This window comes from Eleutherodactylus coqui, chromosome 7 (assembly GCF_035609145.1).
Source record: "Eleutherodactylus coqui strain aEleCoq1 chromosome 7, aEleCoq1.hap1, whole genome shotgun sequence".
In the NCBI taxonomy this organism is placed as follows: domain Eukaryota; kingdom Metazoa; phylum Chordata; class Amphibia; order Anura; family Eleutherodactylidae; genus Eleutherodactylus; species Eleutherodactylus coqui.
The window spans coordinates 200542788-200611833 of NC_089843.1; the positions used below are offsets into that span (position 1 = coordinate 200542788).

At 44.5% G+C, this 69046-nt stretch overlaps 1 protein-coding gene, 3 non-coding genes and 2 pseudogenes across 4 annotated transcripts; all 6 read right to left on the minus strand.

Annotated features, from left to right (window-relative positions):
* Positions 1-5243: 5243 nt before the first annotated feature.
* LOC136574051 (U2 spliceosomal RNA) lies at positions 5244-5421 on the minus strand (annotated as a pseudogene).
* Positions 5422-15806: 10385 nt separating this feature from the next.
* Positions 15807-15981, minus strand: LOC136574085 (U2 spliceosomal RNA; annotated as a pseudogene).
* Positions 15982-24007: 8026 nt separating this feature from the next.
* LOC136573996 (U2 spliceosomal RNA) lies at positions 24008-24199 on the minus strand. Its single transcript, XR_010786182.1, has one exon. It is a non-coding gene; the product is annotated as a U2 spliceosomal RNA (small nuclear RNA).
* Positions 24200-28751: 4552 nt separating this feature from the next.
* LOC136573577 (uncharacterized) lies at positions 28752-37602 on the minus strand. Its single transcript, XM_066574847.1, has 2 exons — positions 33193-37602; positions 28752-29276 (listed from the first exon to the last, which is right to left on the minus strand). The coding sequence occupies exons 1-2, from the start codon at positions 37600-37602 to the stop codon at positions 28752-28754; spliced, it is 4935 nt and encodes a 1644-aa protein (XP_066430944.1).
* Positions 37603-40265: 2663 nt separating this feature from the next.
* On the minus strand, positions 40266-40452 carry LOC136574098 (U2 spliceosomal RNA). Its single transcript, XR_010786227.1, has one exon. It is a non-coding gene; the product is annotated as a U2 spliceosomal RNA (small nuclear RNA).
* Positions 40453-53691: 13239 nt separating this feature from the next.
* On the minus strand, positions 53692-53878 carry LOC136573895 (U2 spliceosomal RNA). Its single transcript, XR_010786108.1, has one exon. It is a non-coding gene; the product is annotated as a U2 spliceosomal RNA (small nuclear RNA).
* Between the last annotated feature and the right edge of the window lie 15168 nt (positions 53879-69046).

The following is a 69046-nucleotide window of genomic DNA, read 5'->3' on the forward strand; positions in this document are numbered from 1 at the left end:
TTGTCCTTTTTAGAACGACGGGGGTAAAATCATACGTTGTGATAAGCCCCGCCCCCTGACGTGTTGGCACTTTGCGATACATAAGTGGGTTTTGGGTTGTAGTTTGGGCACTCGGTCCCTAAAAGGTTCGCCATCACTGGCCTAGTACATGTTTGCCCACTTCCAACTTCAATGGAGACTGACTGTAAATGGCTGGCGTGCTCTAGTATTTATGGTTTCAAGCTGTACGTGTCATTGCATACAGTCTATCTATCTATCTATCTATCTATCTATCTATCTATGACATCAGGAAATGAGAGAATTAGATTTTGTAGGCCGCTGCTTCCCCCTTGCGGGCTGAATAAAATAGCCGTTGGGTGGAACATACAATTTATCCGGCTGCTGTGGCTTCTTAGGAAGATATCCTAGTACTTGTTTACCCACTTCCAACTCCAATTTTAATTGGCTGGCGTGCTCTAGTGGTTCCAAGCTGTACGTGTCATAATACAGCCTTAATGACATCACAATGCAGCTTTATAGAACATGTTGGGGCATGTTCAAGGGCGTCCGATGTTGATGACATCAGTGATGACATCACAATAGCAGGTGGCTTACTTACTCGATCTACGTGGGGGGGGGGGGGCGTAACTTTCGACGACGCTCGCGCGCCATTTATCGTAGGATATTTGTACTATGCCTATAATCTTCCCAGGAGTGTACTTAACAACTTCCCAAAGTTTCATGGCGATCGGATGAATGGTGTAGTAGCGCATAAAGGACAAACAGACACGCACGCAGACACGCACGCACGCACGCACGCACGCAGACAGACATACATTCAATTTCTATATATATAAAATTGAATGTATGTCTGTCTGCGTGCGTGCGTGCGTGCGTGTCTGCGTGCGTGCGTGTCTGTTTGTCCTTTATGCGCTACTACACCATTCATCCGATCGCCATGAAACTTTGGGAAGTTGTTAAGTACACTCCTGGGAAGATTATAGGCATAGTACAAATATCCTACGATAAATGGCGCGCGAGCGTCGTCGAAAGTTACGCCCCCCCCCCCCCACGTAGATCGAGTAAGTAAGCCACCTGCTATTGTGATGTCATCACTGATGTCATCAACATCGGACGCCCTTGAACATGCCCCAACATGTTCTATAAAGCTGCATTGTGATGTCATTAAGGCTGTATTATGACACGTACAGCTTGGAACCACTAGAGCACGCCAGCCAATTACCATTGGAGTTGGAAGTGGGTAAACAAGTACTAGGATATCTTCCTAAGAAGCCACAGCAGCCGGATAAATTGTATGTTCCACCCAACGGCTATTTTATTCAGCCCGCAAGGGGGAAGCAGCGGCCTACAAAATCTCATTCAGGTAGGTAGGTTCAGTTCTTGGAGGTTGGGGAATGCTTATGGGCAAGGCCTTATGTCTCATCCCAACTTAATTCTCTCACTTCCCAATGTCATAGAAACTTAAAATTTGGCACGAGCATTGATTATGTCATAAATAGGAAAAGTTAATGGGTCCCAACTCGATTATTCAATTCAAAGCGCCAAAGAATTAGCGTTCAAATTTTACGTACGGAATCTAATTCTCTCATTTCCTGATGTCATAGATAGATAGATAGATAGATAGATAGATAGACTGTATGCAATAACCCTGATAGATAGATAGATAGATAGATAGATAGATAGATAGATAGATAGATAGATAGATAGACTGTATGCAATAACCCTGATAGATAGATAGATAGATAGATAGACTGTATGCAATAACCCTGATAGATAGATAGATAGATAGATAGATAGATAGATAGATAGATAGATAGATAGATAGATAGATAGATAGACTGTATGCAATGACACGTACAGCTTGAAACCATAAATACTAGAGCACGCCAGCCATTTACAGTCAGTCTCCATTGGAGTTGGAAGTGGGCAAACATGTACTAGGATATCTTCCCAAGAAGCCACAGCAGCCGGATAAATTGGATGTTCCACACAACGGCTATTTTATTCAGCCTGCAAGGGGGAAGCAGCGGCCTACAAAACCTCAGTGGTCGCTGCTGCCGTCATCTAGATATATAAAAACGAATGTATGTATGTATGTCTGTCTTCGCAGCAACGCGCGACGGGTACGCTAGTTCTACATCTATATATATAAAATTGAATGTATGTCTGTCTGCGTGCGTGCGTGCGTGCGTGTCTGCGTGCGTGCGTGTCTGTTTGTCCTTTATGCGCTACTACACCATTCATCCGATCGCCATGAAACTTTGGGAAGTTGTTAAGTACACTCCTGGGAAGATTATAGGCATAGTACAAATATCCTACGATAAATGGCGCGCGAGCGTCGTCGAAAGTTACGCCCCCCCCCCCACGTAGATCGAGTAAGTAAGCCACCTGCTATTGTGATGTCATCACTGATGTCATCAACATCGGACGCCCTTGAACATGCCCCAACATGTTCTATAAAGCTGCATTGTGATGTCATTAAGGCTGTATTATGACACGTACAGCTTGGAACCACTAGAGCACGCCAGCCAATTACCATTGGAGTTGGAAGTGGGTAAACAAGTACTAGGATATCTTCCTAAGAAGCCACAGCAGCCGGATAAATTGTATGTTCCACCCAACGGCTATTTTATTCAGCCCGCAAGGGGGAAGCAGCGGCCTACAAAATCTCATTCAGGTAGGTAGGTTCAGTTCTTGGAGGTTGGGGAATGCTTATGGGCAAGGCCTTATGTCTCATCCCAACTTAATTCTCTCACTTCCCAATGTCATAGAAACTTAAAATTTGGCACGAGCATTGATTATGTCATAAATAGGAAAAGTTAATGGGTCCCAACTCGATTATTCAATTCAAAGCGCCAAAGAATTAGCGTTCAAATTTTACGTACGGAATCTTATTCTCTCATTTCCTGATGTCATAGATAGATAGATAGATAGATAGATAGACTGTATGCAATAACCCTGATAGATAGATAGATAGATAGATAGATAGATAGATAGATAGACTGTATGCAATAACCCTGATAGATAGATAGATAGATAGATAGATAGATAGATAGATAGATAGACTGTATGCAATAACCCTGATAGATAGATAGATAGATAGATAGATAGATAGACTGTATGCAATGACACGTACAGCTTGAAACCATAAATACTAGAGCACGCCAGCCATTTACAGTCAGTCTCCATTGGAGTTGGAAGTGGGCAAACATGTACTAGGATATCTTCCCAAGAAGCCACAGCAGCCGGATAAATTGGATGTTCCACACAACGGCTATTTTATTCAGCCTGCAAGGGGGAAGCAGCGGCCTACAAAACCTCAGTGGTCGCTGCTGCCGTCATCTAGATATATAAAAACGAATGTATGTATGTATGTCTGTCTTCGCAGCAACGCGCGACGGGTACGCTAGTAATTAATAAAGATAGATAGATAGACTCACATACATACATACATACATACATACATACTGTATGCAATTGAGCCAGGTGTTTGGAAGGCTGACGATGTCACTCCTTTGTGATGTCATGAGCCAGGTGTATGGCAGGCTGATGTCCCTCCATTGTGATGTCATCAATTTAGAAGCATTAATACCGAGCTTGGCAGCCATGTTAGTCAGTCTCTGCTGCAGCTGGGAGACGGGAGATGGTTTTTATTTCCACCAAGAAGCTGCAGAACTACCGGTAACTGCATCATTTTTATTTTTTTCAATATAGGTTTTATTGGTTTCATGGAGGGGGGGAAACTTTTGCCTTATCTCAAAGCAATGTAAAAATAACTTTGACAATGAAACTTAATAAATCAATTTCGAGTTGAACTATATCATGTTTGTCTGTGATATTTTATAAGGTCTACAAACAGGGGAATGAGGGGAGGGTAAGGGGGGGGGAGTGGTAAGGGAGGGTAGGTATCTATGACACGGGAGAAAGAGAAAATAAAATAAAAAGGGGGGGGGGGGGGGCTCCGGAATTGTTGTTTCTCCTTACGATTGTGGTTTAAACGTGTTACTCACATGTCCCTGTCTGTAACCACTTGGTAAATAGGGGTGAGCTCCGGGCATCTATCCATATCGCCCAGGTGTGATACAATTTATCATAGCCTGACGGCTCATCTAGAAGCCTCATTCTCTCCATACGCTCTATTTCGTGGATCATTGTTATTTTTAGTGGAGTGCATTTTTTATGCAGCACACAAGGGGGAGACAGCGGCCTACCAAAATCTAGTTGGCTGCTGCTGTGGCTTTCTTTTTTTAAAAAAAAGGTAGGTTCCGTTCTTCCATGGTGAGGAATAGGCAGGGAGGTTCCGTTTTTGCCAGCTGGGGAATGCTTATAGGCAAGGCCTTATCCCTGGTGGTGCGTGTAACGTCAGACCACGTTTTAGACATGCAGCAGCAGCATTCAGTCAGTGGCTGACAAACGAGCTCCATGCAAGTTTACATTAAACAGACACATTTCTTTCTTTACTGTATTGACTGCGGTCTGTAATCGAGCGGTTGAACTGTTTCTGTGTCCATGCATTGAATAAAGCAATACATCCTTGTAAAGTAGACGTCCGTTCGTTGGAGTTCTTTGCTCCCCGAGTGTTGCTCCATCTCTAAACGTTGGCCTGGATCTTCATGGACGAATACTGCCCATCCCATACTGGACGAATACTGCCCATGTCCACTCTGAAGCGCGCATCCGGGGCCGGCCGCTTTTCGACTACCAGCGACTGCAGGTCACACACACAGGCTGGTTGGAATGGCCTAGCATTATCCTGATCCGGAGGTGTAACTTGAAGCTGCGGGGCCCCAGTACAAAGTCTGGAACTGGGCCCCCAAACTATAAAGCTTCATTGATAGCATTGGTTTACAATGTGGGGAAGAGAGACTTTATGGGCCCCCTGGGGCTCCGGGCCCCCTGCACATACACCCATGACCCGAATACGTGGAGCATACAGACGCAGGCTGCCAGGATACGCTGTGCCTGCCCGATGTTTCCAACTTGGCTATTAGCGCAGCGGTAGGTACGAACTATAGAGTGCGGCTGCCATATGAACTGGTGTGTGTGTGTGTTGTTTTGCTTCCAGTTGTACCTGTGCTGTGCACACTCTGGCAGACGCAGCTGCTCAGTGGATACAATGTTGCGAGCAGACGGGCTGAGTGTCAATCAAAGTGCTTGGGTGGTGGTAGCAGCAGCCGCCACAGCTGCGCTGCACCTCTTGCTCGTCGGTTTTGTTTTTCTGCTTTTGTAAACTGTTGTAGGAAAGGGGGTGCACCGGTCCTGGAGGTACTGCAATACCAGGTCAATGCGTGGAGTGGACAGAGCAAGCTCTTTTTCCAGCTCCCTGTTCTAAAAATCCATTTAATATATGGTCCCCAGATAGGGGACGTATCAGATATTAAACTGATAAGAACAGATTTTTTTTTTAAGTTGACAAGCCCTCCATATGGGGGGTGTTTTTATTTGTCCAACACATATTTACATAGACGTTTTGCAATTGTTAAAAACAGTACATTAAAACATATTAAACAACACATTAAAACATACCATTTAAAACATTCGTCTACATAAAATACATGTTAAAAATACAGAACAAGTTAATCTATATATATAAAATTGAATGTATGTCTGTCTGCGTGCGTGCGTGCGTGTCTGCGTGCGTGCGTGTCTGTTTGTCCTTTATGCGCTACTACACCATTCATCCGATCGCCATGAAACTTTGGGAAGTTGTTAAGTACACTCCTGGGAAGATTATAGGCATAGTACAAATATCCTACGATAAATGGCGCGCGAGCGTCGTCGAAAGTTACGCCCCCCCCCACGTAGATCGAGTAAGTAAGCCACCTGCTATTGTGATGTCATCACTGATGTCATCAACATCGGACGCCCTTGAACATGCCCCAACATGTTCTATAAAGCTGCATTGTGATGTCATTAAGGCTGTATTATGACACGTACAGCTTGGAACCACTAGAGCACGCCAGCCAATTACCATTGGAGTTGGAAGTGGGTAAACAAGTACTAGGATATCTTCCTAAGAAGCCACAGCAGCCGGATAAATTGTATGTTCCACCCAACGGCTATTTTATTCAGCCCGCAAGGGGGAAGCAGCGGCCTACAAAATCTCATTCAGGTAGGTAGGTTCAGTTCTTGGAGGTTGGGGAATGCTTATGGGCAAGGCCTTATGTCTCATCCCAACTTAATTCTCTCACTTCCCAATGTCATAGAAACTTAAAATTTGGCACGAGCATTGATTATGTCATAAATAGGAAAAGTTAATGGGTCCCAACTCGATTATTCAATTCAAAGCGCCAAAGAATTAGCGTTCAAATTTTACGTACGGAATCTAATTCTCTCATTTCCTGATGTCATAGATAGATAGATAGATAGATAGATAGACTGTATGCAATAACCCTGATAGATAGATAGATAGATAGATAGATAGATAGACTGTATGCAATAACCCTGATAGATAGATAGATAGATAGATAGATAGATAGATAGATAGATAGATAGACTGTATGCAATAACCCTGATAGATAGATAGATAGATAGATAGATAGATAGATAGATAGATAGATAGACTGTATGCAATGACACGTACAGCTTGAAACCATAAATACTAGAGCACGCCAGCCATTTACAGTCAGTCTCCATTGGAGTTGGAAGTGGGCAAACATGTACTAGGATATCTTCCCAAGAAGCCACAGCAGCCGGATAAATTGGATGTTCCACACAACGGCTATTTTATTCAGCCTGCAAGGGGGAAGCAGCGGCCTACAAAACCTCAGTGGTCGCTGCTGCCGTCATCTAGATATATAAAAACGAATGTATGTATGTATGTCTGTCTTCGCAGCAACGCGCGACGGGTACGCTAGTATCACATAAAAGGGCCCTTGGTGGCATCATATTATGGAGCTCCATTCTGATAAAAGCCATTTTCTCGCTAAAACTGGGAAATTTTTCTTATCCACTAAAAAGTATTGGTGCATCTCATTAAGAGTAATGGCTAAAATGTCCTTCGCAGTTAAAATTTCATGTTTAAAAACTAAAATGTTTCTGGATTTCCATAGAGCTGCTTTGACCGAATTGACCATCTTCCATGCCATAATTTTCTGAGTCCGTGTGGGGCATTCCAAGCATCCATACAGAACGGCATCTAATGTTAGTCTCTTGAGTCCTGTTATCTTAATCAGTAGCGGCAATATCTTAGTCCATACTCTCTTTGTTATGTAGCAGGTCCACATCAGGTGGGTCGTTGTTTCTTCTCCTGCACATCCTGGTCTTGGGCACGCGGCAGTGCTGGTCAAACCTGTACGATGCTGGAATGCCCGGCACGGAAGACAGTCATGGACGCAGCTCCAGGCCAGATCTTTCTGTGAATTAAAAATATAATAATTAACCATTGTCCAAGTTTCTTTGCTTTGTCTTTCGTTAAAATTACTTACTTGAACATAAAAACCACTTTTCTTAATATCCTTTAAAATGACTTTACTATTCATTAAAACTTGTGGGCTTTTGCCAGTAAAATCATATAAAATCGCTATTTTCTCTAAAATCTTGTATTCTCCGGGCAGATTAAAAGAATAAGGGGAATTTAAAACCGTCTTGAACCAATTGTTCCTCCTCATAAAATAGCCTGTGTTATACCGGATAAAATAGGACCAATAGTGGTTTTTAAAAAGAGCACCAATACATAAACTAAAATACTTCGTATATAAAAAGGCTTTAAAATCAGGGAAATCTTTTCCTCCCATGTCTTTTGGCTTCATCACGATTTCCCTGCTGAGTTTCTCCATCTTGGAGCTCCATAAAAATGTGAAGCATGCTTTAACAATTTTATTAAAAACTCTGCCAGGAGGGGGAAACACTAAGCTCAGATACAATAAAATCGGTAAAATCACAGATTTGGTGATTAAAACCTTCCCCTCCATGGTCAGCCGCATGCTCCACATACAGATTTTCTTATTGATTTTTTGTGCCACCAAGTCCCAGCTGTTAAGACCTCTGTTATCCTCGTTGAAGGAGACTCCTAAAATCTGCACCGAGTCGGACACAGGAATGGGGACATCTGGCAAGGGCAGGTCCCCGATGTTTAAAATACTACTTTTGTTAAAATTGACCTTAAAACCCGAGGCGCAGCAATAAAACTCAATTTGTCTAATAGCCTTCTGGATCGACAGGGTGTCCCTTCCGAGGATTGCCACATCGTCCATGTACCCCACTACTTTAGCCTCGATCCCCCCCCCCCCCGCCGGGCAGGAGGATCCCACGGATCTGCTTGTCCTGACGTATGGTGCATAAAAGAGGCTCTAATGCGCATATAAAAAGTAGTGGGGACAAGGGACACCCCTGCTTCACCCCGGAGTTTAAAAGCACTTCCTGTGTCCTAAAACCGTTGACTAAAATTCTACTCGTGCAGTTGTTGTAAAACGCTTTTAAAGACAATAAAAAACCTTCCGGTATACCCATTCTCTCTAAAACCTTAAAAAGATAAAAATGCGACACGCGGTCAAAGGCTTTTTCAAAGTCGATAGTTAAAATTGCCATTTTTCCGCTTCTTGATTTTGTGTCGCTAATACAATCTTTGATCAGGTTAAGATTCTCCCATATTGCCCTCCCGGGCACCCCACAGACCTGGTTGGGGTGTACAACTTTGCTTATTACGGTCTTGAGGCGGTTTGCACATATTTTGGCCATTATTTTGTAGTCGCTGTTGAGAAGGGTGATCGGTCTCCAGTTCTTGATGTCCGTCTTGTCTCCTTTCTTGTATAAAAGAGACACGTCACCCTTCTTCCAGGACCCCGGGAGGGCTTTAGACATAAAAACCTCAGTAAAAAGGGAGAAAAGGTCATCCTTAAAAATACCAAAAAAGGTGACATAAAACTCTATGGGTATACCATCGGGCCCAGGCACCTTACCTGGTTTAAAACTCTTAATAGTCTCTAAAATCTCCTGTTCTGTGATGTCCCTTGATAAAATCTCACGAGAACCAGGATCTAAAACGTCGGTAATCTCCTTCAACGAGTCATTCATAAAATCACTGTCAACAGTTTTTGTATTAAAAAGATCCGCATAAAACCCATACACTTTCTTTAAAATACCCTGTATGTCCTTGGTGCCATCGAGATCATCGAGGACTGTCCGCTTGTCTCTTATCTTCTTGAAGAAGTACCTGGAGCAGGTCTCGTTCTCCTCCAGGTGTTGCACTTTTGAACGGAAGATTATCTCCTTTCCCCTCTGCTCCAGGCATCGGGCGATCTCTTTCTTCACCTCGATGATCTTGTGGTCCACCTCTATGTCATGTTCTCTGAACTTATACAGGGTCTGCAGGCGAGTGTTCAGATTAGAATAAAATGTACGTTTTGCTTTAGCTTTAGCGATCCCAACCTTAATAAAAAATGTTTTTATTTTCAGTTTCATCTTCTCCCACCACTGGCTGGTGGGAGTGTTGGGATCTTTTACTCGCCTGCAGTCTTTATAAAAAGTGATAAAATCAGATAAAACCTGCGGATCTTCTAAAAGGGACACGTTAAACTTCCAGGCATTCTTACCGGATTTTCTCTTTAAAACTGAATCAACTTTAAAATATAAAAGCTTATGATCCGAGAAAACGTTGTTAAAAAGGTCACATCTAAAAGGCAGTACTTGGTAAGAGCAGAACATAAAATCAATCCTGGAGCTGCACAGTCTGTTGCTCCAGGTAACGCCGGCTTCCTCTGATGCGCTGGGGTTGCATTTTTTGTAAGCATCAGTGAGCTTGGCGTCTGAAATGATGTTTTTTAGCAAGGCTGAGGCTTTGTCATAATTTCTGCTCACTGAGCTTGAAAGCCGGCGTTCCCCCTTTAAAATACAATTAAAATCTCCTGCTGAAATCAGAGGATCTGCATCGTTTAAAAAAAGGGGTAAAATCTCTAGCATTTCTGCTCGGGTGTTTTTATCTGTTGCACCATAAAAATTTAAAAACTGCCACTTTACTCCGTTAATAAAAGCTTTGACCAATAAAATTCTGCCTGGTAAAATTTCATTAATAACGTCAATTAAAACGTTTCCTTTAAAAAGAATGGCGACAGCCGCCGATTTGGTCTCGTTAGAGCCGGACCAGACCGACGGTCCGTGTACCCAGTCCTCTTGGTATTTTTTGTACTGGGCTCTATGCGGGATCCCGCACTCCTGCAGGAAAAAGACGGAGGCAGCGAAAATCGTCAGGTAGTTGAAGAGGGCGACCCTCCTCACGTGGCTCTCGATACTTCTGACGTTAAACGTGAGTCCCGATAGAGCAGCCATGGGGGACTAGGAAATGTGTGGGTCTCTGCTCAGAAGTCCCCGGGCAAGCCAAAGACCTCGCTGGCACTCTCACACCCCCCCGCATCCGAGTCTATCGTGAATGTCGATGCTGGAGAGGAACCTACCTCGCTTAGTGGACCCCCTACGGTGCCTGAGAGAGGGATTTGGGTAAAGTCCCACACCGACTCGATTCCTATTGGGAACTCCAAGGGGGCTAGCAGGCCAGCTCCCGTGCTTGCATCAGTCCCCTCCGCCGGGGTGGGTACTCGGCTCTCACATGTCTCTGTGTTCTCGGAGGTGGCACCCCGCGCCCCCTCCTGACAGGGAGGTGGAGGGGCCTTCTGCGATGACTCCGCAGGGGGTAATTTCCCCGGGTCCTCCGACTTCGTCGGGATCTCAGGGGTTCCCCCCTGCACCACCTCCGAATAGAGCCTGCCTCCTGAGCCTTTCCGCCTTTTTTGTGTTGCTGCCGCCGTGCCCCCTGGGTCCTCCACCTCAGGCACCGCTTGAGCGGGCATCTTGGGAGGGCCTGGACCGGCTTCCCCGGCTCTACCACCTCCACCGGTTTCCCGGGAGGGAGAGCCTGTCCGCCGGTCACTCACCCTCCTCTTTATGCTCCGCTGCTCCTTACCGCTCTGGGGGGGTCCACTGGAGACCTCCATCTCCTCAGGTTCCTCTCCCTGGGGGGGTGCATTCCGGTCATCTGGCTGCCCTGGCTGCTCCTTCGGTCCGGGTTGCCCTTGCTGCTCCGTCTTCTGTGCTCTGTGGGGGCAAAACGTGTAGAGGTGACCAACACTGCCGCAGAAATAACAACCTTTGCCTTTTTTGCACTCGCTTGTCTCGTGATCAGTGCCCCCACATTTCTTGCAAGTACTCGCACAGTTTTCTTTTTGGTGACCGTATGTTGAACAAACCCTGCAGAAGTTGGGCATTCCCGCAAAGTACAGGTCGCCATTCACTTTGCCCAATTTAAAACGCGCGGGCGGTAAGATCACTCCCCCCGGCCAACTGGGGTCACTTATACACGTGGCCTGGAAACGCCATTTTGAGGTCCAGATACCAAACTCGTTCATAATCTTTCCCATACATCTGACGGATTTAAAATATCGTGATAGGAAAGCCTCAACCTCTTTCACGTCAATGTAGGGAGAATACATCTTAATCACCACGAGTTTAGTTATGTCGAGGACGTGCTCGACCAGCAAGACACCCTCGAGCTTCGGATCTTTCTTTTCTGGAATGGCCGCCACCAGATCTCGAAATATGCCAGGTAGTCTTGGATCGCTAGAATCTCTCTCTTTTGCACATTAAATACTCCTTGTAGCACGTCCTCAACCACATACCTCAGGCCACGTGTATCCGCATTATTTGTAAAAGAGACACGTACTGTGTTCTTAATCCGCGCATATGCCGGTATTTCTTGTGGGCTTTCGCCCATGTTTGTAGAAAAGGAAAAGTCACAAAACCGCTTTTGTGACACAACAAAAGTAGAGCCCTCCTCTGGCCCGGAGACCAGAAGAGGCAGGGGGATCGCAACTCGTTTACCCTGGGACTAATCCCTCTCCCCGATAGCAGCAGGGGGGTGAAGCCCACCGGAGTGGGCGATCCCGCCAGGCAGAGGAGAGGGGTACCCGAGTTACCTTCTGACTAAGACCGCCTGTACCAGGTACACTTGATCTTAGCCAAAAGGCCGAGAAGCGATAACCCGTAACGGGTTTCACCTGTAGCCCGGTCCGCCCAACTCCACTTCCAAGGCTTGAGGCAACACGCTCAGCCAGCACTCTGGGCGCACACACAATGCACCCAGGCAGCTGGGAGAGTTTGTAAAACTTTCCATAGCCCCGCCCCACGCCTTCTCAACCGCGCCCAGCCTCACACCCTCAGTCCTTCCTCTTGCACCGTGCTCACGCATCCTAGGCTTGCAGAGCCTGCTGCTGCTGCAGGACTCGTCAGCTCCCTACAAAGGATGGTTAAGCCGGCGATGACACTAGAAGCAAGCACTAGTTTGTCTCTGAAGGTGCGTCGGTCGGTCGGTTGGAGGGATCTCTTCGGCCGGCCGCATTTCGAGTGGGGACGGATGGAAACTTTTTACCTAAAATAAGGGAAATTGGCTTCGGCCCCATAGGGCTTTATTGCCTTCCCCTGGGCCAGCATTAGTAGACCCTAGTAAGGAGAATATTAGAGCGGCATGGTCATCCGAAGAACTTAAAAACATACAGCAGGCCTTTTTTGCCCGCCATACATACATAACTACAGATTTTATATTTTTTTTTACATATATACATTATATATATATATACACATTATATATATATACACATATATATATATATATATATATATATATATATATATACATACACACATACACACACACACACACACACAATCTTAAATCTATCTTTAATCTATATCTACAATATCTGTAATTTAGAAATAATCCATATCTATATCTATAAAATTGAATGTATGTCTGTCTGCGTGCGTGTCTGTTTGTCCTTTATGCGCTACTACACCATTCATCCGATCGCCGTGAAACTTTGGGAAGTTGTTGAGTACACTCCTGGGAAGATTATAGGCATAGTACAACTATCCTACGATAAATGGCGCGCGCGCGAGCGTCGTCGAAAGTTACGACCCCCCCCCACGTAGATCGAATAAGTAAGCCACCTGCTATTGTGATGTCATCACTGATGTCATCAACATCGGACGCCCTTGAACATGCCCCAACATGTTCTATAAAGCTGCATTGTGATGTCATTAAGGCTGTATTATGACACGTACAGCTTGGAACCACTAGAGCACGCCAGCCAATTACCATTGGAGTTGGAAGTGGGTAAACAAGTACTAGGATATCTTCCTAAGAAGCCACAGCAGCCGGATAAATTGTATGTTCCACCCAACGGCTATTTTATTCAGCCCGCAAGGGGGAAGCAGCGGCCTACAAAATCTCATTCAGGTAGGTAGGTTCAGTTCTTGGAGGTTGGGGAATGCTTATGGGCAAGGCCTTATGTCTCATCCCAACTCGATTATTCAATTCTAAGCGCAAAAGAATTAGCGTCCAAATTTTATGTACAGAATTTAATTCTCTCACTTCCCAATGTCATAGAAACTTGAAATTTGGCACGAGCATTGATTATGTCATAAATAGGAAAAGTTAATGGGTCCCAACTCGATTATTCAATTCAAAGCGCCAAAGAATTAGCGTTAAAATTTTACGTACGGAATATAATTCTCTCATTTCCTGATGTCATAGATAGATAGATAGATAGACTGTATGCAATAACCTAGATAGATAGATAGATAGATAGATAGATAGATAGATAGATAGACTGTATGCAATGACATGTACAGCTTGAAACCATAAATACTAGAGCACGCCAGCCATTTACAGTCAGTCTCCATTGGAGTTGGAAGTGGGCAAACATGTACTAGGCTATCTTCCCAAGAAGCCACAGCAGCCGGATAAATTGGATGTTCCACACAACGGCTATTTTATTCAGCCTGCAAGGGGGAAGCAGCGGCCTACAAAACCTCAGTGGTCGCTGCTGCCGTCATCTAGATATATAAAAACGAATGTATGTATGTATGTCTGTCTTCGCAGCAACGCGCGACGGGTACGCTAGTTCTACATAAATAGTAAAGATAGATCGATAGATAGACTCACATACATACATACATACATACATACATACATACTGTATGCAATTGAGCCAGGTGTTTGGAAGGCTGACGATGTCACTCCTTTGTGATGTCATGAGCCAGGTGTATGGCAGGCTGATGTCACTCCATTGTGATGTCAATCAATTTAGAAGCATTAATACCGGGCTTGGCAGCCATGTTAGTCAGTCTCTGCTGCAGCTGGGAGACGGGAGATGGTCTTTATTTCCACCAAGAAGCTGCAGAACTACCGGTAACTGCATCATTTTTATTTTATTCAATATAGGTTTTATTGGTTTCATGGAGGGGGGGAAACTTTTGCCTTATCTCAAAGCAATGTAAAAATAACTTTGACAATGAAACTTAATAAATCAATTTCGAGTTGAACTATATCATGTTTGTCTGTGATATTTTATAAGGTCTACAAACAGGGGAATGAGGGGAGGGTAAGGGGGGGGAGTGGTAAGGGAGGGTAGGTATCTATGACACGGGAGAAAGAGAAAATAAAACAAAAAGGGGGGGGGGGCTCCGGAATTGTTGTTTCTCTTTATGATTGTGGTTTAAACGTGTTACTCACATGTCCCTGTCTGTAACCACTTGGTAAATAGAGGTGAGCTCCGGGCATCTATCCATATCGCCCAGGTGTGATACAATTTATCATAGCCTGACGGCTCATCTAGAAGCCTCATTCTCTCCATACGCTCTATTTCGTGGATCATTGTTATTTTTAGTGGAGTGCATTTTTTATGCAGCACACAAGGGGGAGACAGCGGCCTACCAAAATCTAGTTGGCTGCTGCTGTGGCTTTCTTTTTTTAAAAAAAAGGTAGGTTCCATTCTTCCATGGTGAGGAATAGGCAGGGAGGTTCCGTTTTTGCCAGCTGGGGAATGCTTATAGGCAAGGCCTTATCCCTGGTGGTGCATGTAACGTCAGACCACGTTTTAGACATGCAGCAGCAGCATTCAGTCAGTGGCTGACAAACGAGCTCTATGCAAGTTTACATTAAACAGACACATTTCTTTCTTTACTGTATTGACTGCGGTCTGTAATCGAGCGGTTGAACTGTTTCTGTGTCCATGCATTGAATAAAGCAATACATCCTTGTAAAGTAGACGTCCGTTCGTTGGAGTTCTTTGCTCCCCGAGTGTTGCTCCATCTCTAAACGTTGGCCTGGATCTTCATGGACGAATACTGCCCATCCCACGTGGAGCGTGTATCTCAGCCCGCGTGGAGTGCTGCAGTCCAATGAGGTATTCCGTGCTACATAGCAAGCCTTGGGCCTGTGTGATTGGGGGTCCGCTGCTGTCTGTCCACTCTGAAGCGCGCATCCGGGGCCGGCCGCTTTTCGACTACCAGCGACTGCAGGTCACACACACAGGCTGGTTGGAATGGCCTAGCATTATCCTGATCCGGAGGTGTAACTTGAAGCTGCGGGGCCCCAGTACAAAGTCTGGAACTGGGCCCCCAAACTATAAAGCTTCATTGATAGCATTGGTTTACAATGTGGGGAAGAGAGACTTTATGGGCCCCCTGGGGCTCCGGGCCCCCTGCACATACACCCATGACCCGAATACGTGGAGCATACAGACGCAGGCTGCCAGGATACGCTGTGCCTGCCCGATGTTTCCAACTTGGCTATTAGCGCAGCGGTAGGTACGAACTATAGAGTGCGGCTGCCATATGAACTGGTGTGTGTTTTGCTTCCAGTTGTACCTGTGCTGTGCACACTCTGGCAGACGCAGCTGCTCAGTGGATACAATGTTGCGAGCAGACGGGCTGAGTGTCAATCAAAGTGCTTGGGTGGTGGTAGCAGCAGCCGCCGCCACAGCTGCGCTGCACCTCTTGCTCGTCGTTTCTGTTTTTGAATACTGAATTAAGAAAGGGGGTGCACCGGTCCTGGAGGTACTGCAATACCAGGTCAATGCGTGGAGTGGACAGAGCAAGCTCTTTTTCCAGCTCCCTGTTCTAAAAATCCATTTAATATATGGTCCCCAGATAGGGGACGTATCAGATATTAAACTGATAAGAACAGATTTTTTTAAGTTGACAAGCCCTCCATATGGGGGGCGTTTTTATTTGTACAACACATATTTACATAGACGTTTTGTCAATTGTTAAAAACAGTACATTAAAACATATTAAACAACACATTAAAACATACCATTTAAAACATTCGTCTACATAAAATACATGTTAAAAATACAGAACAAGATAATATCACATAAAAGGGCCCTTGGTGGCATCATATTATGGAGCTCCATTCTGATAAAAGCCATTTTCTCGCTAAAATCGGGAAATTTTTCTTATCCACTAAAAAGTACTGGTGCATCTCATTAAGAGTAATGGCTAAAATGTCCTTCACAGTTAAAATTTCATGTTTAAAAACTAAAATGTTTCTGGATTTCCATAGAGCTGCTTTGACCGAATTGACCATCTTCCATGCCATAATTTTCTGAGTCCGTGTGGGGCATTCCAGGCATCCATACAGAACGGCATCCAATGTTAGTCTCTTAAGTCCTGTTATTTTAATCAGTAGCGGCAATATCTTAGTCCATACTCTTTTTGTAATGTAGCAGGTCCACATCAGGTGGGTCGTCGTCTCTTCTCCTGCACATCCTGGTCTTGGGCACGCGGCAGTGCTGGTCAAACCTCTACGATGCTGGAATGCCCGGCATGGAAGACAGTCATGGACGCAGCTCCAGGCCAGATCTTTCTGTGAATTAAAAATATAATAATTAACCATTGTCCAAGTTTCTTTGCTTTGTCTTTCGTTAAAATTACTTACTTGAACATAAAAACCACTTTTCTTAATATCCTTTAAAATGACTTTACTATTCATTAAAACTTGTGGGCTTTTGCCAGTAAAATCATATAAAATCGCTATTTTCTCTAAAATCTTGTATTCTCCGGGTAGATTAAAAGAGTAAGGGGAATTTAAAACCGTCTTGAACCAATTGTTCCTCCTCATAAAATAGCCTGTGTTATACCGGATAAAATAGGACCAATAGTGGTTTTTAAAAAGAGCACCAATACATAAACTAAAATACTTCGTATATAAAAAGGCTTTAAAATCAGGGAAATCTTTTCCTCCCATGTCTTTTGGCTTCATCACGATTTCCCTGCTTAGTTTCTCCATCTTGGAGCTCCATAAAAATGTGAAGCATGCTTTTACAATTTTATTAAAAACTCTGCCAGGAGGGGGAAACACTAAGCTCAGATACAATAAAATCGGTAAAATCACAGATTTGGTGATTAAAACCTTCCCCTCCATGGTCAGCTGCCGCATGCTCCACATACAGATTTTCTTGTTTATCTTTTGTGCCACCAAGTCCCAGCTGTTAAGACCTCTGTTATCCTCGTTGAAGGAGACTCCTAAAATCTGCACCGAGTCGGACACAGGAATGGGGACATCTGGCAAGGGCAGGTCCCCGATGTTTAAAACACTACTTTTGTTAAAATTGACTTTAAAACCCGAGGCACAGCAATAAAACTCAATTTGTCTAATAGCCTTCTGGATCGACAGGGTGTCCCTTCCAAGTATTGCCACATCGTCCATGTACCCCACTACTTTAGCCTCGATCCCCCCCCCCCCCCCCCCCCCCCCGCCGGGCAGGGGGATCCCACGGATCTGCTTGTCCCGCCATATGGTGCATAAAAGAGGCTCTAGTGCGCATATAAAAAGTAGTGGGGACAAGGGACACCCCTGCTTCACCCCGGAGTTTAAAAGCACTTCCTGTGTCCTAAAACCGTTGACTAAAATTCTACTCGTGCAGTTGTTGTAAAACGCTTTTAAAGACAATAAAAAACCTTCCGGTATACCCATTCTCTCTAAAACCTTAAAAAGATAAAAATGCGACACGCGGTCAAAGGCTTTTTCAAAGTCGATAGTTAAAATTGCCATTTTTCCGCTTCTTGATTTTGTGTCACTAATACAATCTTTGATCAGGTTAAGATTCTCCCATATAGCCCTCCCAGGCACCCCACAGACCTGGTTGGGGTGTACAATTTTGCTTATTACGGTCTTGAGGCGGTTTGCACATATTTTGGCCATTATCTTGTAGTCGCTGTTGAGAAGGGTGATCGGTCTCCAGTTCTTGATGTCCGTCTTGTCTCCTTTCTTGTATAAAAGAGACACGTCACCCTTCTTCCAGGACCCCGGGAGGGCTTTAGACATAAAAACCTCGGTAAAAAGGGAGAAAAGGTCATCCTTAAAAATACCAAAAAAGGTGACATAAAACTCTATGGGTATACCATCGGGCCCAGGCACCTTACCTGGTTTAAAACTCTTAATAGTGTCTAAAATCTCCTGTTCTGTGATGTCCCGTAATAAAATCTCACGAGAACCAGGATCTAAAACGTCAGTGATCTCCTTCAACGAGTCATTCATAAAATCACTGTCAACAGGTTTAGTATTAAAAAGATCCGCATAAAAACCATACACTTTCTTTAAAATACCCTGTATGTCCTTGGTGCCATCGAGATCATCGAGGACTGTCCGCTTGTCTCTTATCTTCTTGAAGAAGTACCTGGAGCAGGTCTCGTTCTCCTCCAGGTGTTGCACTTTCGAACGGAATATAATTTCTTTTCCCCTCTGCTCCAGGCACCGGGTGATCTCTTTCTTCACATCGATGATCTCGTGGTCCACCTCTATGTCATGTTCACGGAACTTATACAGGGTCTGCAGGCGATTATTCAGATTAGAATAAAATGTACGTTTTGCTTTAGCTTTAGCGATCCCAACCTTAATAAAAAATGTTTTTATTTTCAGTTTCATCTTCTCCCACCACTGGCTGGTGGGAGTGTTGGGATCTTTTATTCGCCTGCAGTCTTTATAAAAAGTGATAAAATCAGATAAAACCTGCGGATCTTCTAAAAGGGACACGTTAAACTTCCAGGCATTCTTACCGGATTTTCTCTTTAAAACTGAATCAACTTTAAAATATAAAAGCTTATGATCCGAGAAAACGTTGGTAAAAAGGTCACATCTAAAAGGCAGTACTTGGTAAGAGCAGAACATAAAATCGATCCTGGAGCTGCACAGTCTGTTGCTCCAGGTAACGCCGGCTTCCTCTGATGCGTTGGGGTTGCATTTTTTGTAAGTATCAGTGAGCTTGGCGTCTGAAATGATGTTTTTTAGCAAGGCTGAGGTTTTGTCATAATTTCTGCTCACTGAGCTTGAAAGCCGGCGTTCCCCCTTTAAAATACAATTAAAATCTCCTGCTAAAATCAGAGGATCTGAATCGTTTAAAAAAAGGGGTAAAATCTCTAACATTTCTGCTCGGGTGTTTTTATCTGTTGCACCATAAAAATTTAAAAACTGCCACTTTACTCCGTTAATAAAAGCTTTGACCAATAAAATTCTGCCTGGTAAAATTTCGTTAATAACGTCAATTAAAACGTTTCCTTTAAAAAGAATGGCGACCCCCCGCCGATCTGGTCTAGTTAGAGCCGGACCAGACCGACGGTCCATGTACCCAGTCCTCTTGGTATTTTTTGTACTGGGCTCTATGCGGGATCCCGCACTCCTGCAGGAAAAAGACGGAGGCAGCGAAAATCGTCAGGTAGTTGAAGAGGGCGACCCTCCTCACGTGGCTCTCGATGCTTCTGACGTTAAACGTGAGTCCCGATAGAGCAGCCATGGGGGACTAGGAAATGTGTGGGTCTCTGCTCAGAAGTCCCCGGGCAAGCCAAAGACCTCGCTGACACTCTCACACCCCCCCGCATCCGAGTCCATCGTGAATGTCGATGCTGGAGAGGAACCTACCTCGCTTAGTGGACCCCCTACGGTGCCCGAGAGAGGGATTTGTGTAAAGTCCCACACTGACTCGATTCCTACTGGGAACTCCAAGGGGGCTAGCGGGCTAGCTCCCGTGCTTGCATCAGTCCCCTCCGCTGGGGTGGGTACTCGGCTCTCATATGTCTCTGTGCTCTCGGAGGTGGCACCCCGCGCCCCCTCCTGGCAGGGAGGGGGAGGGGCCTTCTGCGATGACTCCGCAGGGGGTACTTTCCCCGGGTCCTTCGACTTCGTCGGGATCTCCGGGGTTCCCCCCTGCACCACCTCCGAATAGAGCCTGCCTCCTGAGCCTTTCCGCCTTTTTTGTGTTGCTGCCGCCGTGCCCCCTGGGTCCTCCACCTCAGGCACCGCTTGAGCGGGCATCTTGGGAGGGCCTGGACCGGCTTCCCCGGCTCTACCACCTCCACCGGTTTCCCGGGAGGGAGAGCCTGTCCGCCGGTCACTCACCCTCCTCTTTATGCTCCGCTGCTCCTTACCGGTCTGGGGGGGTCCACTGGAGACCTCCATCTCCTCAGGTTCCTCTCCCTGGGGGGGTGCATTCCGGTCATCTGGCTGCCCTGGCTGCTCCTTCGGTCCGGGTCGCCCTTGCTGCTCCGTCTTCTGTGCTCTGTGGGGGCAAAACGTGTAGAGGTGACCAACACTGCCGCAGAAATAACAACCTTTGCCTTTTTTGCACTCGCTTGTCTCGTGATCAGTGCCCCCACATTTCTTGCAAGTACTCGCACAGTTTTCTTTTTGGTGACCGTATGTTGAACAAACCCTGCAGAAGTCGGGCATTCCCGCAAAGTACAGGTCGCCATTCACGTTGCCCAATTTAAAACGCGCGGGCGGTAAGATCACTCCCCCCGGCCAACTGGGGTCACTTATACACGTGGCCTGGAAACGCCACTTTGAGGTCCAGATGCCAAACTCGTTCATAATCTTTCCCATACATCTGACGGATTTAAAATATCGTGATAGGAAAGCCTCAACCTCTTTCACGTCAATGTAAGGAGAATACATCTTAATCACCACGAGTTTAGTTATGTCGAGGACATGCTCGACCAGCAAGACACCCTCAAGCTTCGGATCTTTCTTCTCTGGAATGGCCGCCACCAGATCTCGAAATATGCCAGTTTCAGTTAGGGTGACGTCATAGATCCGTCGCTTGGGGTAGTCTTGGATCGCTAGAATCTCTCTCTTTTGCACATTAAATACTCCTTGTAGCACGTCTTCAACCACATACCTCAGGCCACGTGTATCCGCATTATTTGTAAAAGAGACACGTACTGTGTTCTTAATCCGCGCATATGCCGGTATTTCTTGTGGGCTTTCGCCCATGTTTGTAGAAAGGAAAAGTCACAAAACCGCTTTTGTGACTCAACAAAAGTAGCGCCCTCCTCTGGCCCGGAGACCAGAAGAGGCAGGGGGATCGCAACCCGTTTACCCTGGGACTAATTCCTCTCCCCGATAGCAGCAAGCGGGTGAAGCCCACCGGAGTATGCGATCCCGCCAGGCAGAGGAGAGGGGTACCCGAGTTACCTTCTGACTAAGACCGCCTGTACCAGGTACACTTGATCTTAGCCAAAAGGCCGAGAAGCGATAACCCGAAATGGGTTTCACCTGTAGCCCGGCCCGCCCAACTCCACTTCCAAGGCTTGAGGCAACACGCTCAGCCAGCACTCTGGGCGCACCCACAATGCACCCAGGCAGCTGGGAGAGTTTTTAAACTTTCCATAGCCCCGCCCCACGCCTTCTCAACCGCGCCCAGCCTCACACCCTCAGTCCTTCCTCTTGCACCGTGCTCACGCATCCTAGGCTTGCAGAGCCTGCTGCTGCTGCAGGACTCGTCAGCTCCCTACAAAGGATGGTTAAGCCGGCGATGACACTAGAAGCAAGCACTAGTTTGTCTCTGAAGGTGCGTCGGTCGGTCGGTTGGAGGGATCTCTTCGGCCGGCCGCATTTCGAGTGGGGACGGATGGAAACTTTTTACCTAAAATAAGGGAAATTGGCTTCGGCCCCATAGGGCTTTATTGCCTTCCCCTGGGCCAGCATTAGTAGACCCTAGTAAGGAGAATATTAGAGCGGCATGGTCATCCGAAGAACTTAAAAACATACAGCAGGCCTTTTTTGCCCGCCATACATACATAACTACAGATTTTATATTTTTTTTTACATATATACATTATATATATACACATTATATATATATATATATATATATATATATATATATATACACATTATATATATATACACACATATATATATATATATATATATATATATATATACATACACACATACACACATACACACACACACACACAATCTTAAATCTATCTTTAATCTATATCTACAAAATCTGTAATTTAGAAATAATCCATATTCTACATAATTAATAAAGCTAGATAGATAGATAGACTCACATACATACATACATACATACATACATACTGTATGCAATTGAGCCAGGTGTTTGGAAGGCTGACGATGTCACTTCTTTGTGATGTCATGAGCCAGGTGTATGGCAGGCTGATGTCACTCCATTGTGATGTCATCAATTTAGAAGCATTAATACCGGGCTTGGCAGCCATTTTAGTCAGTCTCTGCTGCAGCTGGGAGACGGGAGATGGTCTTTATTTCCACCAAGAAGCTGCAGAACTACCGGTAACTGCATCATTTTAATTTTATTCAATATAGGTTTTATTGGTTTCATGGAGGGGGGGGGAAACTTTTGCCTTATCTCAAAGCAATGTAAAAATAACTTTGACAATGAAACTTAATAAATCAATTTCGAGTTGAACTATATCATGTTTGTCTGTGATATTTTATAAGGTCTACAAACAGGGGAATGAGGGGAGGGTAAGGGGGGCGGGAGTGGTAAGGGAGGGTAGGTATCTATGACACGGGAGAAAGAGAAAATAAAACAAAAAGGGGGGGGGGCTCCAGAATTGTTGTTTCTCTTTACGATTGTGGTTTAAACGTGTTACTCACATGTCCCTGTCTGTAACCACTTGGTAAATAGGGGTGAGCTCCGGGCATCTATCCATATCGCCCAGGTGTGATACAATTTATCATAGCCTGACGGCTCATCTAGAAGCCTCATTCTCTCCATACGCTCTATTTCGTGGATCATTGTTATTTTTAGTGGAGTGCATTTTTTATGCAGCACACAAGGGGGAGACAGCGGCCTACCAAAATCTAGTTGGCTGCTGCTGTGGCTTTCTTTTTTTAAAAAAAAGGTAGGTTCCGTTCTTCCATGGTGAGGAATAGGCAGGGAGGTTCCGTTTTTGCCAGCTGGGGAATGCTTATAGGCAAGGCCTTATCCCTGGTGGTGCATGTAACGTCAGACCACGTTATAGACATGCAGCAGCAGCATTCAGTCAGTGGCTGACAAACGAGCTCTATGCAAGTTTACATTAAACAGACACATTTCTTTCTTTACTGTATTGACTGCGGTCTGTAATCGAGTGGTTGAACTGTTTCTGTGTCCATGCATTGAATAAAGCAATACATCCTTGTAAAGTAGACGTCCGTTCGTTGGAGTTCTTTGCTCCCCGAGTGTTGCTCCATCTCTAAACGTTGGCCTGGATCTTCATGGACGAATACTGCCCATCCCACGTGGAGCGTGTATCTCAGCCCGCGTGGAGTGCTGCAGTCCAATGAGGTATTCCGTGCTACATAGCAAGCCTTGGGCCTGTGTGATTGGGGGTCCGCTGCTGTCTGTCCACTCTGAAGCGCGCATCCGGGGCCGGCCGCTTTTCGACTACCAGCGACTGCAGGTCACACACACAGGCTGGTTGGAATGGCCTAGCATTATCCTGATCCGGAGGTGTAACTTGAAGCTGCGGGGCCCCAGTACAAAGTCTGGAACTGGGCCCCCAAACTATAAAGCTTCATTGATAGCATTGGTTTACAATGTGGGGAAGAGAGACTTTATGGGCCCCCTGGGGCTCCGGGCCCCCTGCACATACACCCATGACCCGAATACGTGGAGCATACAGACGCAGGCTGCCAGGATACGCTGTGCCTGCCCGATGTTTCCAACTTGGCTATTAGCGCAGCGGTAGGTACGAACTATAGAGTGCGGCTGCCATATGAACTGGTGTGTGTTGTTTTGCTTCCAGTTGTACCTGTGCTGTGCACACTCTGGCAGACGCAGCTGCTCAGTGGATACAATGTTGCGAGCAGACGGGCTGAGTGTCAATCAAAGTGCTTGGGTGGTGGTAGCAGCAGCCGCCACAGCTGCGCTGCACCTCTTGCTCGTCGGTTTTTTTTTTCTGCTTTTGTAAACTGTTGTAGGAAAGGGGGTGCACCGGTCCTGGAGGTACTGCAATACCAGGTCAATGCGTGGAGTGGACAGAGCAAGCTCTTTTTCCAGCTCCCTGTTCTAAAAATCCATTTAATATATGGTCCCCAGATAGGGGACGTATCAGATATTAAACTGATAAGAACAGATTTTTTTTTTTTTAAATTGACTACCTCTTACAAAGGGGTGACTTTTTATTTATATCAAAACAGATTTACAAGAAATATTCTGAAGAACATTATAAATACAAAAACAATATTTCAACACTGTTTTAAAATATAAAATAATTACATTCACATAAAATGGGCGCTTGGTGGCATCAAATTATGGAACTCCATTCGCTTAAAAACCACTTTCTGGATAAAATGGGAAAATTTTTCTGGTCTATTAGGTAATACTGGTATAACTCATTAAGAAAAATGGATAAAACCTCATTCACAGATAAAAACTCGTGTTTGAATAATAAAATATTCCTGGCCTTCCACAGAGCTGCTTTAGTACAGTTTATCATCTTCCATGCCATGATGTTTTGAGTCCGTGTTGGGCATTCCAGACCACCGTACATCACTATATTGAGGCTTAGTTGCTTTACTCCAGTTATCCTTGTCATCAGGGGTGTTATCTTCTTCCATATTTCTTTAGCGAAGTTACCGGTCCACATCAGATGGGTCGTCGTTTCGTCATCTCCACATCTTTGTCTTGGGCAGGCGGCAGAGTTGGTCAAGCCTCTCCGGTGCTGGAATGCCCGGCATGGAAGACACTGATGTACGCAGCTCCAGGCCAGGTCTTTCTGTGAATTAAAAAGATAGTTGCTGTTAATAATTTGCCAAATCTTTTTGCTTTGTTGCTCGTTAAAATTGCTCACCGTCTCTGTTAGGGAATTTTCTTTAATATTTTTGAGCAATTTTTTACTATCTTTTAAAACTTGTACGTTTTTCCCATTAAAATTATATAAAACTATAATAGACTCTAAAATCTTATACTCATCCGGCATATTAAAAGCATAAGGTGAATTTAAAACTGTGGTAAACCAGCCATTACGCCTCATAAAATATCCGGTGTTAAAACGCATAAAATAGGACCAGTAATTATCTTTAAAAAGCGCAGAAATACACAGTCTAAAAAACTTAATTAAGAGAAATGCTTTAAAATCTGGGAAATCCTTCCCGCCCATCGCTTTGGGTTTTAAAACAATCTCTCACCTGAGCTTTTCCATCCTGGAGATCCATAAAAAGGTAAAACAAGCTTTAGTAATCTTTTTGAGGAGCCGCTCTGGAGGGGGGAACACCATGCTTAAAAACAACAGGATAGGTAGAATAACCATTTTTGTAATTAAAATCTTCCCCTCCATCGTCAGCTCTCTCAGCTTCCACATGCAAAGTTTCTGATTTATTTTCTGTGCCACCAAGTCCCAACTGTTAAAACCATTATTGGACTCATCGAAGGAGATACCTAAAATTTGTACAGATGGAGACACAGGAACCGGAATATCCGTTAAAAGCATTTCACCGATGTTTAAAATATTGCTTTTACTAAAATTTACTTTAAAACCCGAGGCGCAGCTAAAATATTCTATCTGTCTTAGGGTCTTTTGTATGGATAGGGTGTCCCTGCACAATACTGCTACGCCATCCATGTACCCCACTACCTTCGCCTCTACCCCCCCCCCCCTCCTGGCAGGGGGATTCCACGGATTTGCTTGTCACGCCGTAGCGCACACATCAGAGGCTCCAATGCGCATATGAAGAGTAGTGGGGACAAGGGACACCCCTGCTTTACCCCGGACTTTAAAACCACGCCCTGTGTCTTAAAACCATTCACTAAAACTTTACTTGTACAATTATCATAAAATGCTTTAAGAGACAATAAAAAACCCTCCGGTATACCCATCTTCTCTAAAACCTTAAAAAGATAAAAGTGGGACACTCGGTCAAAAGCTTTTTCAAAATCTATCGATAAAACGGCCATCTTTCCTTTTCTAGACTTTGTGTCACTGATCACGTCTTTAATGAGGTTTAGGTTCTCCCATATGCTCCTCCCAGGGACTCCGCAGACTTGGTTGGAGTGGATAATTTTCTGTATGACGGTTTTAAGTCTGCTCGCACATATCTTGGCTATAATTTTATAATCACAGTTTAGAAGGGTGATCGGTCTCCAGTTCTTTAGGTCAGCTTTGTCTCCTTTCTTGTACAGCAAGGAGACGTCACCCTTCTTCCATGACCCTGGGAGGGCTTTAGAATTAAAAACCTCGGTAAAAAGGGAGAACAAATCATCTTTTAAAAGCCCATAAAAGGTGACATAAAACTCGATGGGTATACCATCCGGGCCAGGCACCTTACCTGGTTTAAAACTCTTGATCGTCTCTAAAACCTCCTGCTCCGTGATTTTTCTTAATAAAAGCTTTTGGGAGGCAGGATCTAAAATATCGGTAATCTCCTTCAATTAGTCTTCCATAAAACTGTTATCAACATTCTTTGTATTAAAAAGATCCGCATAAAACTCATAAACCTTTTTTAAAATCCCCTGCACATCCCGAATACCATGTAGCTCGTTAAGAGATTGCCTTCCTCTGGTCTTCTTGAAGAAATACCTGGAGCAGGTCTCGTTTTCTTCCAGGTGCTGGACTCTTGAGCGGAAGATGATCTCCTTTCCCTTCTGCTCCAGGCATTTGGCAATCTCTTTCTTTATGTCTATGAGCTCCTTCTCCACATTAATACCATGGTCTCGGAATTTGTACAGGGTTTGCAGACGGATGTTCAGATTAGTATAAAAGGCGCGCTTCGCTTTGGCCTTGGAGATCCCAACATTTATGAAGAATTGCTTTATCTTAAATTTCATTTTTTCCCACCAAACGCTGATGGGTATGCTGGGATCTCTCATCTGTCTGCAATCTCTATAAAAGGCAATAAAATCTGATAAAACCCGCGGATCTTGTAACAGGGACACGTTTAATTTCCAGGCGTTTCTACCGGTGCTTCTTTTTGTTTCACTTTTTACTTTAAAAAACAATAACTTATGGTCTGAAAACACATTAGTAAAAAGGTCACATTTAAAAGGCAGTACTTGATAAGAGCAAAAAATAAAATCTATCCTGGAGCTACAATTCACATTGCTCCAGGTAACGCTGGCCTCTTCTGGAAGGTGGAGGTTGCATTTTTTAAAAACATCAGTAAGTCTAAAATCCAACAGTAAATTTTTTAACATATTCGAGGTTTTATCGTAGTTGCGACTTACTGCGTTCGAGAACCGGCGTTCCCCTCTTAAAATACAGTTAAAATCTCCTGCTAAAACCAAAGGCTCAGCATCACTAATGAATAAGGGTAAAATCTCTAACATTCTTGCTCTTTCGTTTTTATCTGGAGAACCATAAAAGTTTAAAAACTGCCATTTCACACCGTTAATAAAAGCTTTAACCAATAAAATTCTGCCTGGTAAAATTTCGTTGATAAAATCAATAAAAACGTTCCCTTTAAAAAGAATGGCGACCTCTGCTGATCTGGACTCGATTGATCCAGATCACACTGATGGGCCGTGTACCCAATCAGCTTCATACTTTTTATATTGTGCTCGATGCGGGATGCCACACTCCTGCAAAAAGAACACAGAAGCAGCGAAAATCGTCAGGTAGTTAAAGAGGGCAGCCCTTCGCACTTGCATTTCCAGACTCCGTACATTTAGTGTAATGCCAGATAGCTCAGCCATGGATGTTTGAGAGTATAGGGAGATGTTATCCTAGTCCTGGTTGCGTAACTCAGGACCCCTGCCATCCTATAACTCTCCGGCTAAGCCAGAGACATCGCTGGAACCGTCATACCCCCCCGCGTCCGAGTCCACGGTGTATAATGAGGACAACGGAGAGGTGCTCCCTTCACTTAATTGACCCCCCACGGTACCTGAGGCTGGAATCTGTGAGATGTCCCACACAGACTCCATTGGGAGTACGCCCTCCCCGGGGGCCAGCGAGTCAGCCTTCTCTTCCGCTTGATTCCCCTCCATAGGGGCGAGTACTTGGTCTTCAGCTTGTTTATCGGACGTAACCCCCGAGTCCCCCACCTGGCAGGGTGGGGGAGGGGCATTGTGCGGTGGCCTCTCCGGGGGAATGCTAGGTTTCTCTGCATGAGCAGATACTCCCTGTTGCTCCCCCTGCACTACCTCCGAATATAGCTTCTGTACTGACCCTTTCCTCCTTTTCATGGCGGCTGTCGCTCCCCCAGGGTCCTCTGCCTCAGGCACCTTTTGAGCAGGCGCCACCTGAGGGCTTGGACCAGCTTCATCCGGTTTCCCAGATTCCTGGGAAGGTTTACCCGTCTGCCGATCACTCGCCCTTCTTTTGTGGCACTTTTGCTCTTTTGGCGCGCTCTCTTCCGTTTCGGGGGGTCTGGTCATGGTGTCCATCTCCTCGGGTTCCTCTCCTTGGGGGGGTACACTTGGGTCTGTTGGCCGCCTGTGCTGGCTCTGGCTGCGTCTGGGCTGCCCCTGCTGCTCCTGGTTCTGTGCTCTATGGGGACAAGAATTATAAAGATGACCAACTCTGCCGCAAAAATGACATTTCTTCCCCATTTGGCACTGGTTTGTCTCGTGGTCTGCACCCCCACACTTCTTACAGGTGCTACCACATTGCTCTTTGTGATGGCCGTATTTTTGACAAACCCTGCAGAAGTCAGGCATCCCCGCAAAGTAGAGGTCGCCACTCACATTACCCAATTTAAAATGTGCCGGCGGAAGTCTTATGTCCCCTGGCTAGCTGGGATCTCTTATGCACGTGACCTGGAAACGCCATTTTGATGTCCATATTCCCAACTCGTTCATAATCTTCCCAACACAACGAACTGATTTGAAGTACTCTTGTAGGAAGGATTGCACCTCTTCAACGTTCGTGTAAGGGGAATACATTTTAATCACTACGAGTTTGGTGACATCAAGGACGTGCTCGATTATCTGGACTCCCTCCAACCTGGGATCCTTCTTGGTTGGTAAAGCAGAAATTAGGTCACGGAAGATACCTTTCTGCGTAAATGTCACATCATAAGTCCTTCTCTTAGGGTAGTCCTGAATCGCTAGAATTTCGTGTAGTTGGACGTTGAAAACGCCCATGAGCACGTCCTTAACGACGTACGTCAGGCCACGTGCTTCCGCCATATTCTCTGCTAGGATGACACGAACAGAGTTTAAATTCCGGGCATAAGCCGGTATGAATTCTGGGTTTTCACCCATGTTTTTAGCGCAATTTGCTCCACCAGTGTGTTGCAATTGCCCTCTCTTGGTCTGCGAACCAAAAGAGGCTAGGGGGATCGCTGCTCGTTAACCTAGGACTAGTCCCTCTCCCCTATAGCAGCATGCGGGTTAAGCCCACCGAGGTGGGCGATCCCGCAAGGCCGAGGAGAGGGGTGCCTGAGTACCTTCCAGGTACAAAGTACACTTGATCTAGCCAAAAGGCTGAGAAGCGATAACCCGAAATGGGTTTCACCTGTAGCCCGGCCCGCCCAACTCCACTTCCAAGGCTTGAGGCAACACACTCAGCCGCCACTCTGGGCGCACCCACAATGCACCCAGGCAGCCGGGAGAATTGGAAAACTTTGCATAGCCCCGCCCCACGCCTTCTCAACCGCGCCCCCCCTCCCCCTCCTCAGTCCTTCCTCTTGCACCGTGCTCACGCATCCTAGGCTTGCAGAGCCTGTTGCTGCTGCAGGACTCGTCAGCTCCCTACAAAGGATGGTTAAGCCGGCGATGACACTAGAAGCAAGCACTAGTTTGTCTCTGAAGGTGCGTTGGCCGGTCGGTTGGAGGGATCTCTTCGGCCGGCCGCATTTCGAGTGGGGACGGATGGAAACTTTTTACCTAAAATAAGGGAAATTGGCTTCGGCCCCATAGGGCTGTATTGCCTTCCCCTGGGCCAGCATTAGTACACCCTAGTAAGGAGAATATTAGAGCAGCATGGTCATCCGAAGAACTTAAAAACATACAGCAGGCCTTTTTTGCCCGCCATACATACATAACTACAGATTTTATATTTTTTTTACATATATACATTATATATATATATATTATCTATATATATAAAATTGAATGTATGTCTGTCTGCGTGCGTGCGTGCGTGTCTGCGTGCGTGCGTGTCTGTTTGTCCTTTATGCGCTACTACACCATTCATCCGATCGCCATGAAACTTTGGGAAGTTGTTAAGTACACTCCTGGGAAGATTATAGGCATAGTACAAATATCCTACGATAAATGGCGCGCGAGCGTCGTCGAAAGTTACGCCCCCCCCCCCACGTAGATCGAGTAAGTAAGCCACCTGCTATTGTGATGTCATCACTGATGTCATCAACATCGGACGCCCTTGAACATGCCCCAACATGTTCTATAAAGCTGCATTGTGATGTCATTAAGGCTGTATTATGACACGTACAGCTTGGAACCACTAGAGCACGCCAGCCAATTACCATTGGAGTTGGAAGTGGGTAAACAAGTACTAGGATATCTTCCTAAGAAGCCACAGCAGCCGGATAAATTGTATGTTCCACCCAACGGCTATTTTATTCAGCCCGCAAGGGGGAAGCAGCGGCCTACAAAATCTCATTCAGGTAGGTAGGTTCAGTTCTTGGAGGTTGGGGAATGCTTATGGGCAAGGCCTTATGTCTCATCCCAACTTAATTCTCTCACTTCCCAATGTCATAGAAACTTAAAATTTGGCACGAGCATTGATTATGTCATAAATAGGAAAAGTTAATGGGTCCCAACTCGATTATTCAATTCAAAGCGCCAAAGAATTAGCGTTCAAATTTTACGTACGGAATCTAATTCTCTCATTTCCTGATGTCATAGATAGATAGATAGATAGATAGATAGATAGATAGATAGATAGATAGACTGTATGCAATAACCCTGATAGATAGATAGATAGATAGATAGATAGATAGACTGTATGCAATAACCCTGATAGATAGATAGATAGATAGATAGATAGATAGATAGATAGATAGACTGTATGCAATAACCCTGATAGATAGATAGATAGATAGATAGATAGATAGATAGATAGATAGATAGATAGATAGATAGATAGATAGATAGATAGACTGTATGCAATGACACGTACAGCTTGAAACCATAAATACTAGAGCACGCCAGCCATTTACAGTCAGTCTCCATTGGAGTTGGAAGTGGGCAAACATGTACTAGGATATCTTCCCAAGAAGCCACAGCAGCCGGATAAATTGGATGTTCCACACAACGGCTATTTTATTCAGCCTGCAAGGGGGAAGCAGCGGCCTACAAAACCTCAGTGGTCGCTGCTGCCGTCATCTAGATATATAAAAACGAATGTATGTATGTATGTCTGTCTTCGCAACGGCTATTTTATTCAGCCCGCAAGGGGGAAGCAGCGGCCTACAAAATCTCATTCAGGTAGGTAGGTTCAGTTCTTGGAGGTTGGGGAATGCTTATGGGCAAGGCCTTATGTCTCATCCCAACTCGATTATTCAATTCTAAGCGCAAAAGAATTAGCGTCCAAATTTTACGTACGGAATTTAATTCTCTCACTTCCCAATGTCATAGAAACTTGAAATTTGGCACGAGCATTGATTATGTCATAAATAGGAAAAGTTAATGGGTCCCAACTCGATTATTCAATTCAAAGCGCCAAAGAATTAGCGTTCAAATTTTACGTACGGAATCTAATTCTCTCATTTCCTGATGTCATAGATAGATAGATAAATAGATAGATAGATAGATAGACTGTATGCAATAACCCAGATAGATAGATAGATAGATAGACTGTATGCAATAACCCAGATAGATAGATAGATAGATAGATAGATAGATAGATAGATAGATAGATAGACTGTATGCAATAACCCTGATAGATAGATAGATAGATAGATAGACTGTATGCAATAACCCAGATAGATAGATAGATAGATAGATAGATAGATAGATAGATAGATAGACTGTATGCAATGACACGTACAGCTTGGAACCATAAATACTAGAGCACGCCAGCCATTTACAGTCAGTCTCCATTGGAGTTGAAAGTGGGCAAACATGTACTAAGCTATCTTCCCAAGAAGCCACAGCAGCCGGATAAATTGGATGTTTCACACAACGGCTATTTTATTCAGCCTGCAAGGGGGAAGCAGCGGCCTACAAAACCTCAGTGGTCGCAGCTGCCGTCATCTAGATATATAAAAACGAATGTATGTATGTATGTATGTCTTAGCGTACCCGTCGCGCGTTGCTGCGAAGACAGACATACATACATACATTCGTTTTTAAACGTTGCTGCAACATCAGAAGAAAGGAAAATCAAGGAAACTCGTTCTTATAACATTGAATTTACATTGAAATGTTTTCCATATGAAAAGAAGACACAAAGTGTTGTTTTAATTCTATGTATTTAATCAAGTGCTTGTGGATACACAATATTTTTTGTTTTTCCGTCTGGTGCGTAGATGAATAAATCCGAAGGTTTTCCGACGCGTGAGCTGGCCACATACAGTTGTCCATGTGAGAAGCACGGATTCTCCAAATCTAGCCCACACACTTGCAGCGATTGTCCTTGTGCTTTGTTGATGGTCATTGCAAAAGCGAGTCGCACCGGAAACTGTAAACGTTTGAATTCAAATGGCATATCTGTTGGGATAATTGGAATCCGTGGCAACAGGACATCTTCCCCTGTGAATTTCCCATTCAAAATTGTAGCTTCGATGACATTGTTCATCATCTTTTTCACTGAAAGTCTTGTACCGTTGCAAAGTCGTGGTGGATTGATGTTTCGGAGAAGAATGATAGGCACGCCAATTTTCAATGTTAAAATATGCGGTGGCATACCTGGAAAATCGAGTGAATTCAAGAATTCCGTTGGGTAATTGACAGCTTCATCTTGATTCATCACAGTATCGATGGACTTATACGTTGTCGCTTCGCCTGGTATTCCGTTTTGAATGCTGAAATTGATGGCATTGACATCGTTGTTGGTAGCTGCTAATATAGCCCGTGCGCTGAGCCACTGATGATTTTGGTAATTCCGCGCAATATTTGGGAACACCTTTTGGATCAATTCGTCTTTGGTTGATGTCATCTTTGCAAAGTTTGTTGGCAATGTGATACATTGTGTAGATCTGTCGATAGGCATTTTCCCATTCCCAATATCCAGCAATTGTTTGGCGAAACGTTCGGCGGATGCATCATTTTGTAGTTGAACACGCATATTGGTTTTCAAAGTCAATTTCTTTACATGTCGCCATAGAACTGATGATTTGAGACATGCATTAAGTTCATCAGCGGGTGTTGAACGGGGTATAACTGGCAGAGTTTGTCGAAAATCACCAGACAATAAAATGAGTGCTCCACCGAAGGGCTGTGCATTTCCCCTCAAATCTTGCAGAGTACGATCAAGCGCTTCCAATGCTTTTTTGTGAGCCATTGTGCATTCGTCCCATATGATAAGTTCACAGGTTTGGAGAACTTTGCCCATTCCGGAATTTTTGGTGATATTGCATGTTGGCGTCTCAGTGGTTTGCAAATTCAAGGGCAATTTCAGTGCTGAATGTGCTGTTCGACCACCATCCAAAAGTGTTGCCGCAATTCCAGATGATGCAATTGCCAGTGCAATTTTATTTCGTGAACGTATAGTTGCCAAAATGATTGAAATGAGAAACGTTTTGCCAGTACCTCCGGGCGCATCTATGAAGTACAATCCTCTGCTTTGATTTGTAATTGCTTTCATGATTGTGTCATATACAATGCGTTGTTCTGGAACCAATTTTGGAAGATTCTTTTCAACAAATGTACCCAAATCATCGACATCGAAGTGTGTTTCACGTTGCAAATCACGATCATAAGCGTTATTTGCAGCTCGATTCGGTGCACACATTCCCAACTGCACCAATCTTTTGTTAGCGATTGCCAAACATATATCCTCGATCGAAACTAACGCCTCATTATACACGTTTGTTGTGAATTGCATGTCCGGATTCGTTGCTCGCAAACGATGTAGGATGTCTTCACTCATGTAATCTTTGTATTTTTCCCAAAGATCTTTCGGATTGGATGGGAAACACGTTGTCAATATTATCGCAAATAACGTGCGTATTTGCTGTGGTTGAGCAGTATTTGATGCATCATTGAGTGCTGTGTCCCAATGGGCATCGTTTTCAATAAGCTTTAATTGTTGGCAAGCTTCTCGATAGGTCGCACATACTTCACCATTTACTGTTCTCAGTTGTTGGAAGGATTTCGGTCCACGCATGTTAACTAACAGTAAGCGCAAGTAAAAACATTCTTGATTGTTTGGATGAACTGTATACAGGCGGCCTAACGTGTCGGACGAATATATATTCGGATGTCCTTCAACTGGTTTGCCCTGTTTACGACGTTGAAAATTTTTCGCTGATGCATTCCATGTGTAGTATGTTGGCACTTCTGAGTAAAGTAGCGTTCCTGCGAACAAATCATGCGTGCACAATGAGAAGAAGGCAGTTAACGTTGTTTGCGGTGGTGAAGATGCTCTTGCATGTACATTTTCTGTTCTAAAATACACGCGCTGTCCATTTTCAAGATGTACTGCCAAATGAACAACTGTTGGATGACGTTCATGAATTGGAAATGAGAAAATACGCCAAACAGCTTCATTGCTACTAATGTAGCGTCCCAATTGATATCGTTCGATTTCATCGATTGGTGCAGATGCATTTTCCACTCCAAAAACTGCCATATCACTTCCCTTATTGACATATTTGCAAATGTACTTGATCGATTTCACTGAATTGCAATACTCGACATTGATGTGTGCTTTGAACGTCTTTGAGAGTAATGGTGAATACGGCACAACCCAACGATTATCGACTTCAATGTCATTGTTGCGCACTTTTAAAGTGATTAATTTGCCACCATCTTCAGTTGATCGTCGACGATATTGTGGATATCCATCATTTCCAGTGATGGTTTCGGCATGTAAGTCTCTTGGATAGCGTTTCGTGCATTTTCCATCCTTCATGCATGGAGAATAGTTGTTGATTGCGCCACATGGACCATGAAGCATGTTTTTAGTAACGACTTCGAATAAGCCTGGATCAGTGTTGAAATCTGGGATTTCTGCTGAGATGACTTCATCAATTTTGTCTGGTGTAATTTTGTCGATCAACCAAATCAAAATGTGTGCATGCGGTAATCCTCTTTTCTGCCATTCAATGGAATACATCCAACAGCGTGTCTCCCCAAAAACATGATGTTTGACAATGAAATCCATCATGGATTTCAATTTTTGTTTGAACACACGTGCGATGATGTCATGGCGATCCGAAGGCAATTGCCCAGGCAACAGAAGTTCTTTAATTTCATCCCATGTAGGATTGCACGTGAATGTTATGAAAAAATCTGGACGGCCATATGCGCGAACATAAGTCATTGCATCTTGTGCGTATTCATGCATGTGCCGTGGGCTTCCTGTGAATGTAGCCGGCAGGATGACCATTTTTCCCAGTTCATTGGGATTGCCATCAGTAGCAATTGCATCACGTAAATGAATATATTCTTCTGAACGCAATTTGGTTTGATTCAATCGAATGAAGAGAAGTCGTTCGGTCTCGATTTTTGCATACATATCGACAATGTATTGATGGAACAAATGCCGACATTTCAAAATGTGATTGTCTGGGTTCTCACGAATCATCAATCGATATGAATAGTAATTCATGGCACTGACTTTCTTATTGGTTTCCTCATGTGTTTGTGGATTTCTCATTTTGATATTGAAATGATATCCATCTTCTCCTTGCCAGAATAAAATTGGATATTGCAATGCATCGTATGAGCGATGAGTTTCGGAGACTCGGTGAAGATGACCCTCTCTGCGATGAAGAACTATATCACGCGAGTTAAATTCTTCGCCAACTATGACGATCGCCACTTCATTAATTGTTGGTGCGTTGTATTGTCTTTCGTGTTGGCCGACTGGTGTTTTGTCAGCTCTAATGACAACAACGTAATCATCAGCTGGCATACGCTCGAGGGCCGTCCTGAACAGTTGAACTAATTGGTTGTGTTGCTCAAATAAATTTTGCAATGCAGCAACAATTTCTCGATTAGTGCTGGTATTGACTCGACAACGTTGATCAACTTGTTCATCGGTGGTTCCCATGAAATAAATTTGGAGAAATTTGTGATCTGAATTCAGCAGTGGTAGAAGTGATCCAGCGAGATGATAAATTTGGCCTTGGACTTTGAACGTTGGCATGAAATTGTCTCGTATGATTTCTGTTGCACCAAACGATGTCATCTGGAAACATGAATTGTACTTGCATATGTTTGCCAAGAAATGTTTAGACTGGCTTGTGTCACCGGATAGCAACGTTGATAATGGTTCGGGTGGTAAATGCAATTCAGGCAATTTCACTTTTCCACCTGCGCAGCACATTCCTGGAGTTTCATTTTTGAATTTCAATGCACGGCAAAATGTGCATAAGTTGTCCATTTTTCCAATAATGACACTTAGATGATGACTGTAATCATAATCAGCATCATAATGGAATGCAGCAAGATTCAAATCAGCGTGCAGTGTCTGTCTGGATCGAGCATTGCGTTCTCGATTGGTTCCCAGTCTTGCTGTCCGTTGGTCAACTGTGTCATTCGAGCGGGCTTGAGCAGTGCGTGATCGATCGGTTTCCAGTCTGGATTCTCGTTGCTCTCCTGTTTCATTCGAGCGGGCTTGAACAGTGCGTGATCGGTCGGTTTCCAATCTGGATTCTCGTTGCTCTTCTGTTTCATTCGAGCGGGCTTGAACAGTGCGTAATCGTTTGGTTTCCAATCTGGATTCTCGTTGCTCTTCTGTTTCATTCGAGCGGGCTTGAACAGTGCGTAATCGTTTGGTTTCCAATCTGGATTCTCGTTGCTCTTCTGTTTCATTCGAGCGGGCTTGAACAGTGCGTAATCGATGGGTTTCCAATCTGGATTCTCGTTGCTCTTCTGTTTCATTCGAGCGGGCTTGAACAGTGCGTAATCGTTTGGTTTTCAATCTGGATTCTCGTTGCTCTCCTGTTTCATTCGAGCGGGCTTGCACAGTGCGTAATCGTTTGGTTTCCAATCTGGATTCTCGTTGCTCTTCTGTTTCATTCGAGCGGGCTTGCACAGTGTGTAATCGATCGGTTTCCAATCTGGATTCTCGTTGCTCTCCTGTTTCATTCGAGCGGGCTTGCACAGTGCGTAATCGGTGGGTTTCCAATCTGGATTCTCGTTGCTCTCCTGTTTCATTCGAGCGGGCTTGCACAGTGCGTAATCGGTGGGTTTCCAATCTGAATTCTCGTTGCTCTCCTGTTTCATTCGAGCGGGCTTGCACAGTGCGTAATCGGTGGGTTTCCAATCTGGATTCTCGTTGCTCTCCTGTTTCATTCGAGCGGGCTTGCACAGTGCGTAATCGATCGGTTTCCAATCTGGATTCTCGTTGCTCATTGGTTTGAGAAGAACGGGCTTGAGCAGTTTGTATTCGAACAGCTTCTAATCTTGCATCCCGTTGTTTATCTGTTTCTGAAGCTCGTAATGTCTTTTTCTTTCGTGCTTGAGATGTAGATTGAGCAATCAATTTTCGTTTAGGGGGCATAACTGTCGACGATGCTCCTAAATTTGCTGGAAAAATAGATAAATGAATAAATAAATAAATAAATGGAAAAATGCAGTACGTAAAAGTTGGACGCTAATTCTTTTGTGCCGTAAAATTTGGACGCTAATTCTTTGGTGCTTAGAATTGAATAATCGAGTTGGGACCCATTAGCTTTTGCTATTTATCACATAATCAATGCTTGTGCCAAATTTCAAGTTTCTATGACATTGGGAAGTGAGAGAATTAAATCCGTACATAAAAGTTGGACGCTAATTCTTTTGCGCTTTGCGCTTAGAATTGAATAATCGAGTTGGGATGAGAAATAAGGCCTTGCCCATAAGCATTCCCCAACCTCCAAGAACTGAACCTACCTACCTAAATGAGATTTTGTAGGCCGCTGCTTCCCCCTTGCGGGCTGAATAAAATAGCCGTTGGGTGGAACATACAATTTATCCGGCTGCTGTGGCTTCTTAGGAAGATATCCTAGTACTTGTTTGCCCACTTCCAACTTCAATGGAGACTGACTGTAAATGGCTGGCGTGCTCTAGTATTTATGGTTCCAAGCTGTACGTGCCATAATAGAGCCTTAATGACATCACAATGCAGCTTTATAGAACATGTTGGGGCATGTTCAAGGGCGTCCGATGACACATATATATATGTATACATACACACACACACACACACAATCTTAAATCTATCTTTAATCTATATCTACAAAATCTGTAATTCAGAAATAATCCATATCTATATTCTACATAATTAATAAAGATAGATAGATAGACTCACATACATACATACTGTATGCAAATGAGCCAGGTGTTTGGAAGGCTGACGATGTCACTCCATTGTGATGTCATGAGCCAGGTGTATGGCAGGCTGATGTCACTCCATTGTGATGTCATCAATTTAGAAGCATTAATACCGGGCTTGGCAGCCATTTAAGTCAGTCTCTGCTGCAGCTGGGAGACGGGAGATGGTCTTTATTTCCACCAAGAAGCTGCAGAACTACCGGTAACTGCATCATTTTTATTTTATTCAATATAGGTTTTATTGGTTTCATGGAGGGGGGGAAACTTTTGCCTTATCTCAAAGCAATGTAAAAATAACTTTGACAATGAAACTTAATAAATCAATTTCGAGTTGAACTATATCATGTTTGTCTGTGATATTTTATAAGGTCTAAAAACAGGGGAATGAGGGGAGGGTAAGGGGGGGAGTGGTAAGGGAGGGTAGGTATCTATGACACGGGAGAAAGAGAAAATAAAACAAAAGGGGGGGGGGCGGGCTACGGGATTGTTGTTTCTCTTTACGATTGTGGTTTAAACGTGTTACTCACATGTCCCTGTCTGTAACCACCTAGTAAATAGGGGTGAGCTCCGGGCATCTATCCATATCGCCCAGGTGTGATACAATTTATCATAGCCTGATGGCTCATCTAGAAGCCTCATTCTCTCCATACGCTCTATTTCGTGGATCATTGTTATTTTTAGTGGAGTGCATTTTTTATGCAGCACACAAGGGGGAGACAGCGGCCTACCAAAATCTAGTTGGCTGCTGCTGTGGCTTTCTTTTTTTAAAAAAAAGGTAGGTTCCGTTCTTCCATGGTGAGGAATAGGCAGGGAGGTTCCGTTTTTGCCAGCTGGGGAATGCTTATAGGCAAGGCCTTATCCCTGGTGGTGCATGTAACGTCAGACCACGTTTTAGACATGCAGCAGCAGCATTCAGTCAGTGGCTGACAAACGAGCTCTATGCAAGTTTACATTAAACAGACACATTTCTTTCTTTACTGTATTGACTGCGGTCTGTAATCGAGCGGTTGAACTGTTTCTGTGTCCATGCATTGAATAAAGCAATACATCCTTGTAAAGTAGACGTCCGTTCGTTGGAGTTCTTTGCTCCCCGAGTGTTGCTCCATCTCTAAACGTTGGCCTGGATCTTCATGGACGAATACTGCCCATCCCACGTGGAGCGTGTATCTCAGCCCGCGTGGAGTGCTACAGTCCAATGAGGTATTCCATGCTGCATAGCAAGCCTCGGGCCTGTGTGATTGGGGGTCCGCTGCTGTCTGTCCACTCTGAAGCGCGCATCCAGGGCCGGCCGGGCGGCCGCTTTTCAACTACCAGCGACTGCAGGTCACTCACACAGGCTGGTTGGAATGGCCTAGCATTATCCTGATCCGGAGGTGTAACTTGAAGCTGCGGGGCCCCAGTACAAAGTCTGGAACTGGGCCCCCAAACTATAAAGCTTCATTGATAGCATTGGTTTACAATGTGGGGAAGAGAGACTTTATGGGCCCCCTAGGGCTCCGGGCCCCCTGCACATACACCCATGACCCAAATACGTGGAGCATACAGACGCAGGCTGCCAGGATACGCTGTGCCTGCCCGATGTTTCCAACTTGGCTATTAGCGTAGCGGTAGGTACGAACTATAGAGTGTGGCTGCCATATGAACTGGTGTGTGTGTTGTTTTGCTTCCAGTTGTACCTGTGCTGTGCACACTCTGGCAGACGCAGCTGCTCAGTGGATACAATGTTGCGAGCTCCACGGCAGCAGACGGGCTGAGCGTCAATCAAAGTGCTTGGGTGGTAGCAGCAGCAGCCGCCACAGCTGCGCTGCACCTCTTGCTCGTCGTTTCTGTTTTTGAATACTGAAATAAGAAAGGGGGTGCACCGTTCCTGGAGGTACTGCAATACCAGGTCAATGCGCGGAGTGGACAGAGCAAGCTCTTTTTCCAGCTCCCTGTTCTAAAAATCCATTTAATATATGGTCCCCAGATAGGGGACGTATCAGATATTAAACTGATAAGAATAGATTTTTTTTAAGCTGACAAACCCTCCAAATGGGGGGTGTTTTTATTTACATAACATATATATACATAGACATTTTTTAAAATGTTTGTCCATAGTACATTAAAAACACATTAAATAACATATTTAAAACATACCACTTAAAACATTTGTCTACATACAATACACGTTGTAAAAACCATACCAAAACAGCTTAAAATTCACATAAAAGGGCACTTGGTGACATCATATTATGGAACTCCACTCTGATAAAAGCCATTTCCTTGCTAAAATTGTAACATTTTTCCTATCCACTATGTAGTATTGGTGCATCTCGTTAAGACTGATGGATAAAATGTCCTTCACAGATAAAATCTCGTGTTTAAAAACTAAAATGTTCCTGGCCTTCCACAGAGCTGCTTTGACCGAGTTGACCATCTTCCATGCCATAATTCTCTGAGTCTGTGTGGGGCATTCCAGACATCCATATAAAACAGCGTCCAATGTAAGTCTCTTTATTCCAGTTATTTTTATCATTAGCGGCAGAATCTTGGTCCAAACTCTCTTAGCGATAAAACAAGTCCATAACAGATGGGTCGTCGTCTCGTCTTCTCCACATCTGGGTCTTGGGCATGCGGCAGTGTTGGTCAAACCTCTACGATGTTGGAATGCCCGGCATGGAAGACAGTCATGGACGCAGCTCCAGGCCAGATCTTTCTGTGAATTAAAAATATAATGGTTAACCATTGTCCAGGTCTCTTTGCTTTTCTTTTCGTTAAAATTGCTTACTTGCACATAAAAACCACTTTCTTTAATATTCTTTAAAATAATTTTACTGTTCATTAAAACTTGTGGGCTTTTCCCAGTAAAATCATATGAAATGGCTATTTTTTCTAAAATCTTATATTCATGGGACAGATTAAAAGAATAAGGGGAATTTAAAACTGTTTTAAACCATCCATTCCTCCTCATAAAATAGCCAGTATTGTATCGTATAAAATAAGACCAGTAGTGGTTTTTAAAAAGAGCACCAATACACAAACTAAAATACTTTGTGTATAAAAAGGCTTTAAAATCAGGGAAATCTTTTCCGCCCATTATCTTTGGCTTCATCACTATTTCCCTGCTTAATTTTTCCATTTTGGAGTTCCATAAAAATGTGAAGCATGCTTTTACAATTTTGTTAAAAACTCTGCCAGGAGGGGGAAACACTAGGCTCAGGTACAATAAAATAGGTAAAATCACGGATTTGGTGATTAAAACCTTCCCCTCCATGGTCAGCTGCCGCATGCTCCACATACATATTTTCTTGTTAATTTTTTGTACCACCAAGACCCAGCTGTTAAGACCTCTGTTATCCTCGTTGAAGGAGACACCTAAGGCCTTAGTCAGACGGGCGTTTTTTTGCGCGATTTGCGGATCGCATGACGGATGCGCATCCGCAAATCGCGTGACCGGTGCGCGCAAGTCGCCCGCAAATCGCCCGAAAATCTGCTCCTAGCCGCGTTTCATTAGAAACGGGCCGGAGCTGTCCAGCGCATTGCATTCAATGGAGACGGCAATACAGCCGTCTCCATTGAAAGCAATGCGCTGCGGGCGAGCCCGGGATGAATTGTCGGTAAGGGCTTAAATATATAAGCCCTTACCTGCAATGCATCCTAAAATGTGTAAAAATAAAAAATATATATGTACTTACCTTCTCCCGGCAGCTGGAGCTCCGAGCGGCCGTCCTGCAGTGGGTGTGAAGGGGGTGTGAGTCAGACCTGCCCCCTGATTGGCTCAGCGCTGAGCCAATCAGAGGCATGCCTCACTCACACCCATTCATGAATTCATGAATGGATGTGAGTCAGACCTGCCCCTGATTGGCTCAGCGCTGAGAGGCAGCAGTCACTCACCCATTCATGAATTCATGAATGGGTGTGTGAGTGAAACTGGCCTCTGATTGGTCAGGCTGTGACCAATCAGAGGCAGATCATTCAGCAGGCGGGGATTTTAAAGCCCCGCCGGCTGAATAGTACCGAGAAGCAGTTCAGGAGAACTGACAGCGGCCGCGGCTGGACTCCGGCTGCAGCGGAAAGGTGAGTATACAATTTTTTTTTATTTTAACACATTTTAGGATGAATTGCAGGGAAGGGTTTATATATTTAACCCCTTCCCGACAATTCACCCCGCGCACGCCGGCAGCCCATTGCTTTCAATGGAGCGGCTGTATTGCCGCTCCATTGAATTCAATGGGCAAACATCGTTCTTCTCTGCCACAGCTGTTACAGCTGTGGCAGAGAAGAATGATTTGTCTTCTATATGTTCTCAATGGGGTCGGCGCTGCTGCCGCCGGCCCCATAGAGCGCATATACAGAAGAGAACAGGAATCGCAGATAGGTGCGATCTGCGATTTTTTGTTCTATAATTTATCGGACGAGCGCATAAAAAGCGCTCATGTGTCCGATACCATTGCAAAGCAATGGTTTTAAAAAATCGCCGGACGCATGCGCATGCGCAAATCGCACGAAAAAACGCCCGTCTGACTGAGCCCTAAAACTTGCACTGAGTCGGACACAGGAATGGGGACATCTGGCAGGGGCATTTCCCCGATATTTAAAATACTGCTTTTGTTAAAATTTACCTTAAAACCCGAAGCGCAGCAATAAAACTCAATCTGTCTTACAGCCTTCTGGATCGACAGGGTGTCCCTTCCGAGAATTGCCACATCGTCCGTGTATCCCACCACTTTGGCCTCGATTACCCCCCGCCCCCTCCCCCCCCCCGCCGGGCAGGCGGATCCCACGGATCTGCTTGTCCCGTCTGATTGTACATAAAAGAGGCTCCAGTGCGCAAATAAAAAGTAGTGGGGACAAGGGACACCCCTGCTTCACCCCGGAGTTTAAAAGTACTTCCTGTGTCCTAAAACCATTGACTAAAATTTTGCTCATGCAATTCTCATAAAACGCTTTTAAAGACAATAAAAAACCTTCCGGGATACCCATTCTCTCTAAAACCTTAAAAAGATAAAAGTGGGACACACGGTCAAAGGCTTTCTCGAAATCTATTGTTAAAATGGCCATTTTCCCGTTCCTGGACTTTGTGTCACTGATACAATCTTTTAAAAGGTTAAGATTCTCCCATATTGCCCTCCCGGGCACCCCACAGACCTGGTTGGGGTGTACAATTTTACTTGCTATGGTCTTTAGTCTGTTCGCACATATTTTTGCCATTATCTTGTAGTCGCTGTTCAGAAGGGTGATCGGTCTCCAGTTTTTTATGTCAGTTTTGTCTCCCTTCTTGTATAGGAGAGACACGTCACCCTTCTTCCAGGACCCCGGGAGGGCTTTCGACATAAAAACCTCAGTAAAAAGGGAGAAGAGGTCATCCTTAAAAATACCAAAAAGGTGACATAAAACTCTATGGGTATACCATCAGGCCCAGGCACCTTACCTGGTTTAAAACTCTTAATAGTCTCTAAAATCTCCTGTTCTGTGATGTCCCGTAATAAAATCTCACGAGAGCCAGGATCTAAAATATCAGTGATCTCCTTCAACGAGTCGTTCATAAAATCAATGTCAACAGACTTAGTATTAAAAAGATCCGCATAAAACTCATACACTTTCTTTAAAATACCCTGTATGTCCTTGGTGCCACCGAGATCATCGAGGACTTTCTGCTTGTCATGGATTTTCTTGAAGAAGTACCTGGAGCAGGTCTCGTTCTCCTCTAGATGTTGAACTTTGGAACGGAATATGATTTCTTTTCCCCTCTGCTCCAGGCACCGAGCGATCTCTTTCTTCACCTCGATGATCTCGTGGTCCACCTCTATGTCATGTTCTCTGAACTTATACAGGGTCTGCAGGTGAGTGTTCAGGTTAGAATAAAATGTGCGTTTTTCTTTGGCTTTATTGATCCCAACCTTGATAAAAAAGTTTTTACTTTTTTGTTTCATTTTTTCCCACCACACGCTGGTGGGAGTGTTGGGATCTTTTACTCGCCTGCAGTCTTTTTTTTTTTTTAAACAATAGATTTTTATTATTTTCTAAGAAGGGTTACAGAAATAGAAGAGGGATTCACGATTTGGGTATTAGCAGTTTACAAAGTTCTTATATATGTAGCAATCATTTATGTAAATCAGATTATTAACTGTATTCGTATTCACGAAAGGTCCAACAAATTTTGGTTAAAACAGAGTATAAACATTGTATAACTGGTTTGAAATATAATGTTAGTGTGTAAGTGGGAAAGAGGGGGGAGGGGGGGAGAAGGTTGGGGTATGTTGGGGATTTATGAGGGAAGTGTAGAGTATAATGCTTGTTAGTTAAGTGATGATATGTGCAGATTCACCGAGAAGATTTTGTTTGAAGGAGGAATGTGTTGATCCAGGGTTTCCACATTATTTCAAATCTGTTGAAATCATTGTTTCTGAGGGCCAAAATTTTTTCAAAAAGGCAGTGTTCCGAGACTAGGTTGATGAGATCGGACAGCGTTGGAATAATCTCAGATTTCCAACGTCTTGCTATAATAGATTTTGTTGCTAATAGTATGTGACCCGCTAACTTTTTGAGGTGTATAGGCATTTTGTTTGTGCTTAGTAGTATCAGAGCGAGTTCTGGTACAAAAGGAAGGCGGAAAGCTGTGAGTCTATATATTAGATTGTAGACTTCTTTCCATAAAGGGATTAGAAGAGGGCAGGACCAGAAAATATGAATGAGCGAGCCTTTATTGTTTCATTTCCTCCAGCACCTGTCGTTATCAGATAATCCCCTTCTGGATAAAACCAGAGGGGTGAAGTACCAGCGTGTAAGTAATTTCAGGTGTGTCTCAATTAAGTTCGCGCTCTGTGATGATCGCCTGGCCCATTCAAAGGCTCTGAGCCAATTGTCTAAGGGAAATTCTTTCCCAAAGTCTCTGTTCCAGTTAATGAGATGACATTTACCTGGCGGTTTCAGGTTACCTGAGAGGATGTCATAGAAAGTTCGAGTGTTCATTTTTATTTGTGGTTCCTCTAGATATGAATCAATTAGTTTGGGGATTTTAAGGTTATCTAGTTGGTGGTTATGAAGGTATGAGGAAATTTGATTATGTTTATAGATATCTGAGCTTGGGAGGTGGTATTTGTTGGTTAGATCCTGAAAGGGGAGGAGTTTATTAGATGAGAAGAGGTCGGATATTAATTTGAGTTCCTGCCTGGGCCAAGATCCTATGTTTAAGTTAGGGATTAGAAGCTCTAAGGTTCCTATCGGAATTTTCAGGGGAGTAGAGGGAGTGGAGATGTTGGAGGTACGTACTAAGTCTGTCCAGGCCTCTAACGATGCCCTCATTGGTGGCGAAAGGTGGGATCCTATTGAAGGTTTCGACGTAGTAGGGTGTAGGTTATCTATAATAGATGCGACTAGAAGATGTTTCAGAGGTTTTTGGTTATTAAAGTCCTTTTCCAAGGCAGGCCAACTAATTTTTGAGTTGTGTCTTGTCCAGGCTTACAAGCTGTTGAGAATAGTGGATTTACGGTATGAATTTAAGTTGAGGAGACCCAATCCGCCCTGACGTCTATTTAAGGGGTTGTCCCGCGCCGAAACAGGTTTGTTTTTTTTCAATAGCCCCCCCGTTCGGCGCGAGACTAACCCGATGCAGGGTTTAAAAAAAAAACCGGATAGTACTTACCCGAATCCCCGCGCTCCGGTGACTTCTTACTTACCTTGCGAAGATGGCCGCCGGGATCTTCACCCACGGTGGACCGCAGGTCTTCTCCCATGGTGCACCGTGGGCTCTGTGCGTTCCATTGCAGATTCCAGCCTCCTGATTGGCTGGAATCGGCACACGTGACGGGGCGGAGCTACGAGGAGCAGCTCTCCAGCACGAGCGGCCCCATTCAGAAGGGAGAAGACCGGACTGCGCAAGCGCGTCTAATCGGGAGATTAGACGCTGAAATTAGACGGCACCATGGAGACGGGGACGCTAGCAACGGAACAGGTAAGTGAATAACTTCTGTATGGCTCATAATTAATGCACGATGTACATTACAAAGTGCATTAATATGGCCATACAGAAGTGCTGAACCCCACTTGCTTTCGCGGGACAACCCCTTTAAGGTTAAGATGGAGAGTGCGATTCTTGGCTTTTTATTCTGCCACACAAATTTGGAGAGTTGGCTTTGAAACTTATTTAGGAGGTTTTTGGGTATCGGAATTGGTAGGGTGCGAAAATAATGTAAGATTTTAGGAAGAGTCATCATTTTGTAGATAGTGACGCGGCCCAGCCATGAGAGAGGGTATGTGTGATAGGTGTCTAATTCTTTTTGAAGTTCGGCTAGGAGTGGGGGAAAATTTGCTTCAACTAGACGCGATGTGGGGAAGCTTAAGTTTATTCCGAGGTATGGGATGGACTTGGATTGCCATTGAAAAGGGTATTCATTTTGTATGTCTATTTTTTGGGTGTCATGTATGTTTATGCCTAGGATTTGTGATTTGGTAATGTTTAATTTATAGTATGAAATATCTGAAAATTCTTTTAATATTTTTTGCGTTGTTCTTAGGGATGGAATTGGGTTGGACAACGTAAGCAGAATGTCGTCGGCGAATAGGCTTATTTTGTGTTGTCTTGAACTAGCTGCTATTCCCTGAACATCTGGACAGGTTCTTATGTATTCCGCCAGGGGTTCCATAACCATGGTGAATATTAGAGGGGAAAGTGGGCAACCCTGGCGGGTGCCATTAGTGATTGGAAAGGAAGATGATAACATGCCTTCGGCGAAGATTCTCGCCGATGGGGTGGTGTATAGGGCTTGAATAGCTTTTAGTATGTTGCCGGAGAATCCGAATTTATTAAGGGTGGCAAAGGCATATTTCCAGTGGAGCCTGTCAAAGGCTTTTTCAGCGTCTAGGGCAAGTAGTACTGAAGGGGTATGTGTGATTTCAAGTTTGTGTAGAAGATTTAATATCCTTCTAGTTCCGTCTGAAGCTTGTCTGTCTTTAACGAAACCAACTTGATCCGAATGTATTAAATTGGGTAAGATATTTAAGAGTCTTAGTGCTAGAGTTTTGGTGTAGAGTTTTATATCGCAATTTAATAGGGATATTGGTCTAAAGTTTGAGGGTGAGTTGGGTTCCTTCCCTGGTTTGGGGATAGTTATTATTGTGGCTTCTAACATTTCGGATGGGAAGGATCCTTCAGAGATTCCTTGGTTGCAGGCATTTGTTAGGTGTGGGGCAAGGTGTGTTGAGAAGAGTTTTTAGTAGTCGTTAGAGAACCCGTCAGGGCCTGGGGCTTTGTGGGGTTTTAATAGAGAAATGTTCTCTATGATTTCGTTTGGTGTTAATGGGGCATTGAGGAGGTTGAGTTGAGAATTTGAGAGTTTGGGTAAGTTTATTCCTCTAAGAAATTGTTCAATATTGTGAGAGTGGGGTTGGGGAGTGAAGGGGTCGTCTTTTAGATTATATAGATCTTTGTAATATTGGCGGAACGCTTCTATTATGTGGGAAGGATGATGGATTTTATTGTTGTGGTTATGTGGGTCGATAAGGTATGGAATTTTGGTTCTGGAGATCTTTTTTTTGACTACGTTTGCCATCAAGCGCGTGGGTTTATTGTTGGATGCGTAGTAAGTTGCTTTTGAGGATCTCATTTCTTTTTCAAAGTTGTCTATCAAGAGACTTCTAAGCTTTTGTCTTTGTTGGGATAGTTCGTTGTGTAGGGAAACGGAAGGGGAATTTACCAGAATGTTTTCTTTTTCTGTGATGCGTGTCAGGAGTTCGTTTAACTGGTGGGTTTTTTCTTTTTTTATATCTTGCGCTGATTTTAATCAGGATACCTCTAATATAAGCTTTATGGGCATTCCAGATGGTGGTGGGAGAGACATCTGGCGTTGAGTTGATTTTAAAATAGTCTTCTATTGCGGAGGAGATGTCGGCTTGATTTTTGGGAAGTGACATGAGGAACACATTGTTTCTCCAAGATCTTGTTGTGTTGCATGCTTGCCCTAGGGATATTGTTATTGAGACTGGTGCATGGTCAGACCATGTGGCTGTGCCTATGTGTGATGCGTTAATGAGCGGAAGGGTAGATCTATCCGTTAGGATTAGATTAATCCTGGAGAATGACTTGTGTCTTGATGAATAGAAAGTATATTCTCTTGATGATGTGTTGAGGCATCTAAAAGTATCAAATAGAGCATTATTGTGTAGCCAGGGAAGTAGTGGCGGGGTAGATCTTGACGACCCTTTTGTAGAATCGAGAGTGTTATCTGGTACGGAGTTGAAGTCTCCACAGATTAGTAGGGTGCCGATTTCACATTTTCTTATCTTTTTTATGGTTTTATTTAAAAATCGGACTTGGGCTGTATTTGGGGAGTAGATGTTGGCAATAGTTAACGGCTTGCCATTTACGTGGCCTGACAGGATTAGAAATCTGCCTTTGGGGTCTGATTCTTGGTGTGTTATATCAATATGCAGCGAGTCTTTGAAGGCTATCAGGACTCCTGCTTGTTTTTTAGAAGCGCAGGCTTTGAAAATTTTTGGGAATTTTTTATGTGTCATAGTTGGGCAGGCATCAGAAGCAAAGTGTGTCTCCCGTGCACATATTATTTCGGCTTTTGAGTTGATTGCCTCCTTCCAAAATGAGGATCTTTTAAATGGCGAGTTTAGCCCGTTTACATTTAAGGAGAGAATTTGTATGGACATTTTTGTTTATGTGGGATTGATTTGAGTGTCTGTGGAAGCCCTGTATCTTTTGGTGAAAAGTGAGAAGGTAGGAAAGTTTTAACATAAAAAGATAAAACAGGTGTTCTGCAGATGTCTAGGGTTACATTAGCATTTTCACATTTGTGTGTAGTTGTTAGTAATACAGAGAAAAAATAGAGGAATTTTAAACAGCAAACAGTTTTAGATTTAACAAGCTTGTTTGTATTTGAGGTAGACGTCATGAAGTATGTCAATTCAGCAAGGTGCGTGTGCACGCTGAATAAAGGGGGGGACGAGAAAGTTCGCCTGTCAAGGAGCTTTTTTGGGGCACAACCACCTTAGTAGTTGTTATGGATGAAAGGTAGATCCGCTTAATGGATTAGGTCTGGGTCCATTCTTGGGTTTGTTTTCCCTGTTTCTTTGGTGGAGATTGGGTTTGCTGTGGTAGCGGCAGCTTGACTCCCCAGGATTTTGGTATTTGTTGGAAGTCCTCTGGTTTTTTAAAGATATGCGTGACGTTGTCTTTACGTATAATTATTTTTGCTGGGAAGCCCCATCGGTATAAGATGTTGGCTTGACGTAGGGCTGTCGTGAATGGTTGGAATTTTTTCCTCTCGTTCATGGTGGCCTGTGAGAGGTCCGCGAAGAGTCGGATATTTGAGAAGGGCGCTGGAAGCTGGTTCTTTTTACGAGTTGCACTCATCAGGGCTTCCTTTATATGATAAAAGTGGATCCTAGCTATGGTGTCTCTCGGGTTAGATTCAGGTACAAATTTTGGTTTAGGGAGCCTATGGGCTCTATCGATGGTTAAGTCGTGTGGAGTGGCCTCTGGAAGGAGAGTTGCCATGAATTTTTTTAAGTAATTGGACAGTTCTGATGGTGCAATAGACTCCGGAATACCACGGAATTTAATATTATTTCGCCTATTTCTATCTTCTATATCGGCGAGCTTGGTTTTGAGCTGGGAAACTTCTTCTACCAGGTCGTAGTGCGCGTCGATTAAGGCATTATGGGATTGTGTTATTTCACCCATTTTATTTTTGGTATGCGACACTCTCTCTCCAATAGAATCAATTGTACTTCTTATGGATGAGTTGAGAGATCTGAAGCTTGCTTGGAAGGAGTCGCTAAGGGCCACTACCATGTTTTTAATGAACTCTTCTGAAGCCGGCTGGGATGACGATGGTAGGGCCGTTATGAATTTATGTATAGATTCTGGTTGATTGTCAAGGGCGCTCTCCTCGTCTGTTCTGGGGCGTTGTTTCAGCGGACTATCCGATGGGGAGAACTGTGTATATTGGGACCCCTGCTTTGTATGCACAGATATGGTAGTAGCCATTTTGTTATGAGCATGTGTGGGGGGTTTCTGCCTTTTTCCTCCTGCTAGCGAATGGGGTGAACTGTGGGGGTTGGCAGGTAGCAAATCCCCTGATTCATAGTCCTGCATAGGAGCTTTATCTTGCTCTGGCCGGGACTGCTGTGTAGGTGAAACACCTGAATCTATCACAGCTTTATGTTGGTGGCCATGTTTTGTGGAGACTGTAATGGCCGCCGCCATTTTAGTGTGGGAGTGTGCTGGGGGACTCTGTCTCTCTCTATCACTCTGGTCATGAGGGGAGGGTGAAGAGTCTTCACTCACCGAGTCCTGCAGTTCCCGGTCCAGCGGGCGGCTTTCTGCGGGGTCCGATTCAATGCCGGCATTCTCCTCTCCTCCGCGCGCTGCTTCCGATACAGGAGAAGCCGGGAGGCTGTCAGCGCTCATGCGCGGGACCTCCGACGGGAGAATGAACTCCTCTAAGCGTCTCGGTTGAGACCGGGAGGGCCGTCGGCGTGTCATCTCCAAAGCAGGGAGGACCGGAGGACTCGCTGTAGCTTTGCAGGTAAGCGGAGGGCTGCTTTAAAGTTGGTTTTGCGGTGGTAACAGCCGGAGCGCTAAGATTATGCTGCCATCTTTCAGCTCGGCTAGGCCACGCCCCCCACTCGCCTGCAGTCTTTATAAAAAGTGATAAAATCAGATAAAACCTGCGGATCTTCTAAAAGGGACACGTTAAACTTCCAGGCATTCTTACCGGATTTTCTCTTAAAAACGGTATCAACTTTAAAATAAACAAGCTTATGGTCAGAGAAAACATTGGTAAAAAGGTCACATCTAAAAGGCAGTACTTGGTAAGAGCAGAACATAAAATCAATCCTGGAGCTGCACAGTCTGTTGCTCCAGGTGACGCCGGCTTCCTCTGATGCGTTAGGGTTACATTTTTTAAAAGCATCAGTGAGCTTCCTGTCTAAAATCACATTTTTTAATATGGAAGAGGTCTTATCGTAGTTCATGCTCACTGAGCTAGAAAGCCGTCGTTCCCCCTTTAAAATACAATTAAAATCACCTGCTAAAATCAGAGGTTCTGAATCATTTATAAAAAGTGGAAAAATCTCTAGCATTTCAGCTCTTTCATTTTTATCTGTTGACCCATAAAAGTTTAAAAACTGCCACTTAATACCATTGATAAAAGCTTTGACCAATAAAACTCTGCCTGGAAAAATTTCATTAATAACGTCAATTAAAACGTTCCCTTTAAAAAGAATGGCGACCCCCGCCGATCTGGTCTCGTTAGAGCCGGACCAGACCGCCGGCCCATGTACCCAGTCATCTTGGGATTTTTTGTACTGGGCCCTATGCGGGATCCCGCACTCCTGTAGGAAAAAAACGGAGGCAGCAAAAATTGTCAGATAGCTGAAGAGGGCGACCCTCCTCATGTGGCTCTCGATGCTTCTGACATTAAAAGTGAGTCCCGATAGAGCAGCCATTGGAGACTAGGGATATGCGTGGGTCTTCTCTTTAGAAGTCTCCGGGCAAGCCAAAGACCTCGCTGGCACTCTCACACCCCCCCCGCATCCGAATCTATCGTGAACGGGGATGCTGGAGAGGAACCTACCTCACTTAGTGGACCCCCTACGGTGCCCGAGAGAGGGATCTGCGTAAGATCCCAAATTGATTCGATCACCTCCGGAACCTCCATGGGGGTTAGCAGGCCAGCTCCCATAACCGTCTCTGTCCCCTCAACTGGGGTGGGTACTCGGCTTGCTTCCGCCTCTGCACCTTTGGAGGTGACACTCCGCACCCCTCCTGGCAGGGAGGGGGAGGGGCCTTCTGGGATGGCTCCGCAGGGGGTACTTCCACCGGGTCCTCCGACTTTGTCCAGATCTCCGGTGTTCCCCCCTGCACCACCTCCGAGTACAGTCTACCACCCGAGCCTTTCCTCCTTTTTCTAAACGTGTTACTCACATGTCCCTGTCTGTAACCACCTAGTAAATAGGGGTGAGCTCCGGGGCATCTATCCATATCGCCCAGGTGTGATACAATTTATCATAGCCTGACGGCTCATCTAGAAGCCTCATTCTCTCCATACGCTCTATTTCGTGGATCATTGTTATTTTAGCGGAGTGCATTTTTAATGCAGCACACAAGGGGGAGACAGCGGCCTACCAAAATCTAGTTGGCTGCTGTGGCTTTCTTTTTTTTAAAAAAAAAGGTAGGTTCCGTTCTTCCATGGTGAGGAATAGGCAGGGAGGTTCCGCTTTTGCTAGCTGGGGAATGCTTATAGGCAAGGCCTTATCCCTGGTGGTGCATGTAACGTCAGACCAAGTTTCAGACAGGCAGCAGCCGCGGCGGCGGTAGCAGCATTCAGTCAGTCAGTGGCTCACAAACGAGCTCCATGCAAGTTTACAGTTAACAGACACATTTCTTTCTTTACTGTATTGACTGCGGTCTGTAATCAAGCGGTTGAACTGTTTCTGTGTCCATGCATTGAATAAAGCAATACATCCTTTTAAAGTAGACGTCCGTTCGTTGGAGTTCTTTGCTCCCTGAGTGTTGCTCCATCTCTAAGCGTTGGCCTGGATCTTCATGGACGAATACTGCACATCCCACGTGGAGCGTGTATCTCAGCCCGCGTGGAGCGCTGCAGTTCAATGAGGTATTCCGTGCTGCATAGCAAGCCTCGGACCTGTGTGATTGGGGGTCAGCTGCTGTCTGTCCACTCTGAAGCGCGCATCCGGGGCTGGCCGGGCAGTCGCTTTTCGACTACCAGCGACTGCAGGTCACTCACACAGGCTGGTTGGAATGGCTTAGCATTATCCTGATCCGGAGGTGTAACTTGAAGCTGCTGCAGAGCCCCAGTACAAAGTCTGGAACTGGGCCCCCAAACTATAAGGCTTCATTGATAGCATTGGTTTACAATGTGGGGAAGAGAGACTTTATGGGCCCCCTAGGGCTCGGGGCCCCAGATGCGACCGCACCCCCTGCACATACACCCATGACCCGAATACGTGGAGCATACAGACGCAGGCTGCCAGGATACGCTGTGCCTGCCCGATGTTTCCAACTTGGCTATTAGCGTAGCGGTAGGTACGAACTATTGAGTGCGGCTGCCATATGAACTGGTGTGTGTGTGTGTTGTTTTGCTTCCAGTTGTACCTGTGCGGTGCACACTCTAGCAGACTCAGCTGCTCAGTGGATACAATGTTGCGAGCTCCACGGCACAGCAGACGGGCTGAGTGTCTATCAAAGTGCTTGGGTAGCAGCAGCCACAGCTGTGCTGCACCTCTTGCTCGTCGTTTCTGTTTTTGAATACTGAAATAAGAAAGGGGGTGCACCGGTCCTGGAGGTACTGCAATACCAGGTCAATGCGCGGAGTGGACAGAGCAAGCTCTTTTTCCAGCTCCCTGTTCTAAAAATCCTTTTAATTTATGGTCCCCAGATAGGGGACGTATCAGATATTAAACTGATAAGAACAGATTTTTTTTTTTTTAAAACCTGAAAGGCTTTATTTACACAACACTCAACATAGCCTCACCAAACACCTTACATTCACTCTTATCCCAATTCACTTGAAAAGCAGACGCCCCGCAAAACACTGACACCAACAGTCTCACCCTCCTCACAGCACACTCAGGCTCACACATCACACACACATCATCCATATAAGCACTCACCTTCCATTCTCTCCCATTGCTGCCAGGGATATGAATCCCCCGCACCACCTTATCTTTTCTAATCATGCATAGTAAAGGCTCCATGGCGCAGATAAACGCCACGGCCGACAAAGGACACCCCTGGCGCACTCCTGACTTCACATTCACTCTCCTTCCAACCTTCCCATTTACCAACATTCTACTAAAGATACTTTCATACAAACTCCTCCCTCTGCACACAAACTCAGCCGGGAATCCAATTCGCAACAACACCCGAAACAAAAACCCATGCGACAACCTGTCATACGCCTTCTCAAAATCCACACTCACCACATACACATTCTTCTTTCGCTTCTTGCCGTCCCACAACACATCCCTCATCAGACACAAACTCTCATGCACACGTCTCCCAGGCACCGCACAATACTGGTCCTCACTCACAACACACTCCACCACGTCACGCATACGGTTGGCAATTATCTTGGCGTAGATTTTGTAATCGCTGTTTAACAATGTGATGGGGCGCCAATTTTTTAACCGCTTCAGATCCCCCTTCTTTGGGATCAGCACAACCACACCCTCACGCATACTATCAGCCATCTCTGCATTCGTCCACATGTACTTGCACACCTCACACAAGTCCTTGCCCACCACATTCCACAACCTCCGATAGAATTCTACCGGTAACCCATCTGCATCGGGCGTCTTATTTAAGGCCAAGCTCTGTGTTACCTCAAATACTTCGTTTGTGGTCACCTCCCGCATAGTGGATACCCGCTCCACATCCCCAAACCTACCCTCTACCTCACTCAATACCTCATTCTCCAGACATTCATCCCTCCACTTATCCGCATACAACTCCTCATAGAACCCCGCAATCACCTCATGCACCCCCTCCCACCTCACCTCACACTCCTCCTCATTCACCACACACTCAAAGGTAGGTTTTTTGGCCAAAAAGAAACGTGTGCATTTTTCATCATGCTCCATTTTTTCCGCTTTAGCTCTGTATATAATGCTTCTGCCTTTCTGTGTTAGGTAGTTGTTTATATTCCTCTTAATCTGTATTATGTCCTGCTGGACCTCCATACCACTCTCACGGAGCTTTAAAAGGAAGCATAGACGGGCGCTGAGCCTTATGTACTCCTTCCTTTTCTCTCTCGCTCTTTTGTATCCTACAGACTTAAAGAAAGTTTTGGTTTTCTTTTTAACCCATTCCCACCACGCCAAGATGTTAGGGAACTCCATTGTGGTGAACCAGGGGTTAATACAACAGGCTAGCAAGGGCTATAGTTCTCATGTCACGTGGCAGGGTGGCTTCACTAACCTGATGATCCCGGGTTCCACACCATGCCCTTTTGTCAAGGGAGCTGCTTCAGTTATATGGAGTGCAGGATGGACGTCTGACACTGGGATTTCGTGAAACAGCTTTAACTTTACTACAATTACTTATGTACATTCCAGGTTACAAGTCAATCAAAGTATAACATGCGATATTACAAATAAGCCGTAGATGGATGATCATTTGGTTATCACGACTTTAAAGGTGGCTCCTTCAGCAGCGTTATTGACAATACAGTCTATGATGCTCTTGGAAATGTCTCTTACTTCGCTTGTAGCAGGAATATCTTTGCTAACAGTTAGATTCAATTCTCGATATACACAGTCTAGTTTAGATTAACCTCTGCTGTGGGGCTCCATTCAAATTGCATTACAATTTTCACTTGGTACTCACAATTCCGTTCCGTCACGCGGTACCTGGAAGGACGCATGCGGGGACAATTTCATCAGCGTGCTAGCTGACCATTACTGCTCTCCACCAAAAGTTAGAAACAGCATGAGCAGGGAGGTCCTTGTACAACTTATCCTCTCTGTCTTTAGCTCCAGCTCTGTCTTGCTTCCTCAGAGCTCATCACATAATAATCCCCTTCACAGCGTGGACTGGCACAAAAATGGCAGAGTGGGTTAAGGTCCAAGGAGCTCTCTCTCGCTCTGCCCTTTGTTCTTGGCTCACATGTTACTCTACTCCCTTCCCCCTCCAAGAGCCAACTGACTCCCTTTGTTGTCGGGTCCCTCCCACCTTCTTGGGGGATGTGGCACTCTGCAACATCTGCTGAGGGTCTGCTTGATAACCAAAATCACATCTCATCTGTACAATTTAACCCTTGTATCTCTGCATGATTACATGCACTTTCAGGTTAAAATGGCAACCATTACTGATATAATACAATAGAGCGGTCATCATCAGCCCCTCGCTTATTGTTTCTTCTTGCCATTTGACCTGTAAAGTTTACGAGTTTGTGGGGGGTCTGGAACGCAGACCGAAATGCGAATGTTGCCTGTATCCAAATTAAGAGGAAATATTATATAGAGTACTCATAGAGAACCATAATAAGCCACTACACAGACTGTCTAGTGATATCAGTATGAGTTCTGTTTATTGTTGTACATTGCTAGTTTATATGCAAGTTGTAAAGAAGGCGTTTCCAAATGTTAACTGATACCTAGTTTCTTATTTAGTTACAATGTACCTTTGGTGACCAACCCCTCATTCCAACAGGTTACAACATGACTGTAAATAAAAAAAAAGCTTATCAACAAAGCTGTTTGAAGTAGACATAAAAACAGTTACATGTGATAATAAAGGTCGACTCCTGGCTGTCTAAATACCTTGTCTCTTGACTACTGGCTGAGTACTTTTGTTAATTACATTTCTTGTCAGACAAGAAAGGTAATCTTCAAAGTCCATCAACAATTTGCACATCAAAAGAGAGGGCATTGTTTTTAGTTTACACATAAACAAAACTGGTTCAGCCACCTACTTGGGGTCAGTACATTGTTAGTAAGTTGGAATTCAGTAAGATAGCTGAATAAAATCTAATTAACCATACATTTAGTATTCTAAAATCAATATTCAAATAAACGCTTGAATATACCTTTTTACATATGATTCTATATCCAAATTCTACTAGCAACTTCCGGAATGTTTTACATATAATACATAACATTATATAACCAAATAACTAATGTCACATTTATTACACTGTTTCCTTATCTTTCTTATGTTAGGTTATTAAAAATATTGATTGACCCCTATCATTCCCCCATTTGGACCCCAGAGCCACCATTATCTCCTGGTTCTGTCACCCATAGGTGCTGGGTTCCCAGGTAGGAATGATGCACTCTATGTCCATCTAGGATATGAAGACATAATATCAAATATTGCAAGTCAATCAAGTTTACAATACAGTAATCTTAGATTTATCAACATCAATATCATCATAGTCATATTAGACACTTAAAGGGGTGTATGTTTGAGTATGTGTCTCAAAGAGTCTCTATAGGAGTGGGGACAGATAATAGACAAGTCCGCAAAATGTCCTCTCCACTCCTGAGGTTGGGCATACACATGTGGGAAATATTTTCCCATCCAGTCCATTGCTTCTCCATGTGGATCGTTCGTAGTGGTGTTTCCCAATAAGAAGACAGTCCAATAAGACAAAATGCAAAAGTCAAAATCAAAATGTCCATTACCTCCCCCACCCAAACAACGCCGGGATCCCACCCATCACTTTTCCTCTGGCTCGGGAACTTTCTTGCAGTGGGAGGCATGTATCCACTTTTACAGAAGTAGGTGTTGACAACAGAACTTGGTATGGTCCGTCAAACCTTGGGTCCAAGGCCTTTATTACGTGTCTTTTTGCAACCACCCAGTCTCCAGGCTGCAAGAAATGAGTCCCCTCTAGATTGTGAGGGTCTGGAATTGGAGTAAACACTAGATCGGGTGTTATTTTCAGTTTACAACATAGTTCTTGTACATATTCAATAATCTTATCACACCCCTGCTGCAGGGCCTGTGGATGATACAGGCCTAATCTTGGCATAGAGCCAAACAACACTTCTTTTAACTTAAGCATATCATTTCAGTTCTTTCAACTTTGTCTAAACTCTGCGGGAGTATGAAACGCTTGTTCCACTCCCAGGCTGACATCACCTCTCGCATCACTTAACCTGTGAATTGTGTACCTCTGTCACTCTCAATTGTCTCTAGTACCCCAAATCTACATACAAGTTCTGACACAAGTTTAGTCACTGTACATTGTGCGGTGGCTTTGAACAGGTCCACGCACACAAGGACGTACTCATACCTGCCTGATTTGGGAAGCTGGATGTAATCGATTTGTAATCTCTGAATAGGATACAGTGGTCTGGGTGTGCACTTCACATGCCTTCACATATGCCTTCGCTAACCTGTCGAACCCTGGAGCATACGATACCTTGTCCATAACAGACACCATGGCATTCCGAGAGGCATGCACTTTCCCGTGAGCTAAGACGGCGAGGTGGGGGTAGGCAGCCGCTGGTACATCATCTACGTCCCGTAGGATGCCAAATCCCAAATCAACAAGAGTGGTGGGACCAAGATCCAACTTACAGCACAAGGGGTCTTGCGTACTGTCCAGGAGGGCTGCAGCCTTGGCTGCCCTATCCCCTTGCTCTCTGGTGACTGCCCCTGCGTGTGTGCTTTAACCTTTATTATGGCCACCTGTCCTGGCAACATGATAGCTTAATGGGCTTGCCTTGTGCTGTGAGAAAGCTCCTGGATCGCCAGATGGGTCCATAATCGTGTGCAGTACCAAAGGCGTACCTGGAATCAGTGTAGATGTTAGCATGTGATAGCTTTTTCAATCGTACAGGCCTCAGTTCCTGCGCTGACATGTATGGCGGCAGTGGTTTTTGTACAAGCATCTCATTCAGTGTGACTACTTCAAAACCTGTTACAAACCTTCCTTTGTCATTCAGGTATCTAGATCCATCCACAAACATTTCAAGGTGGGGGTTTAGGAGGGGTTTGTCAGTGACATGTGCGAACCCAGCTGTCTCCTGCTCCATGAGCGCTGCACAATCATGCTGGTGTTCTGCGTCAAAAGCCTCCTCTTCATCAGTCAGAGAATTTGCAAAAAGCTGGTCCTCTGTACTTACTCCCCCATTTGAATCAGTGTCACCTAATGGTAATAAGGTGGCCGGATTCAAAGTGGTGCAACGTTGAAATGAGACATTGGATGAAGAGTGTAATGCAAGTTCCATTTTGATCTGTCTAGCAAGGGACAGATGTCTACGGCTTACCTGTGTAAGGATACCATGTATGTCATGTGGGGTATAGATCACCATGGTGTGATCTAAGAAGTTTCTCTTTGCTGGCTTTGCAGCCATTCTACTCTGATGGAGGAAACACAAAAGGCTTAGTGATGCATTGAGGTAACTATTTGTGTCAGCAGTACATAAAAGAAAATAAAAACAAATCATCAACATATTACAAGAGGGCGGTGCCCTCGGGAATTGGTCAGGTATCTAATACCAGCTTCATGCATCTGGTGAACTGGTATTGGGCTATTCTGTGCCCCTTGTGGCAGCACTATCCAACAGTACTGCTTTCCTCTGAAATTAAATACAAACAAATACAGACAGTCTGTCGAGGTCCGTCTGACTGGTAGCCCAAAGGCTCGAAGGAACGACACTAAGAACTTGTTTCTCTGCGTGCGTAAAAGTGAAGACAGGTAGAGGTGTCGCTAGGTCTGCTGCCATCCGACAGAAGGTCGGGTGACTTTCAGACCTGGGGTGTATACGAGCCTCACCGGACGAGTGAAGTTCGATACAAGATCCCAAGGATCCTATCATTTCAGTTCCCAATATGCTTTCAGGACATTCCAGCACAAGGAAGCGCATGAGGCATCGTGACCCTTTAAACATTACCTCTAGTGGTTCAGTTTCTGCCAGCTGAATTGGCACTCCTGAAACCCCTTGCACCAATTACCGCTAGACAAACAGGCTGGTATTCTATTTAAAATAGATCAGAATCTTGTTGCAAAAAAAAAAAAATTAAAAATTAAAAATTTAGAAATTGCTGACCTGCAATACCTGGATCACCTATGTCAGATGTCCAGTTCCTTGTGCTAAGCAATGACTCAGGAATTGGAGTTTGTCTTGGAGGTGGCTTACTATTTGCCAGGACCTGCGGAAAGCTGAGTTTCTGCAGTAGCTATCAAGACAAATACATGAGCCGGATCTACCAAGAGAGCAGTTAGTTTACAAACCTCCTCTGAACTGTCACTTGAGGTCTCAACCCGTACCGATCCATCCGGTGAAAATTTGATGGATGCAGATAAGGCTTGTAAGATATTAGTACAAATAACAGAGACATGAATTACAACAAGGCAGAATAATCCACAAACATCTATCCACATTGAAATATGATATTCCTTAAGCAAATTCATTATTAATGTGATCCTGCCTGCAATGTCTCATCAAATTTGAGAAGAGAAAAAAAAAACTTTTCCTAACTGCCCAAGCTCCTCACCCCCTCCCTTTGTAGACAAAAGAAGGATGAAACATTACCTACTTTTACATTATCTAGCTCCACCCCTTCGATGCTGGTCGTTTGCATGTCTCTCCTTCAGAACATTCTCTCAGAGACAGTGCAGTACTAACAGCATTTAGCAGTGATATAGACGTCCAACCAATCACAGAACTGACATTTACACAAAAAGCAAAAATATATCCTAAAATCCCTATGTTCTCTATTTTTAAGACCGTATAATTCACATAATTCATTACAAGTTTCTTATTTCATCAGCGTCTGTCTTCCTTTCTATGACACTGAATTTTATCTCTATGAAACAGAACAATAGCTAAGATATTAATAAGTAACTAAAACATTCAGACTTTGAATAACATTAATTATTAGTAATTACAAGACGTATACTTCTCACCTAGGCTGGTCTGTGTTGAGGGTGGAGGAAGACCTCTTCCTATTGTTCTTCCCTCCCATCTCCTTACATCACCTAGCTCCACCCCTTGTGGCCTGGCTCAGCGTTTGGTCTTTCTTGCCTCATTTAGTTTCTAGCCACCGGCCAGTATATACCATATAACACAATCTAACTCTCATACGGGCCCTTCATTAATACACAAATTCACACTCACTGGGGTTTTCATTCACTCATATACAGACTGATAAGTATCTCATGTGAAGTAGAAACTGTGATTGTATTTACTGTACATAGAACTTCCCATATTGAACAAAGTATATATATATAAGAAAAACTCTTATGTACCGCGGTTTTTAGATATTTTGTTCAGAATAGGCTATCCAATGACAAACACAATACAACTTATGCCCATTTCCACCCACATACTTATATTCACCACTCCAGATAGCAACTATTATCACCGTTCATTGTTAAACCTTCTACCTTTCCTTACACATTCTTTGTTCCCTATTAACCTGCACAGTCTGCTCACACCATTCACTACTACAGAGACAATACAAACCCCCCCATAGCTCACACCTTCTTTACACTCAGGAAAAAAAAAAAACACACAGTATATATATACTTCATTGTTCTTTTGAACCCCCACAGATGTGAGTGGGGTATAATTTTCTTACACTTAAATGAAGAAGACTAAGACGTACAACAAAGATTAGTTTACATAACAACAAGACTTACAAGACAAACAATAGTGGTTATTTGTCACATAATTGTCCACAGATTTTGCATGAACTTACTTTATGTCCCAGAGGGACACAAACTATAAGAGGATTCCCTTTCTCTGATAACCCCTTACTGCCATATCTATACTTGCCTTAATCCATCTGTCTAACATATTTTTATACAACCTTTTGACTATCTCTGCATCTTTTCCCCAAACTTGCTGGTCTAAGACTCCCAAAATTCTAAACACCTTACTACATTCTTCTTCCCACAACTAACGTGCCTTCTTTGTCTTTTACTATTTCTCTAGCTGATTTCCATATAGGCATACTGCTTGCCCTGTACGTTTCCCATATTGTCTGTTCCTTTATCTAAACCGGCGTCTCTGATATCTTTCATATGCTTTTTCCCGTACTGTTACCAGAACTTATAGTTAAAGGTTCCCGCTTTTCTAAGTCCTATCTTTCTATATTTTATACACTTGTTTGTCACACAGACTTCTATTTGTCACCCAGACCTCTATTTGTCACCCAGACTTCTATTTGTCACCCAGACCTCTATTTGTCACCCAGACCTCTATTTGTCACCCAGACCTCTATTTGTCACCCAGACCTCTATTTGTCACCCAGACTTCTATTTGTCACCCAGACCTCTATTTGTCACCCAGACCTCTATTTGTCACCCAGACTTCTATTTGTCACCCAGACTTCTATTTTTAAGGGAACTTCTGGTGATATTATAACAGACTCAGTAAAAGCAAATTATGGCTAACATGACACAGACTATCAACGTACAGATTTCAACAATTACTACAGGCAACATGGCAATATACACACAAGGGTTCTTCCGTCTAGCACGGTCACTAAGAACACCGTAAATAACAGGCAGAAGCGTCCTATATAACATGCAGCAACTCACCCCCTGTCGACACGAGACTGAATGAAGCCAGGAGAGCCCAGAGCTTGAGTGGTAACTCAAGAGCTTACCGTATACCGGTGTTTTGTAGATCTGGGGTCCCGTGGCCTCTGGTCCGGCTGGTCGGCAGGTAGTGTCGTCAGGTATCGGCTGCAGGTAAGGAGTTAGCTTCTGCCCCACAATGGGCGCCAAATAAACTGTGGGGGGTCTGGAACGCAGACCGAAATGCGAATGTTGCCTGTATCCAAATTAAGAGGAAATATTATATAGAGTACTCATAGAGAACCATAATAAGCCACTACACAGACTGTCTAGTGATATCAGTATGAGTTCTGTTTATTGTTGTACATTGCTAGTTTATATGCAAGTTGTAAAGAAGGCGTTTCCAAATGTTAACTGATACCTAGTTTCTTATTTAGTTACAATGTACCTTTGGTGACCAACCCCTCATTCCAACAGGTTACAACATGACTGTAAATAAAAAAAAAGCTTATCAACAAAGCTGTTTGAAGTAGACATAAAAACAGTTACATGTGATAATAAAGGTCGACTCCTGGCTGTCTAAATACCTTGTCTCTTGACTACTGGCTGAGTACTTTTGTTAATTACATTTCTTGTCAGACAAGAAAGGTAATCTTCAAAGTCCATCAACAATTTGCACATCAAAAGAGAGGGCATTGTTTTTAGTTTACACATAAACAAAACTGGTTCAGCCACCTACTTGGGGTCAGTACATTGTTAGTAAGTTGGAATTCAGTAAGATAGCTGAATAAAATCTAATTAACCATACATTTAGTATTCTAAAATCAATATTCAAATAAACGCTTGAATATACCTTTTTACATATGATTCTATATCCAAATTCTACTAGCAACTTCCGGAATGTTTTACATATAATACATAACATTATATAACCAAATAACTAATGTCACATTTATTACACTGTTTCCTTATCTTTCTTATGTTAGGTTATTAAAAATATTGATTGACCCCTATCAAGTTCATCTACTATCAATAGCTAAACTTTTTTTGTCTGGCCTGGACATACATACAATGTTCACAACATCTGGCCCAACCTCATGGAACATGACCATACCTACTGTCTAATAAATGCGTTGTAAACCCTATATACTCCTGATGAACAGCTACGCATCAGTGGAGAAACGCATCGAGTAACAAATAAATGACTAGGGGAATATGAATAGTTCAGAAATAACAAATAAAGGAAGTGTGTAGTATGAATGGAAACATTCCATACAACCAATCATATAAGATCTTCCAGGCCATTGTTTCAATTCATTGACATCCAATATGATTGTAACTTCAGATAATTTTTTTTTTTTATTATAGTACATTGGTTATATTAAGATATGTAAAATAATCATGTTGCTTAGACAGTATTGACAGCAAATACTTCCTGGTTCTTCATAACCAATACGAGCACGTCATTTTTCTACTGCCCAGTAAAGGTATAGTAGTTACATCTATGAATTAAACTCTGGACAGTCTGTTTGCCGATATATATAAACAGTTCAGCAGTACATCTATGCACTATAATAGTTATCTTACTATCAAGGGCTGAGTATCCATAGCCTTATACTTACCTGGATTAGGTGTCTATTTGATACCTCCAGATATTATTGTCTGTCTTTTTAGTGCCCTAATTATTAGGGATTATTTTGTTATTTGTTTGTGCCCCCTCGCTATATGTTTTTAAGTTATTTCTAATAAAAATTGGAAGTTTTAATTTTAGTCCCAACTGTGAAGGGCTTTATTCTAAATCTCTTGTGGACTTTCTGCTCTCTGTGACATATATTTTGACTAAAATGGCAGGTTTCTTGTCTTCAAATATAAATCCCAATAATTGGCTGAAGGAAGCTAATTCAGTGTTCTCAGAAGAGAACTATAATTCTACCACCTCCATCACTAACTTACGTACCAGTTTCAAAAACTTGACAAAAGAGTATAAGGAATTTATTCGTTGTTGGTGGGAAGTCCTAAGGGTCTAAGAAACACAGTGTTACCACCACCACGCTTTAGGACTATGGAATTTATGAAGAAATGGGATGAGATTGCCATAGAATCATCTCTAAAAATGATACATCTGTGTCAGAACCAGGAATTCTCGGGGCCGCCGTGCCCGCACCACCGGTCCTGCCACCCGGGTTACAGGAGTGTGGCGTAGGGGAGCCCCGATTCTAGTGATCTTCCCAGGCCGCTGTAAAACTGGTCACCGCCGGGTTGCTAGAGAGGCAGCAGGTGCTTATCCAGTTACTTGACTACCAAGCAAGCTTCCCTGGTAACGGTCTGTTCTGTTAGGCTGGGGGCGTGTCCCCAGCACCTCCTTGATTGCCCTGCTGCTGTCAGGCTCCCCGCCCCAATCAGCTGCTGGGGCGGGAGCTCTGACAGCATTTAAAAGTGTGTGTTTTCCTTCCAGCCCTTGCCAGTGTTAGTTTGGTTCTCCAGCTGCGTTTATTCTGACTGTTCTTTGTGACCCCGGCTTTCCTGACCTCTGCTTTTGGACCTTGACTACGGTTTTGCCTTCCCCTCTGTACTGCGTACCCTCCTGTTGTCGACCCGGATTGTCTGACCACTCTACCGTTAGTTTGTCTTCAGTGTCTGTTTGTCTCCCTGTGTCCCGCTTCCCTAGTGATGGTAGGGACCGCCACCCAGTTGTCGCCCTGGGGGTTAGCCCAGGGGGGCAAGTAGGCAGGGACAGGGGTTGCGGGATATCTCAGGGACCCCCTTATCCCAGACACTGTCCTGACAGTAACACTGGCCGAAGAAAGGTCAGACCCTTGCATCCGCCCGGCAACTTTGAACCCCTTGATGGAGGCCGTGGCGGCTTTAGCGAACCAGGTCCTGGTCCTTACAAACCTTGTCCAGGACCTAACCGCCCGCATGCAGCTACAGGAACAAGTGGCGGCTGCAGGTCCCATGCAGCCCCCTTCCGCTCCAGGAGCGATGTCAGAACCTCGAGCCACGCTTCTGGATTGCTTCTCCGGAGAGAGAGGTTAGTTTTTTGCATTTAGAGAGAGCTGCAAGCTCTACTTTGATCTCCAACCCCACTCCTCTGGTACTGAATACCAGAAAGTGGGCATTGTAATTAACCGCCTCACGGAAGAAGCCCCAAAATTGGGCTTTCTCGTTACCAGCTGGCTCTCCCGCCCGACTATCCCTTGACGTCTTTTTTTCCGCCTTGGGTCAAATTTATGACGAACCCGACCGGACCGGCTACGTGGTCTCCAAGCTTCTGGCCCTGTGCCAGGGTTGCAAGATGGCGGAGGACTACTGTTCCCAATTCTGCCAACATTGTACGAAATCCGGGTGGAATGATGCCACCCTAAAAGACCTATTTTTGACCGGTCTGTCTGAGGGTCTTAAGGACCTACTCGTGGCCCACCCAGAGCCAAGAACCCTGGAGCAAGCCATGTCACTGGCTATTTGGGCCGACCGATGTTTGAGGGCCAGACACGCCGCTCGGACCACTCCACTCCCCACGCCCACTTCTTCTACTGACCCGACTTTTTCACCTCCCACCACCGAGCCCATGGAGCTGGGAGCCATGAACCCCAAACAACGATGGGAATATCGCCTGAAGAAGAACCTCTGCTTCTACTGTGGGGAGCCGGGTCACCGCATTGCAACCTGCGCTAAGAAGCCACAGCAGGAAAACTTCCGCTCCTAGGCAGTTGTCGTGAGGACTGTCTAGGAGCCAAGGTACTCCCTGTGTTGTCCAAAATGTTATTGCCCTGCACCCTAGAATTCTATTCTTTCCACCGTACTGGGCAAGCCTTCGTTGATTCTGGGGCTGCTGCTAATTTCGTTAACTTTAATTTCATTGCTCAACTGTCCGGGGTTTTGTTACGTTTAGAGACTCCGATTTTTGTTTCAGGACTGGACTCCACTCCATTGGAGGGGTAGTTAATTTGGTTACCCCTGAGGTAAGGTTTACTATAGGAGCCCTACATGTTGAAACCTGCACATTTCTGGTGATGAGAGATTTGTCTGTGGACGTCCTCTTAGGTCTCCCCTGGCTCCGGGAGCACAATCTGGTAGTAAATTGTGACACGTTGGTACTGGTAGAGTGGGGTTCCCGCTGTGCCAACCACCTATGTCCGGTGGAGGTAGGGATCTCCACCTGCGAGGGGATTCCCTTACCAGATTACCTCTCTGAGTTCTCGGACGTTTTCTCCAAGCAATTATCTGAAGCCCTGCCCCCTCATAGGGAATGGGACTGTAAAATCGATTTGATTCCTGGGGCCAAACTCCCTAAGGGCCGCATTTATAATGTTACGGTTCCAGAGAGAGAATCCATGAGGGACTATATCCAGGACAGCTTGGCCAAGGGGCACATCCGGCCCTCAGAATCCCCGGTGGGAGCCGGGTTTTTCTTCGTCGAGAAAAAGGATGGGGGTCTCCGGCCCTGTATTGACTATAGAGAGCTGAATAAAATCACAGTCAGAAACCAGTATGCTCTTTCGCTCATTCCTGACCTCCTCAACCAGGTCGCTGGTGCCCAAAGGTTTTCTAAACTTGATCTCAGGGGAGCATACAACCTCATTCGCGAGCGGGATGAGTGGAAAACCGCCTTCAATACGCCTCTCGGTCATTTTGAATACCTAGTAATGCCTTTTGGATTGTGTAACGCCCCCACCATTTTTCAGGGGTACATGAATTCTGTGTTTCAGGATATAAACAATGGTATTGGGATCAATAGTAGCGCTCCTCCAGTGCTAAGTGGTGATGTACTTAGTAAGTGAAAAAAGAAAGGCGACTTACCCGGTACTAAGTGAGTAACCTTGGGAGGGTTAACTCACTAGTACCTCCAATTCCGGGATAGCCTGTAGGTAGGTTAGAAAGATCCTCCTTCCCTGATCCTGTACGGAGAGCTGCTAGGATGTCTGGGGTCCCTATTGCTAGGGAGCCCAGTGCAAACAAGAAAAGAAATAAAAATATCCAATATAGCGCTTCACGGGATGAAGGATTGATGAAATGTATCTTTGTCTACACCATGAGGTGCAGTTTTTATTGCAACGCGTTTCAACCCTATAAAGGGTCTTTATCAAGCATACAAACATACAATATACAGTCATTAATATAGTAAACAGAGTGACTTACAATTAGCAGTCAATGCAATGCTCCCAGCCGCCGCCATATTGTGGGCGGAGTTTCGGCTTCGACGTGATGACGTCAGCATGCTGAGGACGTTTCAGTAAAGTGTAATTAAAAACCATATATACTTCTAAAAATATATCTAAATATAAATATAGAACGAGCTGGAGAAGCAAAAGAGTCAATTTGAAAGTTTTAAATCTAAAAGTTTTAAATCTTTAGATCCGGGACAACATAAGGGGGATCTGGGCTGCCGCTCCGATCCTATGACGAGCCGCGGGACTACGTCATCGCGCCGCACGTAGGTCACCTAGCAACAAAGTGGCGTCATTCCGTAGGATGCATCACATGATCGAGCTGTCAACCCTGAGTGCGGGAGTCCCTGGCTTCCTTTGTTGCTAGGTGACCTACGTGGCAACAAAGGAAGCCAGGGACTCCCGCACTCAGGGTTGACAGCTCGATCATGTGATGCATCCTACAGAATGACGCCACTTTGTTGCTAGGTGACCTACGTGCGGCGCGATGACGTAGTCCCGCGGCTCGTCATAGGATCGGAGCGGCAGTCCAGATCCCCCTTATGTTGTCCCGGATCTAAAGATTTAAAACTTTTAGATTTAAAACTTTCAAATGGACTCTTTTGCTTCTCCAGCTCGTTCTATATTTATATTTAGATATATTTTTAGAAGTATATATGGTTTTTAATTACACTTCACTGAAACGTCCTCAGCATGCTGACGTCATCACGTCGACGCCGAAACTCCGCCCACAATATGGCGGCTGGGAGCATTGCATTGACTGCTAATTGTAAGTCACTCTGTTTACTATATTAATGACTGTATATTGTATGTTTGTATGCTTGATAAAGACCCTTTATAGGGTTGAAACGCGTTGCAATAAAAACTGCACCTCATGGTGTAGACAAAGATACATTTCATCAATCCTTCATCCCGTGAAGCGCTATATTGGATATTTTTATTTCTTTTCGTGTTTCAGGATATCATAGGGGTGTTGTCGTTGTATATCTAGACGACATTCTGATTTTTTTCCTCCAACTTGCCCAGCCACCGTACTCATGTTCAGACCGTGCTAGCTCGACTCAGACGTAACAAGCTGCTAAGCTCGAGAAATGTGTTTTCGGGGTACAAAAGATATCATTCTTAGGGTATATCATCACGCCATGCGACTTCCAGATGGATCCTGGGAAGGTGAAAGCCATCACGGAGTGGGCCCGGCCAGGTACCTTGAGAGCTCTTCAACGCTTCCTCGGCTTCGCCAATTACTATTGCAAGTTCATTAAAGACTTCTCTGTGGTGGCTAAACCTCTAACGGACCTCACCAGAAAGGGAGCAGATGTGAATACCTGGTCTTCTCATGCTCTTAGGGCCTTCGATACCCTAAAGGCGGCGTTCTCTTCAGCGCCCGTCCTAGTACAACCGGATCTGTCCTGCCCATTTGTGGTGGAGGTAGATGCCTCAGAGTTTGGTGTGGGAGCGGTACTGTCCCAAG

What these genes read in the sequence shown, in the direction of transcription:
- LOC136573577 (XM_066574847.1), bottom strand. Translation starts at nt 37,602, where the DNA reads ATGCCCCCTAAACGAAAATTGATTGCTCAATCTACATCTCAAGCACGA. An exon ending in GTGTTCAACTACAAAATGAT is followed by an intron (nt 29,277 to 33,192) that starts GCATCCGCCGAA and finishes TTTGGTTCGCAG; the next exon opens with ACCAAGAGAGGGCAATTGCA.